Below are 72,089 nucleotides of genomic sequence, written 5' to 3'. Positions count from 1 at the left end.
TGCTAGCTATGGGAGAGCTTCTACAATCAGTGTAGATACTCTCCCTCTCAGAGAGGCGGTAACTATTTCGATGGGAGAAGTCCTCCCATCAACATAGCGCTGTTTACACTGGGGGTTAAGTTGGTATAACTATGTCACCTGGGGTGTGGAAAATCCACACCTCTGAGCAACGTAGTTATACCGACATAATTTGGTAGTGTAGACCAAGACTTACTCTGGTAAAAGAGTCCTTTTTCAGTTTTGGCTTATGTCACTTTGAAAGCTGTTTAAGATAAACCAGAAAAAGTCATGTTTGTTCCCAAATAAGAGTGTCCACATAAGAAGTTAGAGTAGTCTAACAACCTGGGTCATAGGCTATGTCTACACTACTGTGATGGGTTCCCCAGGATGCAATCTGGAACTAGGGTACAGCTGAACCCTCAGTCTTACCAACCTGGGCTCCTTTCACACTGTGATGCTGTGGCAAACTGAAAACCTGTCCAGGTACTGCACTTGTACAAACGTTCACAGGCAGGGACACACCCAGCTGAGTTACATGAATGCTTCTTCTAGCCTCTCATGAACTAACAATAGAGAAACTCCAGCCAATTCCCCACAACCCCCTAGCCTAGGACCCCAGAGCTGTACCAGGATCCTGCCCTAGTCAGAAGTCTGACCAGTGTAAGTTTATTACCTACTCCACCACTCCCTCAGTGTGGAGAGGACATGTACCAGCTCTAGTTCCTGAGCAGATTTCCCACAGGCAAAACACACTGTTTTAGGTAAAACATAAAATAGATTTATTACAATAGATTTGAAGTGATTATAAGTAGTTAGTGTACAGATCAAAGTTGGTTACCTAAGAAATAAAAGAATCACAATCTGAGTTCTATAAATTAGATAGGATTTGAATCAAGAAGTGTCTCACCCTGATGATGTAGTTTCTTTAGACACCATCTGAGATTCCTCTTTTTAGCCTGGGACCACATCCCTGTTCAAAGTCTTTGTTCACCAGCCGTGTTTCCAGGTGTTGAGCTGTGCAGGGAGTGAGGACCGATGATGACGTCATTTCCCTTCCTTTATATGTTCTCCCAGCTTGCTGGAAAGATCTTTTGCTATGACATGAATCAAGCGGTGTCCATTATTTTTACGTGCTCCCTCTGAGAAGTTTTCATTGTATACAGATCCTGTGATAGTCCTTGGTAGTGTGGATTCTGCTTAATGGGCCATCAACACTGTCTGACTTCTCCACTGTTGTACCTGAAAGGCTGGTTGTGGGTATTTCCATATTTCAGTAACACATACAGAGCCAAACTTCATAACTTCCCATACGATGGTAGCATATACAATCCAACAGGAGATAAATGTTCAACAGATCAAGACTTTGAGAAGGATACCTCACAAGGCATATCCTAATTACATGACAGTGGTGAATATGGGGGCGCCAGGGTGATGCTTTCAGGCACAGCGTGCCACAACTACCACTTATGTCAGCAAAACTTATGTTGCTCAGGAGTGTGAATATCTTACCCCCCCCCAAGAGACATAAATTATGCTGGCATAAGTGGTAGTGTGCACGGCACTATGTCAGTGGGACAGCTTCTTCCACCAACATAGCTTCCATCGCTTGTTGTGGGTGGATTAATTATGCTGACAGGAGAGAGTGCTCAGGGAGGATACTGGTGCAAACATCACCAATAGTGTGTAGCTGATCTTGCTGGTTCAGAGGCCACAATATACACCCCATCCTCCCGGGCCACTGATGGGAGAACCGAGTCCCTGAGCTGTAGAAATTTCATCAGTTTTCCCCATCTGTAAAATGGTGCTAATACCACCGCCCCACCTCAGAGGGGCATTGTGAATATAAATACATTAAAGACTGTGAGGCATTTGGAGACTATGGTGACGGGAGCCATGATAGATAATTTTTGTTTGCTTTATTTGATATTATTTAACAGCATTGTGACAAATATCAAGCTATCCTTTGACCCGTTAGCACAGTGATAATGTGAACATTTTTCTCAATCTTGAAGGCAAAAACTATAGTAAAATCTTCCCAGTGTTGAACACACTAACAGCGCAGATGAGGAAGAACCTCAGCAGTTTGAATGACTCCCTGAATGTTTCCTAACTTGGAAAGATTTCCTTCTCCACTCCATGGAATGCTCTAATAGGCTCCTGGGATTTCTTCCTAGCCCAAATCCCTTCAGTGGTTCCTTCCATCCCCCTTATGAAAAGCTTGCTACTGCAATGGCCCAAAACAGTGAAACTCACCTCTCTCTCTCCCCCTGTAGCTTTCCTAGGCCATGGCTCCCTGCCTTCCTTTTGCAAAATCATGGAGAGAAGAATGGGATGTGGGCATGCTGTAGTTAAGGAGAGGGAACAGGGTCCTTATTTGTACCTGAAGAGAGATTTGGTTAGTTGAAGGTTAGGGGCCATTCTTATTGTCTCTTACCCCAATGAACAAGCCAATTAATAATACAGCAGAATTAATATTTCACCTTGATCCAAATTGCCAGGTCATTCCGATTACTATTAATTAGTTTTGTTTAAACAGTGCCTTACCTAGGCTAGGCATTTTACAGAAAGTAGAAAAGACATGATCCCTGCCCCCAAACCATTTAGGAACCAGTTTCTGTCCCATGCTAAACTGTCTGTGATTGACAACAGCTATGATTGTCCTTGAATAGGGGTATTGCCAAGGGTGTCAAGGTGGCATAACCAGAATGTGTGTTTGCAGTTGCCTGATTTACAGGGGCAAAGAAAATGGATGGGTGTGTAGCCAAACCTTAAATTAGAGTGAATAAATGAAGACTCTGCATACCACTTCTGAAAGGTTGCTGACTCCTGAGCTAGTCTGACCTCCTGGAAAACACAGGCCAAAATAATTCCTAATTCATCTTTTAGAAATCTTGATTTAAGAATAGTCAGTGATGGAGAATCCACCACAACCTTTGGTAAATTGTCTAGCTTCAATTTCCAGCCATTGGATCGTATACCTTTCTCAGATAGATTGAGGAGCCCATTACTAAATATTTGTTCCCCATGTAGGTACTTATAGACTGTAATCAAGTCACCCCTTAATCTTCTCTTTGTTAAGCTAAATAAAGTGATCTCCTTGAGTCTAGAACTATAAGGCAACTTTTGTTATCCTTTAATCATTCTTGTCGCTCTTCTCTGAACCCTCTCCAATTTATCAACATCCTTCTTGAATTGTGGACAGAGTATTCCAACAGTGATCACACCAGTGCTAAAAACAGAGGTAAAATAACCTCTCTACTCCTGCCTGATATTTACATTTATGTATCCAAGGATTGCATTAGCCCTTTTGGCCACAATGGGGATGTCTACATTGCAATTAGCCACCTGGGGCTGGTCCAAGTCATCTGACTCAACACAAGCCCTGTAAGCCCTAGTCAGCTGACATGGGCCAGCTGCAGGTGTCTAATTGTAGACATACTCAGTGTCACACTGGGAGCTCATGTTCAGTTGATTATCCACCACAACTCCCTGATCTTTTTCAAAGTCATTGCTTCCCAGGATAGAGTCCCCCATCCTGTAAGCAGGCCTACATTCTTTGTTCCTAGATGTGTATATATTTACACTGAGCCATACTAAAACACATATTGTTTGCTTGTGCCCAGTTTACCAAATGATCCAGATTGTTCTGAATCAGTGACCTGTCTTCTTTGTTATTTAACACTACCCCAATTTTTGTGTCATCGGCAAACTTTATCAGTGGTGATTTTATGTTTTCTTCCAAGTCATTGGTAAAAATGTTTAATAGCATAGGGCCAGAGCTGATCCCTGCAGGACCACACTAGAAACATACTCATTGAATGATGTTTCCCCATTTACAATTATATTTTGAGACCTATCAGTTAGCCAGGCTTTAATCCATTTAATGTGTGCCATGTTAATTTTATCATTCTAGTTTTTTAATCAAAATGTACCAAGTCAAACGCCTTACAGAAGTTTATGTTTTTACATCATCCCTATTACCTCTCACTAGTAATCTCATCAAACAAAGATACCAAGTCAGTTTGACAGGCTCTACATTCCATAAACCCATGTTGACTGGCATTAATTGTATTACCCTCCTTTAATTCTTTATTAATCAATTCCTGTATCAGCAGCTCCATTATCTTGCCTGGGATATCAGGCTGACAGGCCTATAATTACCCAGGTCATGCTGTTTACCCTTTTTAAATATTGGCACAACATTCACTTCTTCCAGCTTTTGGAACTTCCCTGATGTTCCAAGATTTATTGAAAAATCAACATTAATGGTCCAGGAAGCTTCTCAGCCAGTTCTTTTAAAACTATGGGGTGCAAGTTAAACCTGCTGATTTAAAAATAGCTAACTTTACAGCAGCTGTTTAACATCTTCCAGAGATACTAGTGGAATGGAAAGAGTGTTATCATATGATATGTCTACATCAACTGTTTTTTCCCATATGCAGAACAGAATTAGTTATTGAACACTTCTGTCTTGTCTGCATTATTATTGATAACACTGGTCTACAATTTTTGAGAAGTCGTCTGCTTCAGAGATAAAATGTGATATTTATTATGTATTTTGATGTGCTGAATTCAAATATGACAAAACAACTGATTGGCTACTGTTTCTAAGATATTGAAGTTTTTACATTTTATGTCTATATATATTGTGTAGATAGTAGAGTTTTAATCATAAATTGTAAAGCTAGGTCTTTTCATGTGTTTATGGTTGCTTTACATGATAATATTTCACCTGTCCCGTTTATGCAACACTTTAAAAATCAGCAAAAGGGTTATATAAATAAAATGTATTATGAAACAAAAGGCAAAAAACTATTATGTACATAGTTTAGTCCTCTTCAGTGTCTACTTGGCGCTTCTTGGCTTGTCTCTTGTATTCATTAAATGGAGCATCTCTTGTCACTGTCCAGCAATAGTCTGCAAGCATTGATGGGCTCCATTTGCCCTGATAGCCTTCCAGGAGATTCCACTGCTGTAGTCTGGAGCCCAACAGCTCTGCCTTACTCTTGAGTAGTTCCAAATCCCTGACAAGGCTGTTCAGTTCACCTTGTGTTATGAGGTGTGGTTCAGAGGAGGAGGATGGGAGAAAATGTGGGTCCTGTGACATTGATGGTTCAGGACCAGAAGTTTCATCCTCTTCCTCTTCCTCGTCTGACTCAAGTGAGAATGATTCTGGTGCATCAGGAACCGGCAATCCTTCTCCATGGGGTACTGGGCGTATAGCTGATGGAATGTTTGGATAATGCACAGTCCACTTTTTCTTCTTTGACGCACCTTTCCCAACTGGAGGCACCATGCAGAAGTGACAATTGCTGGTATGATCTGTTGGCTCTCTCCAAATCATTGGCACTGCAAAAGGCATAGATTTCCTTTTCCTGTTCAACCACTGGTGAAGATTTGTTGCACAAGTGTTGCAGCATATGTGTGGGGCCCACCTCTTGTCCTGATCTCCAATTTTGCAGCCAAAATAAAGGTGATAGGCTTTCTTAACCATAGTGGTTATACTGCACTTTTGTGATGCAAAAGTCACTTCACCACAAACATAGCAGAAGTTATCTGCATTGTTCACACAAGTACGAGGCATCTCTGCTCACTTTGGCTAAACAGAAATGTGTCCCTTTGCAAAATCAAACACTGACAAATAAGAGAGCATGACACTGTATGATTTCTAGAGCTGATATAGGGCAATTTTTTCAGCAGAGTGATGTAAGCTTCGTTATGATTGCATCATCCATGACTTCTAGGAATAACATGATGCAATTCATATCATGTATGACACAATACCAGCTTCTGATTGCATCATTCATTGTTTTGCCTAAAAAGCAAGTACTGTCCAAACCCAGTCATAGATTTATTCATAGATCCAGTCAAAGATGTATTTTAGTCATTTCTGGTTTAAATTGAGATCCCTTCCCTTTATAACTCACTTATCCTCCGCCATTCCCAAGTCAAGAGTCGTATATACTGACCCAATAGCATATCTTGAAAACTAGAGCCAATCAACAATTTTAAGCATCATTTTCGTTCTCAGTGACCCAGAATTAGTAAAGTTGGACTACATTTATTTCAGAAGCATTTTGGCTGTAGAGCAGTGTAATTCTACATATACCATTGACCAATATCAATGTTAGGATTCTTTTTGTTTCTAATATACTTAGAAAAATTCTGACGTATTGTTCTTTACTCTGTTGGCCATAGATTGCTCCTTGTGTATCTTAGCTTAGCGTACCCATTTCCTACAATTTTTAGCTTCACATTTATATTTATTATTATCAACTTCCCCTTTCTTCCATTTGTTATATATTATTTATTTTACTTGTTATAGCTGCCTTCACTTCCCCTCTAAACCAGCTCAATTTTTTAATCAACATAGCCCTTCTTCCTCAGTTGTGGCTTTTTGGTCATCCAGTAAAGTGGTCTTAAATAATTCTAAATGATGATTCACATTTTTCTGATTAAATTTTTCTATATCACTGGTCTAGATTTTATTCTGTTTGCACACTATAAATGGGACCAAATCATGATCACTTGTATCTAAGTTACCATTATTTTTTAGTTCTGTGATCAATTTCTCTTTACCTGTCAAGATATACCTGTATTGACTATAACACTTTTTGAACTAGGAAACTGTCATCTATAAAGTTTAGAAATTCAAACGATGTTTTAGTATTTACAACATGAAACCTCCAGCATATATGTGTCACTCCAATTGAAATCCCCCAGGGTCATGCAGTTTTTTCCCCATACACATTATAAGCAGGTGGGTAAGGAGGTGATCTTCCTGTTCACTATTGTGAATATGTAGTTGGGATTTTTATTTCCTCCCATTATTATATACCCATTCTTAGGGTCTGATCTGCAGACTCTTATTTATCCAAAGAGTCCCAGAGAAGGAATATTCATGTGAGAGAGGGCTTGAAGGAATATGGCCCTTAGGTTTTTTAACCCTAGTGTTTCTTCTAGCTTAAACATGGAGATGAGAAGAGGTCAGATTAAATAACTTTTTAACTGCTTCAAACAGGACTTTTGCCTGCCTCTGAGCAGAATTCTGTAATGGAAGAGATTTTTGATTGGTTCAACTGAAGCACTATCTCAGGCAGTGGGCCATTTCTTTGAGAAACACCTTTTTTGTAGCTTCTGCCAGTAGGTAATTAGAAGTAAAGAGGTATCTGTTGTATGCCTGCAATGTGTGTCAAATCAAAGACTTTGAAGTTGTTCAGTTAAGAAGATTAGTTACGGTTCCAGGGAGATGTGGTGAAGCCTAACCAAATGAAACAGAGTTCATATTGTTTCAAGCATTTGTTAACAGTCAGTGGTTAGAAACATTTCCTTTTTGTAAACTGGGCATTTCATGTGTTGTTTTCCACTAAATAACAACTGCTTTCATCAGTCCTTTTTGGTCCCTTGGACCTTTATCTATAAAGAAAGATGTTTCATTATTATCTTGGCAAATCATCTGATATAGGGAGCATTACAACCCAATAAGCAAAAGGTTATTTCTCACATCGTTATACTTTTTAAAAAAAAAGAACCACAGTGATCCACACGGAGGTGGGCTGGTAGCACTGGGACTAGATGAGGAACTCTGGGAGGAGATGAGGACTGGCTGAGCAAGATGATAGGGACCGAACCAGTGAGGTGGAGCAGGAAGACAGATCTGACAAGGACTTAGGGGTCTGGGGAGATGGGAGAACTGGGACTGGCTGAGCAAAGAGATTGGGACAAAGGGGAAGCACTGGAGATTGGGCCTGGGAGCCAATATAGATGGGCAATGTATGTGTGTGGGGGTGGGGGATATGGAGGCTAGGTTGAGTGAAAGAAAGATTGGATGAAGAGCTGGAAGAGGTGAGACTAGGACTGGCTGGGCAAGAAGACTGGAACCTGGCTGAGAAGCCTGAGGAGTGCAGACTGGGCTTGGCTAAGTGAGGAGAATGGGAATAGGACAAGGATAGATTGAAAGGAATGGGGCTGAAGAGGGGGGGTGTCATGGTTTGGGGTACTGGGCAGAAAAGTGTGTACCCACTAAAGCACACTCCCTGCCCGAGTGTGGGTAGAACCCAAGATTCCTGAGTCTCACCATTCCCGTGCTGTCAACAAAGGTCTATGAAACCTACTGGCAAAATTTGTATCACATCCCCCTTTAGTGTTGGTCCACATGGAGGAAGACAGCTTAATACTGCTATCAGTTATTCCATTAGCTCAAGGGCAGAGGTTTGTGTGGTGGATCTGAAGGGTCTAGCCCTGCTGATGACCTATATAGGCATCACATGATGGAGTTCCTGTTTTTTTCAGTTTACTTTTTAAAAATAACCCAAGAAACTACATACAAAAAACTATGTTGAACGAACATTAAAGATGCAAAGTCAAGCACTTAAAGATTATGAAATGCCAGAATTCAGGTTTCCTGTACAACCTTAATTCAAACCCCTTGAGCATATGCATTAGGATACAGTCTTGAACTAATTGATTACATGCTTTTTCCCCCACAGGACCCTGCTTCCTTCAGTGCACAGGATGTTCCCTGCTTTGGGGACGAATTAAAACTGTGTTGTGGACGAGGCTCTTGTCTATAGGACTCTGCTTCATTTGTTATGAAGTTGGGAGACGTAATGAATGAGGCAGGGGACTTCAGGAACACAAATGGTGATCTCATGGTTAAGGCAGAAAAATACTGCCCTGGAAAATTGGATTCTATCTCTGCCTCTGCCACAGAGTTTGCGTGATGCTAGCCAAGACACTTAAACCAAATGTTTTATCTGTCAATCATTTTCTGGGTACCTGACCTGAGACCCTGGAGTCTGATTTGCAGAAGTGCTGGGCACTCACAGCTGCAAGTGAAGTTGATGGGAGCTGTGCTTTGAACATATAAAATGCTGTCTCATGCTGAGCACTCTGAAAAATAAGGTCCTAGGCATCTCAAGTTGGGCACTCAAAATTAGTGAATAATGTTGAACTTAATATCTGAGCGCCTTAGTTCTCTATCTGGAAAATGGGGGAAATTCCAAATAAATTCAAATAAAGTTTGTTAAGAACTCAGATACTTTGGTGCACATGGAGCCCGTGAGAAAAATGAAGGCTATTTACTTGTAACCAGAGTTCCTTGGAATGACTCCACTTATTCACACTGCACCGCCTGGAGCAGCCCAGTGGCAGACCCTTCTCCAAGCAGTGCTGCTAGAGTGCACATGTTCCTTCTTGGACCTCTCCCTTCAGCATCTCTGCATGGTCTGAGGGCAAGGTTCTATAGGGGGGCTGTGTCCTTTACTGCACCACTTCCTTCCATTGCTAACTCAGAGAAACCATGACAAGATCTAAGCAGGAGTGTAACGAGGCGGTGTGGCTCCCCTCCTCATCCGGGAGGGTCGAGCCCTGTCACTCACCCAGAGGGGCGGGGCCACCAAGCAGAAGTCCCGCCCCTCAAAGGGTCAAGCTGCGACCCGGAAGGATAAAAGCCGGCCCTCAGCCCTCAGTTGGGGCCCAGCCACCGTCAGGAGCAGACCTGTCAGCGGGAGCTCCTGACTGGGAAGCTGCTGAGGCCGCAGGCCGGTGTCTGGACTGGCCGGGGCCTCCCAACGCTCGCTGCAACGAGGAGCAGCCAGAACTGTGCGGCCCCTGCTACGGCCCCGAGGACACCCCGGAACAGGCCTGGCTGGACTTCCCAGAGGAGCTGCCGGACTTGCCGCCCAGCCCTGGCTGTGAGGAGCCTCCGTGGTGGGACGTTCCCGAAGCGGGTCCCACGAACCAGGTAGGCTCGGAGGGGGATATTGGAAGTAGCCCGGGGGCAGCCGACCCGAGTCAGGCTGCAGATTTCCTGATACCCATGGCAGTGTGTTGTGGTCAGGATCCCCACTGACCACCTGCAGCGGTGACCACCACTACTAGGGCCCTGGGCTGGAACGCAGTGGAGTGGGTGGGCCTGAGTTCCCCCTGCCACCCGTCCATGGGTGGCAGAATCCCCCTCCCCTCTCGGCCTGAAGAGGCCAGCTAAACTGAGATAACTGTGCATTGGTGCCCCGCCCGAACCAAGGGCTGGGCCCTCTTTGACTGTGCCACTGCTCGGCCCTGTCCCAAAGGGCCCGAGCGACCCGCATCCTTGCCAGCCCGTCCCTGAGCCAAGAGGGCTGGAGCTGAGATACCTGTGTATTGGTGCCCCGCCCGAACCTAGGGCTGGGCCCCCTTTGACTGTGCCACTGCTCGGTCCTGTCCCAGAGGGCCCGAGCGACCCGCATCCTTGCCAGCCCGTCCCTGAACCAAGAGGGCTGGAGCTGAGATAACTGTGTATTGGTGCCCCACCCGAACCGAGGGCTGGGCTCCCTTTGACTGTGCCGCCACCCGGTTCTGTCCCCAGGGACCGAGCCACCCGGACGGTGGGCTACAGTTCCAAGGACCTAGACCCTCAGACGACAGGTCGAGGCCGGTGTGGCTCCCCTCCTCATCCGGGAGGGTCGAGCCCTGGCAACGCCCATGCTTACAAGGAGTAAAAGGAGGCAGGGGAGTGTGACTATGCAGAGTCACCTCAAAGAACTCTGGTTACAAGTGAGTTACCTTCATTTCTTCTTTGAGTGGCTCTGCATATTCCCGCTTCTAGGTACTGTAGTTTGGCAGGAGGGAGTGGAATCCTAATTAAATAATGATTGAAGCACCGCTCTACGAAATCCAGCATCTGCTCTTAAAGTCAAATTTATAAAATATGGACTGACTTCCAAGGAGCAGCCTTACAAATTTCCCCAAGGGAACGTGTTTCAGGCAGGCAAAAGATGCTGCCACTGCCCTACTAGAATGAAAATTTACAACAGTAGCAGCAGACCCTGTGCCTAACTTATAACATTCAATGATATATTGTTTAACTCTTCTGGAAACAGTCTGAGTAAATACTATGTCCCATATGATTCTTAGCATAAGAAACAGGTAATTTAGATGACTTCCTGAAACTATTATTTTTTATTTAAATAACATGCTAAAACCCTTCTAGCATCTAAAGCAGTGGTCCCCAACACGGTGCCTGCAGGTGCCATGGCGCCCGCCGGGGCATTTATGTGTGCCTACCTAGTGCCCAGCAGGGGAGAGAAGCTGGGGTCCCACACCTGCTGGGCACAGAGTACTCCAGGGCTGCAGGCTGCGGGCACCAGCTTTCTCTGTCCCTGGCAGGCGCAGAGCTGCAGCTTCTCCTCGGCTTCTCTGGGGCTGCAGGCTGCAGTGCCGATGTTCTTGGACCCCAGCAGGCACTGGGTCCTTCTCTCCGGCTTCGGCCCTGCCCCTGCTGGGGACAGAGAACTCCGGGGCTGCAGGCACTGGTGTTCTCAGTCCCTGGAAGGCGTGGGGCCGTGGCTTAAGCTGGAGAGAAGCTGTGGCCCCATGCCTGCCGGGAACAGAGAACTCCGGGGCTGCAGGCTTCATTCTGTGTTAAAGTAAGAATAATAAATATATTTTGACCAGCAGTTCAACAATGTTTTACTTTTTTTAAATAAATAAGATGAAAACTGTTTATGGTATTTATTTTGTAAAAACTCCTTAATTTTTCTTACAGATAGATAAAAAAGAGCAAATTCACATGGTAAGATGAAAGAGTAATTGCTGAATAATTTAATTTAATACCTTTTACGTGTAAAATTACCTTTTTTATCTTAGTGATTCATATATTATGTAATATTAAATATGATGTTTTTCATATTATTTAATGTACAAACACAAAATAAGCCTTGAAAAATTGCTGGCGCCCACCACACTCTTCTGAAAACATGAATGTGCTACTGGCCACAAAAAGGTTGGGGACCACTGGGCTACGGCATTAGTGGCTCTTCTAAAACCACTCCAACTTGGCAATAGTTTTTGAAGACATTATCAGCATTTTACATCTAAACGTGGTGAAATTTCATAACATTGGCTTATTTAGTTAAAAAATCCTACCCTCACTCCTGAAGGGAACATAACATGACCTGATTCTATTTTGCCTTCTTTACTCACCCAAAATGTCCATACATACATCACTCCTGCAACAAGCCTAGTTTTCACGAATGTGGAGAGAGAGTCAAATTCTTCTTTCTGGCCACTATTTGGGGTTGATGGCTTTTATAGCCTTCCTCCAGTACTGATGATTGTATGCCCTGGGCTTTCATGCAAATTGGTTTCTCTAAGGTCTGCTGATACCTGGTCTAGGATCCCAGTCTTTGGCCTCCCCTCGGTCAAGAACAAGTACATTCCCAAATTCACATCTCCTGTAGATGAGTAATAGTAAGATTTGATAATGTAATTTTTTTTCCTTGAAAAGACATTTTGATGACTACTGTAAATCGGCTTGTTACTCAAGCCAGGGACACTGGAACAGGGGGACCTGCCTTAAGGGCAAACAACAGGGGGAGCGGGTGGAGAGGAGTGAGTGGGGAAGGGGCCTTGAGGGGGAAGAGGCAGAGCGAGGGTGGGGCCTCAGGAGGAAGAGGCATGGTATGGAGGGGCTTCAGGAGAAGAGGCGGAGTGAGGGTGTAATCTCACGGGAAGGGGCGGAGTAAGGGTGGGGTCTTGGCAGAAGGGATGGAGGGAGAGTGGGCCTCGGGGAAAGGGGTGGAGCAAGGGCGGGTCCATTGTTTGGGAGCCAGTGTCCCCCGCACTTCTAGGGAGTTTCCAGCACTCCTGACTCAAGCTGAGATATCACTCAATTATGAGGGCTCTGCTGGGCAGAGCATGCTTCTTATGCTTGTGTTTGCATGTTGTCTAGTTATTACTATTTTTATGTAAATCAGGGGACAATAAATTGATAAAATGCTGCTTTAAACCATAGCAAAATGCATTGGTGATTAAATTAAGAACAGTCTTGGATGTATGTATTTGCATGGGGCTGGATACATGGGAGTGGCAGGTACAGTTCTTTGCCCAATACGTGCTCAGATGTCATGGTAATGAATGTGGTATAAATGTATAGACAGACAAAATTATTTCCCACACATTGTGCACATATGGGACCTGATTTTCATTTACATTAAGGCTGTGGTTGTAAAAGAACCTGAGAGTATATGAGAAATAAGACCCCCTGGCATTTTTAGCGAATTTTGTGAACAGTTACAACAACAGGGAAGGCTGTATAAGTAGAATGTTCATGGCAGAGAAAGACTAGAGGGAAGCTGGTGAATTTACCCATCTCTCCACATCTTTATTTTATTTCTTCTTTTAATCACCTTCTTCTTCTCTCTCATTTCCTTCCAAACCTGTTTACCATTGCATCTGAGTGCTTGAAATAGATAAAAACCTCCCAACCATATTTTGCCACTTTTATTCATGGAGCTTTGTAGCATCTTACTCCTATACTTAAAAAAAATGTTTAATCTTAGAAAGATTAGAACATTTTCATTGCATTGTTTTTTGTTATGGGAACTAAAGTGGAATTAATATAATATTTTTAAAAATCTTGAACCATCTTCCCTGCTGACATAGCTCCACTGAAGTCAATTGAGTTCTATAAGCAGAAAATTGAACCCCTTAAATTCAGTATAGAATTTATGACAATTAATCCAATAGTTAAGACTGAGCATAGATTCCATTCTAACTCCGCTCTTTTTTTGGGTGAGGGAGGGGTTGCCTAATTTTTCATTTAGGTCTGAAACTTTTCCTCTGTGGTCTCAGTTGGAAGACAATATTTTGTAAAATTTGAAGAAAATCAGTTCAACAATATTTGAGTGGGGCAAATGAGAAAAAACTACACTTTCTCCATGAGTTGTGATAGCCATGTTGTATTCCAAAGCCAAAAAATGGCTGAAGTTATAATCTAACATGATTTGTTTTTATGGTCCTCATTGGTGAAGTTAAAACAATGAAAAATTGAAGAAAAATTGTTCAGTATGGATTGTTCCTACATGCATATTAAAGGCTGAGCAGTTTAGAATGTTGTGCCCATACCGACTGAATTAGTCTTGACGTTCCAATAGCTGTTTAAGAATTCCGAGTAAAGGCCTAAAAGATACCTCAATTAAGAGTGTGCCACTAAAGCAATTTAGCATAACCTCTCACTTTTTTCTTTAACAATAAAATAAGAAGAGGGAATCTAAATGTAAATGTCAACATTGGTACAATGCTAAAGTTGAGAAATCAAGCACACAAAGCCAGAAAATTCAAATAAATAAGGTTCTATAGCAATGGTGAGTCAGCCATTGTTGCATTTGGTATTCACTCTTACACGGTTGCTACCAAACTTCAGCCTTTGGTAAATTACTACACAGTGGTAGCTAAAATACCCCTGTTTTCCACACACCCAGAATGTGAAATAACTGAAATATCTCAAATACCATAGACTCATCACTATTGGCTCATGTTGAATTTTTGAATGGCAACCAGTTTCTATAATATTTTTCCATTGTTGCTTGTTAAATACATTATTTAATGGATTATTGTTTGTGTTGTAGTATATTTCATGTTATATGTTTTATCTACAATGTAGCATTGTTGTCATAAGCTTAATTTTTTTATTTCCTGGTGTTGCATGCTTGGCCTCCCCGCTATAAACATGGAGGCATAGTGTTTTCAGTAAATGTACCAAACACATTCCATGTATTTTTAATTGCATTTTGTATGATCAGCCTTAAAAATGAGATAAATATAAACATTCATGGGGACTGCTTCCTATGCTGTACCTGTTGCCTGGGTAAATAGAAGACTTCAGTCTCCAGGCCTGTCAATCAAACACCTTTCCCAAATGCTACATTCACATAAAAAATAAAATATTAAAATCATTCTATAAATGGTCATTTACATAGTGCTCAGAAATAGAAAAAAATTAGTAATGCTCTTCTTTGTGTTGACCAGAGTAGACTCACTAATCTACATTTTAGAAGCTGCTCACAATTAGCAGCTGCCCCTTTACCAGGAAAGCTGCATGGGAAATTAATTAAATTTAGTGGATGCCATTCTGGATTTGAAACAACCTTTCATTTAAAGCTTCAGGAGTAAAGAATTAATTGTAGTACATGCCATGGCTTTTAAAGAAAATGAAAGGCACCCAGGGAAATATGATATTTCCAGATTCCTGAAACAGATGGGCTCTTTACTTTTATAAGAGGAATTTTTTTTTCTCAGCTTTTAGCTTTCTGATTCACACTTTTCTTGTCTGAGTTCCTGTTAAGTAGTTTCATAAAGTTTCTATGGCAGATAAATTCTCAGCTATCTTATGTGTCTTGATTTTTAGTTTCCTCTTCCCATTTTTGTAATAATAATTTTTTTTAAAATTATGATGCAATTGATATCATTGTAGAGCTGGGCAGAAATTGATTCTCTGTCCCACATGAACTTTCAAGATTTCAAAAAAATTATCCCACCATGAATTGGGATGAAAAGTTGAAATCTCAAAAATGTTTGTAGAACAAACCTCTTTTTAAAAAATCAGACCAGGTGGTTCAAAAATTTTTATTTCAATTTTGAGCTTTTGGGGGTTTTAACATATTTTTATTAAAACTGACTTAAATTTCAAAATGAAAAGTCATTTTGGACTGAAAACGGGAACTTTTTCATGTAGAAAATGTTGAAACGGGGCATTCTGAGAAGTTCAAAACCTTTTTTCCAAACTTTTTCAAACCAAGAAATGTGTCCAAGCCGGTCTCCATTTCAACAAATTAGCATTTTCTCAAGAAAAAACATTTTGACAAAGAATTCCCAACCAGCTCGACTTCTGTGGAACTTCAGACAATTACACTGGGTCTGAATTTGAGCCATTTTCATTAAACACAGGAGAAGTGATCTGAATATGACAACTTCCATTCTCTCACAAATTATTAACCATGATTTAACATTTTTATTGAGGAAGAACCCAGAAGCCAAGCATCTGGGGCCTGTCACCCTTTAATGCACCCATTCATGGTCAGGTGTTTTGTAACAGCAGCTTTGCCTCAGTTTTCCTTTTGGTACCAGTTCAGAAGTATCTTCTGCTGTGCCCAGGCTCTCTTTACAGCTCCAGTCCTCTGGCTGGGTCATCTGAGTCCTTCCCCTATTGGGGTAATAATAGGTTTCTCACCCTCAAGGTCCTGAGATGGGCCTGTAATCACTAGCCATAGGTCCACTATCTCCCTCTCCTGTCTACATCCAGGGAGGAACAAGGGGATCTAAAACAGGGACAAAAATGAAGTCCAATAGTCTTATGTGGGGACTGCCACCCAAAATCTGGAGCCTTGACAGTCTCTGCTCTCCTCCCCAGTGGAGGGTGGTGAGGGGACCCAAGACCACCCTCTCTTGTGGGTCCTAGCCCAGGGACTATGTATTAGGCAGTCAAGGGCCTGCTGCCACCCTGGGCTGCTTCCTACCTATTGCCTGCCTATTGCTTCTGTAGGGCAACCTTCGCTGGATCCTTCTGCCAGGTAATTGGTCTCTCTGGGTGGTTTTTCTCTCCCTGATTCTGTGGCACTCCTACACAGTGGCTCTCCACCTCTTCAGCAGCCACTCCACTCTGTCTGGGTTGCAGTTTTTTATCCTAGCTGACACTAACCAGCCATTTAGTCGCAACTCTTTTTATTAACTCTTTAGTGTCAGGCTGCAGTGTTGGAGCAGTACACCCCATCACAGGCCCCGTCGTGCCAAACTTTGTACAAGCATCTAGTAAATGACAGCACCTGCCCCAAAGAGCTTCCACTCTGAAAAGCACACTGCCTCTTTTATTCATGTTGTTGTTTTTTCAGTAAGAAAAATGGGCTGTGATTTTAACTGAACTTGATTCCCATTTGACGGTAATTTGTCAAAATATCATTTATATTTTGAAGATCAGTTTTGGTATTCCAACGGGGTGACTGAAAAGTCTGGGTCAGAACCTCAGCTGGTAGAAGCTGTTTTAGCTCCGCTGACTACACTGAAGAGCTGTCCCTCTGTTTTTTGATCTGCCCAAACATTGCCTCTTAAAGATTAAGGGTTTGATCCCAAGTCCACTGAAGTCAATGGGAGTCTTTCCTCTGGGTTATAGATTAGGCCCTAAATTAAAAATAAACATGAAACCAAATTTTCCATTAGCATTCACGTTGTATGAAAGCTGGCAAGGGCAAGCCTATAGGCTGTGTCAAGCCAATCCACCATCTCAAAATAATTATTAAATCCATCCAGCACGCCAGCCAGAGTATTAACATTATCAAGATTCCTCCACCAAGGATCTGCTCAAAGGCATTGCTTTTACAAAGTGAATCAGACTTCAGACTTGTCTTTCCACATTCACAGTTCCCATCCCTTAAGCTCTGTCCTATCAGCTGCATTACCGCAGGCACCCATTTTGCATCATATTACTAACTACACCTAATGGGGCTCCAGATGGAATAGTGTCCCTTCATGTTTTCGTACTATAAGCTGTGGAACATCTCCCCCAACCCACTCCCAGAGATATTCAGCAGGGGTTTAACAAATGTTTACAAAGCTCTAGCTCTTTTTCACTGCAATGATATAATTAACTCCCCTCTTGCTCTGCTGAGGGAAGAGCAAAGAATTCCAAGTGTGTCACAACCAATCCCACTGGAGGAACCATCCATTCCAGCATTTTCTCCAGCAAGAGCCACCACCGGCATGATTTCAGAAGGGAGAAATAAAGACTATCTGAAGCTTTATTTTCTTTCTGACAGCAAGCCAGAAAGTAAGCCTGGCTTTATTAGACCTTGTTCACAAAAAAAAAAGCAAATAAAAAAACCAAAACCTGAAACAACACCCCCCCCCACCCAAATACATGTGATGTGTTCATTCACGTTTCATCGAGAGACATGATTAGTCAATGCGCTCAATTTGTAAACTAACTACTTTTGAAGTAGAACCATATGGTCGCTTGAAAATGTCCCTTTAATGTCTAATCTGAGGAAAGGATGTGCCCTAATCAGCTGTGTGGATTAGACCCGTAACTGATGAATAATGAATCATGTGATTTTAACATCACCAAATTAATCCTTTTAATCACTTGAAGTTGAATAGTTTCACAAAATGTTCTCCTGGGTTTATTTTAATGGCCCAATTGTGGCACTGTCTGGTGGATGGAGTGCATGACAAAATATTTTGCATTCATGTCACATTCTGTCAGCATGGAACATAGACCCAACATGGCCTTATCCCAGCAAAACTCCCACAGAAGTCATGTAGTAGATCTTGAGTAAGGACTTAAGGGCCGGGCACTTAGACACAAAACTCTTTGCAGCAAGGGGCCATGTTATCACTGAAATGTTTGTACACCATTCTACACACCTGTGGCGCTTTGTATTTTAAATGGCAGCTGGGCCACCTGGGTCTGATCCTCTACTGAGCGGTTGCTCAGTTTGAATCGATGTGAGGTATCCAAACTGAAGGCTCAGAGTTGATCTTCTTTATGGATCAACAGCACTGCAAAGAGAAGGGGTCTGAGTCTCCCCTGTCTGGTCCCTTGGTAGTCATTTATGGCTGTGAGAGTGCTACAAATTCAGGATGATAGTATTTGATACCTATTTTGTTCTGAGGTAAATGACTAGAAGAGGGGCAAAGCAGTGGAGAATCAGGCCCAGGGTATTAAGCTTCTTTGGCTGGAAAAGCTTCTTCTAAGGGACGATCATGATCCCCCAGTGTGATCTCCTGCACACCACAGGCCACAGAACCTAACCCACCCACTCCCGTAACAGGCCTATAGCCTATGGCTGAGTTACTTAAGTTCTCAAATCTGATTCAAAGACCAAGCTACAGAGAATCCACCATTTACTCTACTACAAACCACCAAGTTACCTGTGCCCCACACCACAGAGGAAGGTGAAAACCCTCCAGGATCTCTGCCAATTTGTCCTGGGGGAAAATTCCTCCCTGACCCCAAATTTGACAATCAGTTAGTATGTGGGGGAGACCCACCAGTCAGACACCTGGGAAAGAATTCTCTAGTAATTCAGAGCCCTCCCCATCTAGTGTCCCATCTCCAGCCATTGGAGATATTTGCTAATAGCAGTCACAGATGGGCCATATGCCATTGTAGACAACCTCATCACACAATCCCCTCTATAAATTTATCAAGCGTAATCTTGATACAAGGTAGGTTTTCCCCTCCATTACTCCCCTTGGAAGGCTGTTTCAGAACTTCACTCCTCTAATGGTTAAAAACCTTCATCTAATTTCAATCCTAAACTTGTTGATGGCCAGTTTATATCCATTTGGTTTTGTGCCAGCTGTGGCAGGGCAGGTGTAAAACCCCCTTTAAAGCCCTGCCAAAATGCTGGCAGCAGTCTGCTCTCTGGCCAGGAGGCCAGGGTAGAGACACAGGAATTCAGCAGTGAGCCCAGCTGCAAGCCCTAATCAGGGCTGGCTCAGAGGAACATGGTGAGCTGAGTACTGACAGCTGGGCTGAGGCAGGGGAGGGCTATAAAAACCCTGAACAAAGCTCTGGGAGGAGACAGGAGGGTAGTAATGCTGTCTCCTTACCAAAGGAGGAAGCCTCAGAGGCAGGAGACCCTGGGGAGGGGCTGTGGGGCAGTAGCTGAACGCTGTAAATAAAGACACTTGAGTGATCCAGCAAAAGAAGGCGTGGAAGTCTCTTTATTATACCAGCCTAAACACAGGGTGCAGGCACAAAAGTGGGAGAGCCCGCACTGACCCTGTGACACCAACATTGGTCCTTAACTTAAATAATTCCTATCCCCACCTCCAGTGTTTAATCCTCTGATCTATTTATAGACAGCAATCATATCTCTCCTCAGCCTTCTTTTGGTTAGGCTAAACAAGCCAAGCTCCTTGAGTCTCCTCTTGTGAAGTAGGTTCTTCCTTCCTTTAATTATTCTATTAGCCTTTCTCTGAATTCATCTTTCTTAAACATGGGATACCAGAATTGCACACAGTATTCCAGATGAGTTCCCACCAGTACCTTGCATAATGGTAATAACTCTTCCCTGTCTCTACTGGAAATACCTTGCCTGATGCACCCTAGGATTCTTTTACGCTTTTTCATGGCTGCATTAGATTGGCAGCTTATGGTCATCCTGTGATCGACCAATACATCCAGATCTTTCTCCTCTTCTGTTGCTTCCAACTGATATTTCCTCAGTTTATACCAAAAATTCTTATTGTTAGTCACTAAGTGTATGACCATGCACTTTGAACTATTAAATTTCCTCCCATTTCTATTACTCCAGTTTTCCAGGTCATCCAAACCTTCTTGTATGATATTCTGGTCCTCCTCCATATTGGCAGTACCTCCTAACTTTGTTTCATTTACAAATTATTAACACACTCCCAATTTTTGTGCCAAGGTCATGAATGAACATGTTAGCTAAGATAAATCCCTGTCTTCTCCAGTTTAACCAATAATTTCCCATGTGTAATGGTATCAAATGCCTTACTGAAATACCTCGTTAGGTCATTCATTACCTTCTTCCTAGGTGACTTTGGGAATTGATTAGACTGGCTCAGGAAGAAGCCACCCATGGGAGGGATGACTGATACAGCACAGAGAGTGAGGAGAGTAAAAGCAAATCATAATGTGGAGGAATAAATATCAGATCCTGTGAAACTGTGATTATGTTTTTCATCTTTTACATGGAAAGTTTTATGGCTAAATATGCAGTGTGTATCCCTGCATCCCTTGACATTTAGCTTGATGATGCAGCAGAGGATGTGTGGTGGAATTCTCTTCCCCCCAGCCCTTATATCCACATCCCCCCACCCTCCCAAACCTGGGGTAATCAAGAGACTTCCTGGAATACACTCTCATCGTGATGCCATGGAATTTATGCACTTGGGCCAGTATTTTCAAACATGGCTGCCGGCTGATGTCAATAGGAGCTCAGGTTCTCAGCACCTCTAGAAACCAGGACATGAATTCCTGTTAGCTTTCATGGCAGTTACACATGTACAGGCTGAAACTGAAATGGGAATACATTGCTAAGTTTCCAAATTAATGTTCCTGCTTAGATCAGGATAAATACTGAACTTATGGCAATATTCTAAAGTTACATTTAATCAAAGTAGATACTTGCATAGGAACACTTAAAATAAGTAAAACATCAATAATGATTTGGCTGGTGTTCATTATAACACTGAAACATTTTTGCTATGTTATTTTCCATTGCTACCTTCACGTCTTTTATACAGAGGCTGCATTGATTATCCCTATCTGTCAGAAGCATCCAGCTTTGGCATTATTGACCCCAGGCAGTTAATTGTGCAATTATCTTTCAACTCTGCAATGAAGTGCTGCTTATTCTTATGTTTTGAATTTTTAAATCTTACTATTGAACTTCTGTTCATGGACCTTTAACTGAGGCTGAATAAAAGTTCATATTTTCCATTCTTCCTCACACTAATAATCATAAAGTAGTTACATTGGATTCTATTGTCTTTCCATTAAAAATATATTTTACCACTGTTTTAATAGTATAGTCTATAAATTGAACATATAGCTGTGAAGTCTACTGATCTCATGAAGCCTATGAATAGGAAGGTAATATATATCAAGAGGGTTTGAATGTTTGGAATTAAATGATGAAAAGCTCAACAACATTGACATGGAAAATAGTTCCAAAACATTTCATTGAGTCAGTGTTATTGTACTGCCTTGATGCACTGTTCTCTCAAATATAAAAACAAACTCCATATTCTCTCATTAACATACTAGACAAAATGTATTTACTGCCATTAATACTACAGTATCTCAAACAAGTCTGAAATACAGTAAGAGCTCCTACCAATACTTTTATAACAACTGAAGTCGTGTCACATGTTGTGAGTCTACCACCCATCTCATGCCAAGTCTGATGGGTTATGTCCCTTAGGAAGTCACCTGATATGCTGAGAGACCACTAAGTCTACCAGTTCTGCCAGCCTGGGCCCCCTTTTACCTGTCTTGCTGATCCAGGCTATTAAAGCCTCCTCTAACACACACACACAGGCAGGGTCACACCCAGCTGCAGATCAGCTCTGGGAAGACTCCGCTTAAGGGACTTGTTCCAACACTCTGGTGCTCACTCCTTTTAAGGGATACAAACCCAAAGGTTTTATGAAATTCGCCCTCTCCGTCACTGTGGAGAGAGGTGTGCACACTTCTTCCCTACACCCAGTTAGAAATTACAGAAACTGGATTTAATAATAATAAAAAAATTGTATTAACTATAGAAGGCAGATTCTAAGTGGCTGAAGGGGTAACAAACAGAACAAACCAGATTACAATGCAAATGAAAGCAAACACACAAACTAAGATAGTTTCACTAAAGAAATTGATTACAAATAGTATTTCTCACCCTAGATATTGTTGCAGGCAGGTTGCAAAGTTTCTATGTTTCAGAGTTCCAGTTATGTTCCTTTTCAGATTGGACCCCTCTGGATTCCCCCCTTGCCTTCCCTTTTGCAGGCTTTCTAGGGCAGACAGGCCATGGAGAGGAGGAATCCTGTTTGCCTTCCTCCCCACCCTTAAATAGAATTTACATAAGGTGGAAATCCTTTTTTTCCCAAACTTGACCCCCACCTTCCCTTCCAGTGGAAAGTTACAAGAAGTGCCAGGAATTTTTTTAGTATCAGGTGACAAGACCACCTGATTCTGCAGGATCACAGCGTCCATGAGTCAGTGGAGCTTTTCACAGTTCATTGTCTTCCTGATGGGCCATCCCCCCATCTGGATTTTTCTTTGTTGTACCTGAAATGTTAGCAGTGGGCATCACCTAAAGTAGTGTAGTTGAAATATATAGTCAATATTCCTAACTTCAGATACAGTAATGATACAGGCATACAAATTGGATAATCACATTCAGTAAATCATAACTTTTTCAATTATATCTCACATGAGCCATCTTGCATAAAGTATATCTCAGTTATGTCATATTCATATCATAAGAATATTTTCATAGAGAATATAGAATGACACATCACACCATCTATGGTATATTTAAGGGTGATCTTGTGGTTAAAGCAAAAGACTGGTTGTGGGAAACCTGGGTTCTATTCCTAGCTGCACCACAGGCTTTCTGTGGGTAAGTCACGCAGGCCTATGTTTTCAGGCATGTCCATTAATTTGGGGTGCGTCAGTTTCTGGGCGGCCCATTTTAGTCACCTGGGGTCTGATTTTCTGAGCTGCTGAACACCCACAGCTCACACTGAAATCAGTGACATGGGGAATAATGAGATGACAACACTTTAATATGGGATTTCTGCCTCAATCAACGACACGTGACATTCTCTGGGCAAAGTACTTGCCTTCACCCCGAGTCCATCCACAGCCCAGTCCACTCTAAATCCATCAATTTCACAGTGTTACCCCTCAAAAATGCCATCCATATACTGCCTCTCAGTCGCAAACCCACTGACGCCTTTCCCTCTCCTGCTCACACTAGTTCACCTGCTTCTCCCACTAGTTCCACACCTAGGACAGAGCAGAATTCGGCCCTCAGTCTAAAAGCCATTAAGAGATATAGCTGACTGAAATTGCACACTTAACACACAACACTGCAAACAAATTCATGTGCAGTCTGGAAAGTGCTCTGGGATCTTCTGAGATGTGAGGAGCTGTGTGAGTGTAATCTAGCATCCTGCTCTCAAAGCACATGCAAATCGGTGGTGTTACATCAACGTACAACTGGTGCAATACAGTGGGGCATCAGGGCCCTTGTATCACACTATGAGGTAACTTTTGCACATGCACGTGCATGGTTCCCATTAAAGCCAATGGTAATTACTCACATGTATCCAAATGGAGAATTTGGCCAAATATATTTTAAACACCAATAAAACTGGCCATTTTATAAGTACTTGAAATATAGTCCTGCAAAATTGTACTTGTCCACCCTCTCGGGATGAGGCAAGCCAATTCATTTTTTGGTGGATGATTAAGAGATCATTAGGTTTTTTGGGAGGAATTTTCAAAAGGGCTTTAGGGAGTTAGCTCTATGAGTAGGCCCCTTTAAAATTCCTAGCCTACATTTTCAACAGTTATCATGGTCAAGAGCAGAAGCTTAGATTTTGTCCCTTTGCTGGTAACATGTCATGGCAATTTCACAAGGCTGTTTAAATAAATTTTACACAATGTTCAATATATTTGAAATAATATCAAGTCAGGATTGGAAACACATTTGATCTATGTGGCTATCGTGTATACGAGCCTGGTACTGCCAATTTATGTTGATACTCCAGATAAACCACTTCCTGCATCCCTTGCTTGTAAATTGCCCTGAGATATTTAATATAAAGCAGACTGATCAAATAATTGTATTGAGTTAAAACAATATCCTCATTCATAACTGCAGATCACCTTTCTTTCAAAAGCACTTTCTTAGTTTTTCATTAGTATATTTCTATAGTACAAGGGGAAGAGTTAGGAAATTTTAATATAGGGCTTACTACAAACTCTTCCGTAGTGAACATTCTGCCACTATGCACCCTCTAAAACAAAATGAAGAAACAGTATTTCCTCATGAAAATTGCATAGATGGAGGTTTTTTAAAAATACATTTTCACTTTTGAAATGTGCATCTGGTCAGAAGAATGCTCTCAAGTTATTTCAAACAGGTTTAGAGTTGATCCTTTAAAAAAAAATTGGCTTACTATTTTTTGGCTTTTGCTTTAGACTGATAGTTCTTGAGTGATATTGCATATGGCTATTATTTCTGCTCCAGCTTTAATAAATACAAGAAAAATTTATAAATACTGATCTAGATTTAAAGTTTCCCTCTGGTGATAAATCTGGTAAAAATTTCCCATGTACTCTCACTGTATGATTTCTGCTTAGTTCAATTCATTAGTCAAAATAAGTCAACCTAGCTTTTGAAAATCAAACTGTTTTTATCTAGTTCATACACAATTACCTAACAGAAGAGTTCAGAAATCTGAATAACTATAGTCAATGATTAATATAATTAAAAATGGGGGGAAATTGCGAACAGTTTTAACCAGCAAGTATTAAAATAATTTAAATGAATGCTTCATATATTCGGATCCTAGAATTAATCTATTGGACTTTCCATGACTTTGAAAGGAAAGGGGGGCACAATAGTTTATGAATGACAGAAACAGGTTAGTTGGGTATGTTCCCCTCAAGAAAACATGAAAGTAGATGCTACCATAACACACCATTCCCCCTTTTTAATCGTGTTACTTGCTGGAGAGGGGAGGGAACAAGCCTAAAACAAACTAATTTTTGGTCATTTTATTCCTTTTGCAAACAGTTTGAAGGCTGACCGATTTGTACTCACAAATCTGTGCCATTAAGAGACTGGGGACCCTAAATCCACATGCACACAAGCAGTAACTGTTTGTATGCCAAGCTGTTTGTAAGCCTGATTTGACAGCGTTGGGCTATTCATTCTTTTGTCAATTGTCAGTCTAAAAACGTTAACCTGCATGGGTCTTGGGGTATGGGAGCGCTAAATCTTCCTTCTACAACTGTATAATGAACAGACTGTTTCATTAGTAGGACAATTCACTCTACAAATCCAGCCCAAACAACTTATTTCCCAATTTGTGAGTAGAATTAAATTTAGGGGGAGTTGTATGGCGGGAGGGGGGAAGAGGCGGGAGTAGGTGAGTGGCACACAATGTACTGAGGGATCAGTGTATTAGGACAAGTGTTCCAGTCAATTTCATCAGCAGTTGTGGGCCTGAATCTTGGAAGACTTGCAGCATGCAGATCAGCGGATTAGGGGGTCCACGGCATCAGGTCAAGTGTCTAGAGGGTAGCTGATAAACACCCCAAACCTGACAACAGATTTTTCTTTCTTCCTGCACCACTTGTTAAGTGTCAGAGCAAATCTTCTGAATGGCAGTGGAGTTTACTTAGAGGCCTTTTCTTCAAGAAGACACTCTATCCATTTTGTGCAGCCTATTTCAGGCTGTCTCTGGAATAAATTTGTTATGCATCCTGCACAAAAAACTATTCCCTCCCCCTCTCCTCATCTGAACTATAGCCTTTGTCTCAAGGTGTGTGAACTGAGGGGGAAAAAAACTCTAACTGAGAGTAGCTAAAATTGAGTTCCTGAGGATTAAGATTTTATACAAATCGAGCACTTTGAAGATTGTCCAGACAACCAATTTCTCATCATACAAAAAATGTTATTTTTAAAGGTAGCTGTACCTTTAAGTAAATGTGATAAACACGTTTCTCTGGTAGTTTAACAGGAATACTCAGCTGCATCTAGAAGTATGAAAGTACAGATATGCTCAGCTGAGGGTCTGGCCCAGTGTTGGTAGGAAGCCCAGGGGGAGGCTTAAGTGGGTTAGTCTGGAACAGCTCTGTTGAGCTTTTCTGTACAGATTTCAGCCCACTATCTTTACTACTATTCTACTCACATTTGTTTTGCAGTCATCTGTTCCATTATGAAAAAAAAGGAGGGGATCTGCTAAAAGGACTTAAAGGTATATTCCAAATGTAAATTTATACCAAAAAATTTCTCACAATAGAAAAATGGACATTCCCCTCAGTCAGCATTAAAATTAAGATGACAACATGTAACCTTCTGGACTTAGGCAGTGTATAATTATATGTTTCATACTGAATTAGAATTTGCTAGGATTTTATGCCCTTTCATTGATATATCAGTCTACGAGTAATAGCTATAGTATATACCAATAACTATAGCCTAACTGTTCGAGAAATAACATCACCAATTATATTTATCTTAAAGCTTGATGCTAGGTCAGTCTAACAAAACAGAATAATATTCGTGAGAGATGGGAAAAATGTTTTATGTCATTATGACCACCCTACTGCATAGTTGTTTCCTCTTGTATATTCTTGAGTATTTCATTCAGTCTAATTTTAAATTATTTTGTTAATATGGCTTCCACCACTTCTCTTGGGAGACCATTCTGCAGTGAGGAAATGTTCTGTGAGACCCAGCTTATATTTTCCATTGCTTAGGTTAGTTTCATTGCTCTTACTAATGCCACCTCTTTGATAAGTAGTTTCTCTCCTTTTTGGGCCTGATCCTGCAACGGGATCCTTTGATTGGACCCTTACAGGCATGTGGAGTCACACTGAAGCCAAGCATTTAAGGTCTGTTTGTGTATATCCCGTTGAATGATCTAGGGCCTAGGTCTTGATGCTTCTACCCTCATAATACTTCTAGAGGTCACAGTTTTCCATTGTCTCTCCATAGCTATGAATAGCTTCATAGATAACTCTCGCTTTCTAGATTGAGAGAGAGAACTTTATCTATAGCCATTTTTCTCTTGTTTATATTTGAAAAAATTACAATATAGAATTAAAGTAGACAAAAAGATACCGAGAATGCTGCAAACTTAACACCATTATAAATGTAGTATTAGGCTTCCTAAACTTCTTGAGGACGGAAGAGTAAAACTTTTAAACCACATTTCAGTTGCCTCAGCTTCCCCTTTGCCAGATTTGTTTTCCATTCCAATAAATCACCTCTCCCAACTGTTCTAGCAATAAGGACCCCAAAGAACTCGGAATGACTGGATTCTGATCTGGCTTTCATAAAACAATTAGAGAGATTGCTACCCTCAGTACTTACACAAGTCCCCTTGACATTGTTGTCTCTGAATATAACATTCTTATCCCATTCAACACACTGTGTGATCTAGGCCAGTGCATCTTATTCTCTTGCTCCATGCACATCCACACTGGAGACCTTCACCGTTTCTCTGAGCTGAGCTGTACCTCTTGTGCAGTAGCGGTAAGACCAAGCACTTAAACAGTGGGCACCATTAAAAACTGGACTTTTACCACCATCTACAATAACTAAACCTCTCATGCTATTTACAGTATTCTCCACCTCTAATAGATTGCCAGCTTTCTAATTTGTGAAAACCAGACTCCCTGCCCTGCCTCTCCCCTCCTCGAGGCCCCGCCCCTGTTCCACACCTTCCCCCAAGCCCCATCCATGTTTTACTTCTTCCTTTGAGGCCCTGCCCCCACTCTGTCTCTTCCCCCATGGCCCCATCTCTTCCCTTGACAGCCTGCCCCTGCTCGCTCCTCTTCCCTTCTCCCCCCATCATTCGCTCCTCTCCCCTGCCCCTTTTCTTGTTGCTCGATCCTCTCCTCTTCCCTCACCCCACAGCTGGGCTCCATCTCCTCTGGGTCTGGCTGGTCTCGCCTGATGCCGAGCCTGCTGTCTGCCTGCCCATGAGATGCAGGTAAGAGGGGGCCCTGGCTGAACAGGGGCTGGCATAAGTTGATGACCCACCCCCTCCCCACCTCCACCCTTGGCAACAGGACTTTTGGTACATCTGACCAGATACTGCCCGGTTACCTTTTCAGATGGACTTTCTGATATTACCTTCAATCAAAATTTTCCCCCATGCCTTATATAAAATGGAGTATTTGTTCCACCTATTACCAGATTCTCATACATACAGACTTTGGGATTGCTTTAGCATTGAAGGGCCTGTAGCTATGGGAGGATAGAAACCCAGGGATTCATATGATGATAATATGAGTTTATTCCTTGTGACAGATCTACACTTACAACAATTCTTTGTTTTGTGGAGATGCTAGCCTAGTGGCCAAAATTAATACAAAGACTAGAACTTGATGATCTTCATTTATCAAGAGACAAAGCAGAATATAGACAGCCTGAGTGCAAATATTTGCATATGACCTTTTACATGACCTCTACTTTTACTGAGAGACAACCATTTCTAGGGTGTGATGCAAGTCAGTCTCCTTGTCAATTTCACGATAGTCATTTCCCCAACTAGAAAATTGCGAGCATGTTACTTTTTTGTGTGTGACCTGGGCATCTATTTACTAAAGTTAGGACCACCAAACTCATGTGACTTAGGACCTGAGGATGGCCTTGACCTCAGGGCTACACATGAAAAGGCAATGATTTAGCCAGAAAGCAATGCAATCCCTTCCCACTTGGTTTCACATACATCTGAAGATGGAATCTGTTTTGAACATAGCCAGCGTGTACATGGGGAATAGTTTCTATAATATAGACTGACAATAGACTTCATGCATCTAAGTGAACTAATCCTGTTGAAAGTACATTAGAAAAAAATAAGTAGAAGAAATAAGATGCACTCTGTCACAAGACAGAAATATAGACAGGGAAGATAATGTATGAAGGCAAACTAACTTGAAACTAATTCTTGGACTAATTAGATTTAAATTGTTTGGCCCATTTTAGAACAATTGCTTTAATGTTGACATATGCACAGACCCCCAAAGTAGATCCACCACTACCAGCCTAGAGAGATTGTTTTCCCCTTATCTGTAAATTCAACAGCCTTAAAAAAACGTCTCCATGGATTAGAAAAATGTGTTCCTGCTAAATTATACTATTTGTGTATAATTAAATTCCATAGTGGAGATTACCAGTTATTAAATTATTTTAAAAAGATACCACATTTTTTTTCTTGGGTGACCAGAGTGGTGCGCAGAAAAGCAGTGATATGTGAAAAGAATTGCTAAGTAACTGATAAATACAATTAAGTTATTTAAGCTGGCATCACAAGTAGCTTAAACAGTATGTTTTGTATCTTCTAAATTTCTAAATACCTGTAGTATATTTGTAAACATGGCAATCTAACATTTTACTGAGCAGTGCATTTACATTCAAATTAACATAAATGAGGATTTAACAGCTGATTGAACAGTATGAATGATAGTAAACTAATTGTTAAAGTAGTAAAGTTGTACAGATAATGGCCCTAATGTGATCAGTGAGGAATAAGATGCCTTACAGTGAGTATGTGTGAATTTTTAAGATCTCTGCCTGAATCTTGGGATGTGATAGATACAGACTACAATGTGGGCAAAATGGACAGTCAGAATGTGAAAGAAGGGAGACTCAGAAGAATTAGAGCTAGTTTAAGGGGCGGTGTGAAACCTTTTTCATGCAGGACTTCACCTCTTTTATAACACTGATCAATGGGGTTCCATGGCTATTGAATGCTGTTCCTCTTATAGGAAGCAATTGTTCAGAGGTGTGGCTCATTTCAGGCATTTAATCTCAGTTGAATGGGGGCTGTGTTACTCATTTTGTTTTTGGTCCAGGGATCGCAGGCAGCTGGTCAGTGGAAAGCAACAATGACCATGAGTGTAGAAAGGGGGCAAGTGCTTGTCTGCAGATGCCTGCATCCCCACCATTGACCTTGGTTATTTCCCTTCACAGGGTGCCTTGTCATTCCCAGCAGGAGTCTAGCTTTTCTAACTGCTGTCATTGTAGAGGAGGGAGAGGCTACCTGAGGTTTTTGTCCTAGCCTAATAACATTTAGACCTGATAGACGTGCACAACAAGGGACGAAGACTGGGGCCAATATGTGCAAGGCCGCTGAAAGCAAAACACAAAAACAACCTCCCTAATTTTCCTAAGGGTCGGAGGGTGGGGTTCAGCAGTCATTAGCCTATAAATACATGCAGGTTGGATTTTGCTATCTGAAGTCAGTGTGTTTAACCATATGTTAGTGTGAGTTACTATTCTGCAGGCTGAATGCCCTACCCCTGCCTTTCTCTCGCCCCCCTCCCCGGGCAGCAGTCACGTAACAAATTGTTGCAAACTCTTCATTGAAAATGAAATTTTTCAGTAGCTATTTTGCAGGCTTATGTGCCGATAAATCGGTAGGCCTATTTGCAGCTGTACTGAACCCAGAAGCCAGCCAATTAAAAAGCAATCATGCTGTCGAAGCACGCACTCAGAAGTTATCACATGAAATAGGTAGTGTGACATACAGCTCGGAGAGTTACCCCCGTGAAAATGCTCCATGAAAGCGGCCAAAGGAATAATATGTTGGATCAAATCCTCAGCTGGTGTCAATCTGAGCTTTGCTAAACTGGAGCTAAAATACGTCATTTAATAATAGAGATCACAGATTTCAGTTCTGTGTTGTGAGCACATGCCAACAGTCTGTATTCCTGCTGAAGTGAGAAACCCGCTTCCGCTTTCTCTGAGGAGATCTTGCTGTAACTAAATTTCCTGCCCACAGAGGTTAAGTCCTGATTCTTTAAGGGTGCCTGACAGAATCCAGCCTTGGGTTTGTTAGTGGATGTGGAAAGAAAGGACACACTCAAGGCAGTAGCCCCAAAGTGTCAGTGCTTACTTCATCATCACTGACAATTCATTGGACACATGTCACAACTGAACTCCAACTGCCACCAATGCGGGTCCCACCTTTAAACCTGTCAGTGCCCCATTCCTCTGGCTCCCTCTCCCCCAACAGAGAACACACATTTCTTTCTTATCCTTCTACAACTGAGCCTCACCAAGACAGAGAGGGAGGAAAGTCCTGTGGTTAAGGTGAGGGCCTGGGACTTAGCATACCAAGGTTAATTTCCTGGCTCTTATTGACTTCCTTTGTGACCTGAGGCAAGTCACAATCTCTCTGTGCCTCAGCTTCCCAGTTGTAAATGGGAAATAACAATACTTCCTTTTACCCACCCTTTGTCTTGTCTATTTAGTACATGGGCCCTTTGGGGCAGGGACTCTCTCTTATTATGAGTCTGTATAGTGCCTGGTACAACGAGGGCATCTAGGCAGTACTGGAACACAAATATGAATAAGGCAGCCATCCTCCTACATAGGAAGAGAAGTGATCTCAGTCCCATATCTAGTTCAGCCAGGCCTCTTCCCAGCTCTGGCCTCCCTTGTACTCCCTCAGGTCACTGATCTTGTAGCTTTTCAAGCCCAGCCTCTCCTTTCTGTCTCACATTGTCATATTCTACAAATCTGCATTCACGACCGCCACGACATGTGCTCTGCTGTGTGTCTCATGTGGATGGTTCTCTCTCAGCATCTGCTCTGATCCCGGCTCTCCTACTGACCCGCTGGGTAAGCCTGGGCAAGTCACTCCACCCGTTTCCCCTCTCATCTGTTACCTCTCTCGTCTATTTAGACTGTAAACCCTGTGGGGGCAGGGACTGTCTTTTACTCTGTGTTTGTACAGCACCTAGCACAGTGGGGGGCCTCATCTTGATTGGGACCCCTATGTGCCACCATCATACAAACAATTAATAAAGTATTAATAGCTAATAATAAATGGAAAGCCCTGATCATTGCTGATTAAGCAGCGCTACCCTATTACTTTACCACCTCAAATATTCCTTTAGGCTAATCTCATTGCTCTGGTCTTGGCTTTCAGTGTATTTCTGCCTCTTAAGGTAACAGTAAATGCCCCTTATTTTTATAGACCACCTTCCATATGAACATGCACACATATTACCACTGCACAGGACCGGCACTAGGGTTTTGAGCGCCCTAGGCAGACGGCAATTTTGCCGCCCCGCCCGCTGGTCCACCGGAGCCATGCGAGCAGCCGACCGTCCGCAGGCATGACTGCGGCAGCTTCACCGGAGCCGCAGAGCACCAGACCCTCTGCAGGCACCACTGCGGCAGCTCCACCGGAGCTGCCTGCCGCTCCCCTCCAGCGGCACCCTGACCCAGGGGGCCCTTGGGCTGCCGACTGCTGCAGCGGCGCCCTGACCCAGGGAACACCCTGGGCTGCCGGCTGCCGCGGAGGCGCCCTGACCCAGGGGATACCCTGGGCTGCTGGCTGCTGCCGGCAGCTCAGACGCCCTCTCTGTCCCAGCAGCAGCGGCTGCTCAACCATTTAAAAAAAAAATTGGGGGCGCTTTTTGGTGCCCCCAAATCTCGGCGCCCTAGGCAACTGCCTAGTCCGCCTAAATGGTTGCACCGGCCCTGCCACTGCACCAAAGATTTGACAGCAAGAGTAAACACGTCACATCTTGGGCTCTTATATACACAGAAGGGGAAAATGGATCAGCATGAAAGAAAGCTGAAGATCGTATGAGCGAGAAATCTTCTCACATGTACACTAACAGAAGGCTGGTGCAAATGATTAGAATACTTTTGTAAACCAAATGGTGATGCTGACAGGTAATTCACACATGGCAAAAAGGTGAAATCACAAAAAAAAATTAAAATTATATTTAGTTTCAACTAATTTAAACGGAAACTATCTAGCATCACACATAAATAATGCTATTTACTCAGGGTAAAATAAGTTGAGGTTGATTGCAAATTCAAAGAAATTCAATATAGTTTTAAGCTTTTGGGAATGCCTTCTGCACTCCATTTCCCTTGAGCACCCCCTAATAACTTGGCAGCTTTGTAAAGGATATATTGGAGGCAATCGGCTTCCTTAACTTAGAAGCCTGGTCAGCTGGAAATTGAAGAGTTGATTGTGTCTGCACTCCCCTTGGCTTCCTCGCCTTTGATGGTTTCATGCTCTGTTGTAGCTCAGCATCCTATCATAAGAGCCACTTGCCAGGCCTTCTCAGCAAGGGATAAAATTGCTGAACATATTGGAAGTTTCTTTTTTTCTATCAAGGACTCCTTGTAGCATAACCCTATGATTAACATTATTAAGCAGCCAGGTTCCTGCAATAGGTGGCTTTTATTGGGAACAATCACTTTAGGAGATCTACTAGAAGAGAATGAAATAATGCCCTATACAGAGTGCCTTAGCAAGAGTTCAGAGTTTCTAATTTGGACATTTTGAAACATCTGAGGCTTAAAATCTGGACAAAGCAACTTCTACAATCAGCTGTTTATTAAAAAAAACAAACCCAAAATGTCAGGGTTTGTTAAAAAGTGATTCATGGGGTAAGCAACAAAATGGACCGTCACAGCAGCCCTAATTTATACATTTTAAAGACACGCCAACAAAACTAACTGACCATTCTGAAAACGAGGGAGCATGCGAGTTTGTTCTTGCCATCAGCCTTGATCGATCAGTGTAGAGATACATCAGTATAGAAGTACTTGTGTCCAGCAGCTTGAGAGTTTCACAGTTATCTGTATTTATATACATACTTTTTATGACAGAATCGAAAGGCTAGCATCATTCAGAACACAGAACTGTTATCATCAGGCTGTCTGCCTCATTTACACATTTTTGGAATAAAATCTAGGCATCCCTTAGTGATGCCACATATCCAGACCAATATATTGCACTCACATTAATTATGCTTACAAATAGTACAGATTAAAGCTTTGAAATAATTGATCAGTTACTACCAATGATATTAAACAACTGTTTCCAATGGGAAGAGCTTCAGGAGCAGTGACTTTCCATTATGCAACAGCACCCATTGAAAAATATGACCACCATGCTGTCGTGTGTTTGTAGAGCAGCTTTTATCCTAAAGGGCCTTCAAAGTCCTTCCCAAATTATGCACAGAAAAGAACAACTAAAACATAGCACCTCTAGGGTGGGAAATGGCCATCATTCAGAACACAGCAGACTTCACAACAAATTAGTGTGAGGTAGTGAAAGAAGAATAGAAATTCTGGTCAAGGGCTGTGTCCTGCTGGTATGAAGTATGCCACCAGAGCATTAATGTCCATTCAGAGTACACATAACCTTGTTTTTTAAAGTTTAGAGACATTCACAATACAAACCTTGGTCCTTTCTTGTCTTAATGATTATGAACTCTTCTCTAGCACTTATCTCTCCTCAAAGTACTCGAACCAAAAGCTCATCTTTCTCTCCAGCCACTCTGAGCATGTCATCGCTGTTCAAAACTCTCCATTGGCTTCCATCTCTGACCACACCAGGTTCTAATAAGGTGACCACATGTCTCTGAAAATCCCATTTCACAAAATACAGGCCCAGATTCCTCAACTAATGTAAATCAGCCCATAAACCTGAATCCTCAGTTACTACTGAGGTGAATTTAAAGTTACATTCACTTCCAGGACAATGCAAAGGCGCCTTAGATTGACAGAAAATCAGGCTCGGAGTGTTTTGTCCTGGGTTTTGTAGACCCTGCAGACCAGCCATCTAAAGAGCTGTCATTCTTCACTTATATCTGGTGGGAGCTAAATGAGAGCCCGTTCCTGAGAGGAGCTGAGCGACTAGGTCTCCTATTGGCACAACCCTTCCCCAGTGTGCAGCAGGGGAGTGCAAGCTGCTCTGGCCCTTGAGATAGTACAGCTGGCTCCCCCTGCAGCTCCTTGAGATGGTACAGCTGGCTCCCCCTGCCACTCCTTGAGATGCTTTGTGGGGCCCAGGGGCTGGTGCCCTATGCTTGTAAAGTGCTGTAAGTGAGTTATAAGAACAACAACAGTAAACTGCACGGTGCTCAGCGTATCCACCTTATGTGAAGGAAAGGTTTGGAAAACCTTGCTGCACTTAATCTCTGGGTTCAGGCAGTCTAGGTAGTCCCAACTCAGCATTTAGACCATTAAGCCATCTCCTGCTAACCATGGACCCAACAGCACTACGTAACATACCCAAGATAAATTTGTCACTTTACAGATCTTTATGTAGACTTTGCTTGGGTGTTCTCTTAATCTCTTCACTCAATCTTTATAATTTCTAGCCTTCTTAAGGGCTTATAGCCTTATCTTAATGTTCTTGCAAACCAGATGCATGTAATGATATTCATTTCTGTGATTTTCCCAGCTGTTACAGTTCCTTTATGGTTTAATCTTCATTCCCCAGCTGCCGGCCCCATGCCCAGAGCTCCGTGCCAATCCCCAGCTGTGGCCTCAGCCTCTGCCGACTTACCCCTGTCTGCGTCCTCCCCTCCTGGAGCCATGGCCTGATCCTGGCCCCAGCTCTAGGAGGCGGTGGGGAGCGCAGACTGGGATAAGGAGGGGGGGCAGCACCACTGCCCTGGCTTCTGGTCCCAGTTGCTTTCTCCTCACATAGCTAGTTCCAGTGTCTGTTCCTCAGGCCTTCCATCCCAATCCCAGCCACTCCCAGTTCACCCACTCCTTATCTCCAGTCTTCTTGCGCAAACAATAGCAGTTCTCCCCCGCACACTGTGCTTCCTCTTCAGAGCTGTCTCCTCTCCCCCCTCACCTCCTTTGCCCTGCCCCTCTGGGCCTCAGTCCCAGATTACTTGCCTAACTAGTCCTAGTTTCTCCACCACCTACTGGTGTCCAGGACCCTGCCACCACCACTTTTCCTTCCCTGGCTCCCTGTTCCAGTCTTTTTGCCCAGCTAGTCCCAGTCCCTCCAGCTCCCAGTCCGGTCTCCTTGCCTAGACAGTTCCAGTCTCCTCCCTACCCTAGTTCCCACTCCCAGTGCCCCCTTCTTCTTATTCACCTCCAGTTCCAGTTTTGGCTCCTCCAACCTCTTTATCCCAGTCTACTTCTCATGCCCCTTCCCACTGTTCCAGCTCTTGTTTACTCTGCATTCAAATCAGGCAGATTCCTCCTCCAGGTAGCAACAGGTGAGGTGGGAGGGAGGTCACTGAAAACACAGGAGAGACTGTCTCCCTTTTTTCAGTTCAAGCACCCAGACTTGGTGTAGCCTTCAGCAGCCCAGAGCTTGCAATTACAAGGAACGTCCTGCTCAGCCCTGGGCTGGAGCATGCTGAGTGCAACTGGAATCTTTGGGGAATTTGCCTGCTAACACTTAGGAAATCTATTACTGAGTATGTGCAATCTATGATTTTTCAGGGGCTTGTAACTTGGCCAATCTTAGATGGATTTTCATGGGGATGACCAAAGGCACGTTCCTGACAAAGGCCACCCTGCTGCCAAATTTCAAATACCAGCTTCAAAGCATGGACGCGCTAGAGCTTTTCCAGTTAAAGGTTGCCAGAATTTTTTAACATGGACAAACAAATCATGGTCCTGATTTTGGAAACAGCTGAATCATTTTGGCTGAAATTAAGAAACCATAATCAGTCTGAGACAGCCACCTGGCAAGGAAAATGTCATCACAAATGGTTAAAGTTTGGCAAAGTTCTAAGCAATTGTAAAAAGGGCTTTCTAATGGGACATGTAGAGCAACCTTAATAACAGGAGGGACTGGAAGCACCGCCTATCATATGACACCGGTATGTCAATCCACTTATTTTGCAACAGAGTGAGAGCTTAAAAAATGTTCATGTTCTGTACCTTGTGTATTGCCCTGGGACTATTTAAAAATGATCAAGATAAGAATGCAATATGTTATCATTAGACATTTTCTAATTCATGTGCTTGGTAAGACACAGTCAATCTGATCTGAACACCAAGGAGCTTTTTAGATATTTTTTGTTAATCATTTGTCTCAGTAGGTGCAGGCACTCTAAGACTTATTTTTGGCTTGATAATGATAGTTTATAATCAGGGAGTAACCAAAAATACCTGTAAGCAAGAGTCCTCACACTTTGAGGAATCAAACTGGTCAGCAAGAGAGGGTTCAAGACCATCTGCCCTAGTTGCCCTTGACAGCTGCTCTGGTAACTGGCCAGTCTGAAGATCACAACTAGTTAGTGGAGGTAGCATTTTTGGCACTGGTTTCTCTCCCAGGGGTCAGTATAATGTCCATTTGGTTACAGACGCGCCAAAGACTAAATGCATGACCTCAGTCAGAGTTCACTGTAGACACAGAGAGCTGAGCCATGACCCCAGAAATAGTTCATCCTGCCTGCAGAAACAGGAAGGCATAGAATTACCTAGTGGATTAAAGTTACCGTCTTAGAAAAGGATGCTGAGTAAAATCAGCAACTGTTAATAAAAAAGAGCTTGAAAGCTTTCTGAAGAAGAGTGACTATAGCAAACACCCATATAGATTTTTTGGTATGATCTTTTCATCTGTGGTAACTTTAAGTTCACAGGCTGGAGGTAGGGTCATCTTGTCTGGCCTGCAGCGAGCCAGATTATATGTTCAACATCATAAGAAAAAAACGTCAGAGAACTGGTGAGTGGGAAGGGGGAAGGAGAATGGGGGGATATAACATATGGCATGTCAGCAGGATGGGATCTTTATACAACAGTGTTATTGGGGAAAATGAAGATTTCTTGTTAAATGATGATTTAGGTGAAAGAAACAGTGCAACTTGACCTAATGAATCTGGGGTATGGAGATATGGCAGACACCCGGTATAGACAATAGAATTAACTTTGAGTGTCCCATGTAGACAAAAGCCCCAAGACTCCAGCACTTAGGAACAGACTGCGGTCTGGCACATTAGCATGGGAAAGGAAGGCAGCATGAGGAATCCCCTCACTCCCTTGCACCAGCTACCCCCTATGGCTGCTGGCGGTGCAGAAGAAATAGGCCATGTGGAGCTGCAATGTCCCACTCTCACACAGGTGATGCGGGAGCTGGGCAGGAATGGGTGGTACCTTGGATTTGCCCCTACTCCCCAAATGTACCAGGTAACATAGCTGTGCCAGTGTGTCAGACAACTCCCTCCCCTGGGCAACAGGTAAATCAGGAGGGAGCCTGTGATTCTGAGATCCTGCTCTGGATTGTTCCCGGGGCTGCGTGACAATGCAGCCCCGGGAACAATGCACCTTACTCTGGGCTTGGGGTGCAGAGTCATGACTGAGCCCTTAACTCCCCACCAGAAGGCCACAAATCCCCACTGTCCCAAAGGAAACTTTACTTACTGTCCTTTAAACACAACCGTAATTAGAGACAGGAGACAAAGTCCTCCTCAATCCTTCTGCTGCAAACCAGAGATTACAGCAATTCAGCCATTAATCTCCACATATGGTCTACACAAGATCCTGCCCCCTTCAGAACACCTCATTCCCCTTCATAAGAGCATCATCCTGCAAACTTAACTCCAAGGTGACTTGGGGAAAAGGGCTTGTTACAAGACAAAGGGATGTAGCATTTAAAATAACCTCGGTAAGAGCCTGAGAAATCTGAGCTGCAGGCTTTTTGGCAGAGTGAATGACACCACAACTACCCCAAACAAGGAGAAGAGAGATATTTCATCCCCACCTGTGTGAGTGTATGGTTGTTATGATGACATTCTCTTTCAGGGAAGCCAGAAATTGCGCAGAGAAACCAGGAAACAAGCAGCGCCAATTTCTCTAGTTCTGTAGATGGGCATAATTGTCTCCATTCCTATTTAAATAGAAACTAATTGCATTTTTGAACAATGGATAAATACCATTTTTCCTCTATTGGTCGATCTTACAAAAGAACTTGGAGAGCTTTGCAGTTCACCAGAAATGGCTAATACAGGTAGTTAAATGAACCATTAATGGTCATCTGACAAAAGGCTTCCAATCTATTAATTAAGAAACTGCACCTGCAAATAATAGGTTTTAAAACATCCTTTTGCCTCAACCCTAAACTCCTTACACTGGGCATAAAGGGATTTGAACTTACATAACTGGAAAAAAGAGCAGTGATCCTTAAAGGCACAGTGTGACTAAGAAAATGCAGGCATAATATTTGGTATACTCAGTTGTGATAAGCTGAACACTGGGGGCAGAACAAAATACGCCATATGGGACCAGTGGGCACAAGTTCCATCTAAAAATCCTTAATTATTTATTCTTTTTGTTTAAAGGGGCTCTACATTGGGATGAGGGGGAAGAGAAAAATGTAGTTTAATTCATTGCCGAAAGTGACACAAAAAAAAAAAAAGGCAGCTATTGTCAGTTGATTTTTAGGGGAAATTTTCCAGGCAGATTCATTGTTATGCTGATCATAAATGTTACCCTGTCAGAGTATGTCCCAGGTTCTGGACAATGGGGAAACAAGATGATAGGCTGTAAGCAGGTAAAAACCTAAAACATTTGACGGTGCAAAAAGTGGATGAGAAATTATCAGAGGAATATGTGAGATCTGTACCAAAAATAAAAAGAAGATTCATAGCACAGGGCAATGAAAAATGGAAGATGTTCAGGCAAACCATTAGCTCAATGGCAAAGGAGACAATACTTTAGTGAAAAGACAGAACCAAAGATTGGGTTAGGGTCAAAACTTTGACCTAAAGAGAGATAAGGGAGCATAGATAATGGCTGGACTTTGAGAATCTCAGATTATATACTTCTAACTGGAGACACCAGCAGAAATGGGCAAATGTAATGGAGTGGGTGTGCGGATGCATTAGAAACTGGGCCAAACTGAAAAGTTCAAAGCCAAATCTGGATTCAAATTTTCCACAAGTTTGCAGAGAGTGGGAGGGTGAATTAGGTCCATCTCTAGAATGAATAAATAAAGTAGGAAAAATCTTATTAAAAATGTTCCGGGTGAAATCCAGTCCTCAACAAATGCAATTAAAAGCTCTTATTGACTTTAACTGGGGCCAGAATTTCACCTTCAGTTCTCAGTGAGTTAAATCGGATTTTACAGAGTGACTGCTCGTTCTAACATTTAACTCACTGAGAACTGAAGGTGAAAATCCTGGTCCCATTGAAATCAGTGGGGGTTTTACCACTGATTTTGTTGGCCCCAGGATATCATCCTTAGTTCTGAGTGAGTTAAATGTTAGAACAAGCAGTCACTCCATGAAATAACACAATTTATTTCAGCTGACCATTTTTAAAGGCACATCTTTGGACCACATATCAGTTGCTATGACTAAATCCACAGATTAATTTTCAGGCCTACTTTTTAAAGGATTTGCTGGATCTCATTGTTGAATAGCTTATGAGCACTGCCACTTAAGGAGACTCCAAATTATATTTGGCTGACAAACTTACACTTCCATTTTAGGATAATCAACTTAAACCTCTGACCACCTCCAATTCCTCCCCAACCTCTCAAATCCCCACAGCTGCACTTTTGTTAATGATATTTTATTATTTACGTCTGAGGTGAATTGGGGCAACTCCACAGATTTTATGGAATTTACTTTAGTAGTTACCTTATTGTTTATCTTCTAAGATTCATATTAGTTATTATCAATAATATTTTATCAAATGTAATTATATACAATGCATTTTGCAATACACCTCCAATGATCATATATACTACTATTATCTATCTATGCACACAGAGTCATCCTCCATATTCTATCATTATCCATTCAATGATCATATAGTGTAGATCCAAAGCACACCGAAGTCAATAAAAAGACTTCCATTAACTTCAATGGGATTTGAACCAGAACCATATTTAGCGTGTTCTCCTGTAAGTGTGCAAGATAATACACAAGGCAAAAAGTTAGAGATATTCCTATTGGAAACGTATTCTAAATTGTGTTGTCCCATGAGATCCTAGAATCTGTATTCAGCAACCTAGAACTTATTATGGACTTAAGTTACCCTCAGAATTAATAGTTGCTAAGATCAGTATCAAAAAGAACCAGTTTAAGGAACTGGCAATACGTAATCAAGTTAAACATTGTGGATTGCCCTAATAAAGTGACCCGACAAATACAGCCCTGGAGAATGACAAAGGATTTCAGGGAGGTAAAGGCCTCGTCCACACTAGCATTTTTTTCAGTGTTTCCCACTGTTGCACTACCCCAGGCAGCTCTACCGGTGTTAGTTATGGGAAAGCATTACTGTAAGCTGGGCACTGTTGTTTTTACTACTGTATTGTGTAACCCTGGTCAGAGCAGGTCTAGTTGACATGAAGATTAAAATGACAGTGGCTGCTGGGAGCTGGGTTAAACTTTGTAATTTTAAAACACAACTGTCAAAGCCAGGAAATTCAGTTAGTTCTACCTGAAACAAAAACAAATCCCCCAACACTCAGAAATATTAGTCTGGAAATAAGATACTCCCAAACAATTTACTTATCACCACCTCCCTCGTCTCTTTCATGATCTAATTTGACATGAAAACCATTTAGCGGCTCAACAGCTTGACAATATATGGGTAAAAATGTATGATGAAAATGGAAAGAACTGTTGCATTATGCACAGTTGAGTGATTTGCCTGAATAGAGTGTCAGTAAAAATGGAGGGAGAGATTTCCCACTACCTTTACGCACATTAAGTAGTCCCTTACTTCTGAGTAGTCATATTGATGTAATCAAATCAGGGAGTAAAATATGGTCAAGGCAAAAAAGGGTGGCAGTCTATAACTCCAAGTAAGGGCCAGAGGATATGGCCAAGTACTTTTTAAAGGAAAAATGGGCCATTATGCACTGTATAATAATTACATTTCTTCCAACTTTTATGGAGAAAATCCTCACACTTGTCTGAAAATGCTGATCTGCAAGGTTAGACATTGTCTGCCCCTTTTCTAGATGATCTTCCAGCTTGGAGGCTGTGTGTATATTCTGTATTAATTTCCTTTCTCCTAAATATGCATTTTAATCAGTATGAGCCATATGTTCCCATGGCCTGTGCCCTGAAAAGCATAGCAACTTACTACAAAAACTGCTTTGAAATCCTGAGGACAAGCCAACACCTCCTACTTGGTAGGATGCCATGTCGACTTACAACACAGGCATCATCTCACGCAGACAAAGCCTAACAGTCTCAAAAAGTACAAATGAAAAGGTGGCTGATGGAAATGGGGGAGAAATGAGGGTAAAGCCAAACATATGATTGATACCTTAGGGAGAGAGGAAAACAACATAATTTATTACATAACAGAGAGAGCATGTTAATTGTGCTCAGAGCTATAACTTATGACTGGCATATTCATGCAATTTGCAATGTGACAATAGGAAAAGTTTCAGTGGGTTACCAAGCACACAGGTGGAGATGTGCAAATGGTGGAGATGTGTGGATTTCATCACAGCCTATATTAATAAAAGAGCTGCTAAATGACTGCTAAACTACTCCTATTTAGGAACAGGAGCAATGGCTAAGAGATGTGACTAAGCAACTTATTAGCATAAGGATCCACTTAAAACACTGTGCCACTCTAGAATCAGACAGAACCACAGCCATGATGCCTTGATAGCCTCATCAAATATTAGTGGGTTCTTCCTCTATATCTGTGAAGGTCACTTCTGGAATGCTCCTGTCTTTGGAAGGAGGGATACCTCAGTGGTTTGAGCATTAGCCTGCTTAAACCCAGGGTTGTGAGTACAATCCTCAAGGAGACTGTTTAGGGAACTGGGGTAAAAATCTTCAAATTGGTCCTGCTTTGAGTAGGGGGTTGGACTAGATGATCTCCTGAGGTCCCTTCCAACCCTAGTATTCTATGATTCAGATGACCAGCATTTGTGAAACAAAACACTGAGGTTAGAGTTCAAGCTCATGTCTCCCATGTGCAACACTAGCTCATGAGTTCTCATCTTGGAGGTCATGACCCTCAGATTGGTTGCAAAAAGGGATCACAACCAACTTGCCCCTCTCATATTTAGATGAGAGGTAGGTCCTGGTAGAAAAGTGGAAATTAAATTCACTGCACAGGACCATTGGAAAACATGTATTTATATATTACAATTATTTGTAAAAAAGCAAGACAAAATGAAACAATAGAGAAGAAGACTGGGGCTAGGTTCCCTGATAAGTGAAGAGGTTTGACAGAGAAGAAAATGATCTTGCTCCTGTTTTCATTCAATTTATTTGTCTTTCCCCTCTTTGAGGCATGACATTTCAGGAGGAAAAAAGGACTTTGATCAACTAAGAGTAGCTCAAAAAATAAAAAATGAATAGAACTCATATTGCTGCTTTAATTGTAACATTCCTTTACCCTCTTGTAATTATGTAGCCATCAGGACCTGTCTAGTCCTCTTCACCAACCCACAATACATACTCATTTTTTTGTAGGGCTTATAAAACCCACCTGGTACTCACAAATACTCAAATTCTTCAAACTTGTGAGCCAAGATACATCTCCATTAACAGCAAGGGAAACAATACTGGAGGAGCACTTGAATAGCTCAACACATCATTTTTGGAGATAGATTTCCTCCAAATTCAGAGAAAATTTCTTCTCAAACAAAATTTTTAAAGAAGTATCCATAAGGTGTCCTATCTTATGTCTTCTGATCAAAAACAATAGTAAGAAAGATTTAAAAAAATATATGTGAAGGACTTTATATTGTGTTGGAGCTGGTCACAACAGCATACACACAACAACACACTTGCACTCTAATAGAAAACCTTAGTGGTGACATCAGCAATACCATGGCAGAATACTCTCCCCATATATGGAGTAGTGTGACAGTCAGATGTGCCGATCTGTTGATACAAGTGTATCTGAGATTGTGCTTAATGTTTTGCACAAACATGTAAGTTTGATGAAGTTGAGTGAAAGCCTTATGGAGCTTGTTAGCTCACTGTAGGCAATGCAAAAGTGGTAAAAAACGCAGGAAGCTTTTCCGTTAACATCTTGTTTCCATGCTTCTTGTTTGCACAGGCACACCCACCCCACCTAGCATGAGCCCACAGCAGCCCAAATGGTCATTTTGGCTGATATGGGATTTCCCAGTTTCTCTGTTATTGGGGCAGGAAAAATAAAGGGTTGTTACCCTGATTATGTGAATCAAGGCCAGTGGAACTGTTTTATAACAGAGAGACTTGCCATCAACTCAGTAGCACTCGCTAGACAAGAGACGTGGGTTCCAAAACCCAGTGAATAGAGAGAGGCTGGGGACAAATATTTGTACCTGGTGGTGTGGGCCCCTTTTTTGGGCCAGAAACAGCAATTGCACCTCCTCCTCTCTCCATTGTGGAATATCATAGCTAATTTTGATTCCATTAGGAGTCTAGTTACAGGCTGCTGAGTTGAATTCACTTTGGGCCAATGGTGCACCAACAGTGAGGCTCCCCTACTACAAGCTGAAATCACTAAAGAGCTAAAATTACTAAGAGCTGAAATCACTGAGTGCTGTGTTAAGTAGTCAAGTATCAGAGGGGTAGCTGTGTTAGTCTGGATCTGTAAAAGCAGCAAAGACTCCTGTGGCATCTTATAGACTAACAGAAGTTTTGGAGCATGAGCTTTCGTGGGTGAATACCCACTTCGTCGAATGCATGTAGTCGAAATTTCCAGGGGCAGGTATATATATGCAAGCAAGAAGCAGGCTGGAGATAACGAGGTTAGTTCAATCAGGGAGGATGAGGCCCTCTTCTAGCAGTTGAGGTGTGAAAACCAAGGGAGGAGAAACAGGTTTTGTAGTTGGCAAGCCATTCACAGTCTTTGTTTAATCCTGAGCTGATAGTGTCAAATTTGCAGATGAACTGAAGCTCAGCAGTTTCTCTTTGAAGTCTGGTCCTGAAGTTTTTTTGCTGCAGGATGGCCACCTTAAGATCTGCTATTGCGTGGCCAGGGAGGTTGAAGTGCTCTCCTACAGGTTTTTGTATATTGCCATTCCTAATATCTGATTTGTATCCATTTATCCTTTTCCGTAGAGACTGTCCAGTTTGGCCGATGTACATAGCAGAGGGGCATTGCTGGCATATGATGGTGTATATTACATTGGTGGACGTGCAGGTGAATGAACCAATGATGGTGTGGCAGATCTGGGTAGGTCCTGTAATGGTGTCTGCCCACATATCTACACCAGCGACATCATCCATGAAAGCTCATGCTCCAAAACTTCTGTTAGTCTACAAGGTGTCACAGGACTCTTTGCTGTGTTAAGTAGTGTGTGTGTGTGTGTGGGGGGGTTTGACGATATATTGCTGAATGGTGAGTGGAGTGGAGCGGAGCAGCTGGCAGAGCAGAGCAGTTTGCAGGATGGCTGGAGTGGCTCACGGGGCAGCTGGTGGAGTGGAGCGGAGTGGCTGGCAAAGCAAAGCAGTTCGCAGGATGGCTGGAGTGGCTCACAGGACGGCTGGTGGAGTGGAGTGGCTGTCAGAGTGGAGCGACTGGCGGAGTGGCTCGTGGTGAAGGCTGCAGCAGAACCCCAGAGAGAGGCGGGGCAGTTGGCCTTGGACCATGTTAGGTGCCCCTTCACACCCCTGCCTGCCCCCCCTTTCCACCCAGGCTGAGAGGTAAACTCTGCAGATAAACTTTTGAACTCAGGGGCTGCACTGACCAGGGACAGAGACTTTTGGGGTGTTGGACTTTTGGGACTTTGGGTAATTTTTGGGTTGCTGGACTCAAGAACCAAAGGGAAAGGAAGCGGCCCAATTTGCTGGGATGGGTGATGCTCACAGTTTGGTCTATGAACCCTAGTTGTGGTGTTTTCCCAATTTAATGCTGACCGTTTACCTCATGTTATTAAAGATATTTTGCTACACCAAGGCTCTGTGCGTGCGAGAGGGGAAGTATTGCCTCTTTGAGGGACCCAGGGGTGTGTGTAAGACTTTCCCAGGTCACTAGGTGGGGGCTTGAGCTGGTTTTGTGTTGTGTTGTTGGGAGGGGACCCCTATGTACTGAACGCGGCCCTTGCTGCTATCAACTCGGCCTGGCAGAAGGGTTACATAAGATGCTCATCACTAGCATTTGGAGCACAATGGATCAGCTGAAGCAGAATCCTATATACTCTTTCTGTGAGAAAGACTAGAGAATTCTCCTCTTTGGTTGTTAAAATAGGCGCTAGCATTTCTTAAAGGAAGCCACTCTGTGAAAATGACACACATATTCAGGCAGTAGTTTAACTTGAATTATGAGATTCCCACTGTAACCCCTATTTGGCTTTGTAGATTCCCTTATGTTATTTAAGGAGTTAGTGTCCAGTATATCTTTGCCCATTGAAAATAGTTAAAAATTCTAGACACAGATTGACTTGGAGTGGGAATGTAGGGAGCCAAGCTAATATAAAATGATGGGAGGGTGCTTGTTTGGTAAGTACTAAAACAGTCACAGTTGTATATATCTAGCGGTTCTTCATGATCATTTATGGTCATGCTTATTATGTAGTATATAACTAGTTGTAAGGACAGTACATAAATGTATCTTACTTTATATATACTCCCCTATATGCATTCGCTCCCTGCTATTTTTTTTAACGTTAACAAAAATATTATAACAAAAACAAAAAAGCCTAACTCCAGAGAAGAAGGTTGGTCTTGTGGTTAAGGCACTGACCTGTGGTTTTGGAGAGCTGGGGTCAAAGCTGGTCACTTAATCTTTCTGGGCCTTAGTTCCTTGTCTGTAAAATGGGGAGAGTAGCGCTTCCTGTTATCCATCCTTTGCCTGTCTTGCCTACTCAAGCCTCAGTTCTGCAAGCACACATGCTGAACTTTCTCACATGAGTAGTCTCATGGAAGGCCAAATGAAAGAGATAGTCAATGCGACGACTCATGTGAGTAAAGTTAAGCTGATCTGTGTTTGCAAGACAGGGGCCTTAAACTGTAAACTCTGTGGGGCAGAAACTTCCTCTGACTATGTATATGTACAGCACCTAACCCCATGGCGACTTCAAATTTGGTATTGGCCTCTGGATGCTAATGTAATTCAGATAATATATTTACTGCCATGCATGCCCTAGTTATATAAATATAGAAAATATTAAAAACAAATACTATTTGTTTTGCCTTTTCTGTGAGAGGGTCTCTCTGAGCTTATTCATGGAGGCCATTTTCCCGCTAACAAGCAGGAGGCACTGTAGGAGACATTAAGACAGGAAGAAGCCTCTACTCTGAAGGAAATTAATTAAAAGTCAATATTACATCCAAAAGATTCTTGTTTAGGGGGTGAGAAATTTTACAGGATGACTGTTGACAGAAGGGTGATGGAGTTACAATGTGGCTTTCGGTGCGCAAGAGTGAAGAATTTCACCTTCAGTTATGAGGCCTGAATTAAGATATTTGACTTTTAGCTGGAAATTAGTAAATGCATCCAGTTGCCTTCAGTTTAGAGCTAATATACACTGAAGTAATTGGAGATGTGCATCTTTCTCCTGTGGGTTCAGAAAATCATGTCAAATTGCACTGAGTTGAATACATTCTGCTTTCAGTTTGGCTGGTGCAAAGCCATGGGCTTCAATCAGAAATGAAAGGAAAATTTGGTCCAATATATATTTTTTTCTTCTGTTTCATTACCATCTTTATATACCCATCTGATCTAAAGGAACCTTGATAGATGTATTTTGAGACTTTTGCTATTTAGTTACACGGGAAGGATATACAATTGAAATGACAATAAAACAATGTAAAAAAAATGGTCATGAGTGGTCAAGTTCTACTCTCGTTTATACCAGTCTGAATCCAGAGTAACTCCACCAACTTCCACAGATTTACACTGCTGTAACTGAGTAGAATTTGACTCAATCAAAAATCATTCACATTGATTTCAATGCAGCTATACCACTGAGAAATTAGCCCCAGTTTGTGGTCCTGAGATAACTCCATGGAGTGCACTAGGAAATCACTTCTGAGCTATGCGGAAAAAAATACATTGTGTCTCCATTATATATGAGCAAATATTGTTCAAACGCTCAAATTTATTGATTTATTTCGATTTGATTTAAATGTTTAGATTTAATACACACAAAACCCCTTGTCCAGGCTCTAGGTGCCCTTAATATTCAAATGTTAATTTCACAATCATTAAGAAGCAAAGGTGCTGCACACTCAAAAATCCCATTGAAATCAGGGGGTGTGAGATGCTCAAGCACCTTTGAAAAAAATCAGGCCATAGAACAGCAGAACATTCCATTCCTGCTCATATACACAGCAAACACAAAATAAACCAAAGCAAAATCTCCCCTCACTCACATTTTCAAAACAAACCTCACCCACAAACTTCTAAGCTATTAGATACCTGCTCAAAGAGATAAATTCTGTAGCATCTCTTGAAGATCAAGAGATTCATGCTAGTTCAGACCAAGGAATGGGCCGTGAATTTCAAAATCCAGGGACTGTCACAGAGAACGCCTGCCAGCTGGTTCTCTTTCTCTGAGGTTGCTCCAGCTTGTGCACTGATCTCAGCTGTGGCAGTTCAGCAGCGGAGAGAGGTGGTCTCTCAGGTGGGAAGCCCCCAGGCCATTTAGAGCTTCATAAGTCAAAAACTACACCTTGCATTCTTCTACCTGTGAGCCAATGGATAACCAGTACAGATCATGGTGTGCTGACATCATACACTTGATAATCCATCTCCTGCATTTTGGACTAACTTCATCTTCTGAAGCAATGTAACATGTAGCTCCATGCAGAGTGCATTGCAAGTGTCTAGTCTAGAGGAGACAAAAAGTGCAGATCCCAGTAGCAAGAGAAAAGGAAGCAAATCTCTTTGCTGAAGACAGATGGCAAATAGCAGTTTTGGTCACTGGAAGTCTAACCAGGGTCTAAGATGAAAACTTTTGAAAGATGGGATAGCTGAACACCCTCCATCAAAGGAGCTGGTATAATCTCAGCCAAATACTCGAACTGCAATTCTTACCCACTTTTACCACTGCAGCTTTATCCAGATTGAGTCTAGACTACTCCCTGTCATCTATACCATGGGCTCATCCAGACACTGGAAAAAAACACTTCATGACAACATGCTCTAGCTCAGGGGTCGGCAACCATTCAGAAGTGCTGTGCCAAGTCTTCATTTATTCACTCTGATTTAAGGTTTTGCGTGCCAGTAATACATTTTAACGTTTTTAAAAGGTTTCATTCTATGTCTATAATATAGAACTAAACTATTGTTGTATGTAAAGTAAATAAAGTTTTTAAAATGTTTAAGAAGCTTCATTTAAAATTAAATTAAAATTCCGAGCCCCCCCGGACCGGTGGCCAGGACCCGGGCACTGTGAGTGCCTCTGAAAATCAGCTCGCGTGCCGTCTTCGGCACCTGAGCCATAGGTTGCCTATCCCTTCTCTAGCTGTTCATCCGCACAATACAGGATTAATGCAGGAATCACTGGGTGAATACTGGGTTGGTGTTAGGCAGAAGGTCGGACTAGATGGTCATAATGATCCCTTGACCTTAAAAGCAATGAATATATATGATTTGAGCAACAGAAATCAAGTCCAGATGCTGACCCATTAGGACCACATATGTTTTAGTTTTTATTCCTGAATAAGCTTCACCAAAATAAACTAGTCTTTATAAAAAACCTTGTATGGTTCAGTTTTATTACTCCGAGTGTGATTTTTTTTCCTACTAGATTTCAATTTGACTAGCTATAGTCACAGACCGATGCTTGAGGTTTTTCTAAGGGTCTGAAAGTACTGGCACAATAAATAGACATATGTATTATCTGGGGTGGTTTTAAGGCTAACTTGCGTTTTACCCCCTTCTGCAATGCAGAAGATTGTTCCATTTGCTACACTGCTCTCTGCTCCAGCACAAGAGTAACTCCTAGACACACATAAAGAGGATGCTTGGCAGATGCAGGATCAAAATGCCAAGTTCTGGAATGTATTTTTTTAGCAGTGGCATCTGGGGCTATTGATGGCTCCCTGACTGGTTCCTTATTTTTGTATGGTCTCTTGGCTGACACCAGTGCTGGCAGTGCTGCCAACCACAGAACTGCCTAGGGGCTGAAATAAGGTTCTGCCTGTTCCCATAAGCTGTCTTCACACTGCTTTTGCTGAATGCTGACTAAGGTGAGCTCACCCCTTGGGAAAGGTTCTGTGCAAACATCTTACAAGATCCACCATCAAGACTCTTTTTATGGAAGAACATGGCCCTGTGTATGTTTGTGCAGTATGTGTATGGTGTGGATTTGCTGTAGCATTGGACTTTAAGCTATCCCATCTGGATCTCTTATCTGTGTGGTAACCCTAGTTTTCTTGTGACAGAAGGTCTACCTCTCTGCTACTGAAAAACCAAAACCACAAGAAGTGTTTTTATTAAACTTGCATGCATTTAAGCCATTTCTTTGAACCCTTACAATTCAGCACAGTGTTCACTGGCTGTGAATGTCTTCATCTGGATTTAAAAGGTAGGAACAATGTAATGCACTTAAATCCCTTAACTGGAAATTTCTTGCCTTTCATTTGTTTAGCCACAGTAGAGAAAAGACTAGTCACAAAACTTTCCTCTGTACTTAAGAAGATTTAGCCTTTGAAGTAATAACAACAATGCTACTGTAATAGAAATAAAGCCTGCACTTCTTACACTGAGCATATTTTCTCCTGAGAAATACACTGCAATTGCACTTATAAAATGGGACTTGTGAAGCAGGATGGCTTCCCTGCTCTACTCTATGTTGAACTTTTACAAGCAAACCATAAACACATAGATACCAAAGAGTTAATTTGTGTTTTTAAACCTCCTTCCCAATATCCTCTCTCATTCCTGCATAAAATCCCCATGTCCAGACATCAAATCAGTAAACCCTGTTGCCTGTCAGAGAATACAATGTCAGGCCATTAGTATGTTAATAAGTCCGGAGGGTGACAGGTGGCCTACTAGACAGCTCAATTAAGCTGCTCATTAAACACACGCTAACGAACAGCCAAGGCAGGGCCTGAACAGCACCATTCTGTAATGACATGATGTCAGAGCGAACAAATGAGGAAAAATAACAAAAACATTACAGCAGTGACAGACGCCACTAATAAGGACCCCTTGCACTACATCAGCCCTCAAATCAATGAGCAACAGGGATCAAAAAACTCGACCCAACATTCTCAGGGGACAGAATACAGCAAGATTTTTTTGGTCAGTTTTTTTTTTTAACTAAAATTATCACAGAATATCACAAATTAACAGTGGGGAGAAATAAAGAGACAGAATTTATTCTCTGTAAGACACAGTTACAAAATCTGAAAAATGTGCAATATAGGGTTTGAATGAAAATTATTATTTAATGGGATCATCATTTAAATTTGATTGATATCTTTTTTTTGCACGTAAGCTAACAGGTTTGAATTATTTACTGTACCTGCTCTGCCTACTTACTCAGCATAGGTCATGTTATCATTTAAAGAACATGTAGCTAACCTTTTAAGTGCAGATTTGTAGTTATTATTTTTAAAAAGGAGACTTCTAGCAGCTGGTAGAGAATTCTATCATTTTCAAGTAAGGGGTTTCCTGTGTAATAAATTCAAGAATCCAACTGGTGCTGAAATGACATTTAAGTTCCACATTGCTAAACTAATAGGCTGGCTGACCATTATAAGGTCATGACCTTAACTCTTATCCAAGTTGCAGAACTGTGTTACACTGAGGTATCAATTCTTAATGTATTTCCTTAAAGGTCTAACTCAAGATTTACACTAATAACACAATAATAAATTTGACCGGCACAGTCAATTTGTAGCAATAACTTTACTGGAGAACTAGAAGATCTGTTTAAAAGCTATTAGAAGATGGAGGGAAACAGCTGCAATAGAAGCAGGTTTACAGAAGCAAATTATATTTAGAAAGTCCCCACCAAACTCCTGTGATTTTTACCAAATACCAGCCAAATTCAGCCCCCAATATAAACTAGTGTAGGAAAGTTTGAGTTCCCATTACCCTGCACCTTGAATATACCACTGCAAAGTGGGCGTAAAAGGCTGCCAAATCAAAATGGTTGAGGTTTGTACTCACTTGGCAGTAGGGCAAATGACTACATCAAAGTGCAACACAATGGAAAATCAGGCCCAGGGACTGCAACTCCAATGGGACACACTCACCTATGATCTGAACAATGGTGCAAGGTGGACATCAGGTGTGAGATGAGTTTTAAGAGACAAAATAGCATGTCTTGAACCAATATGGTGATGTAAACTGAGTGGAAGCGAGGGCTTATCTACGGTTTTTGTACTGCTCTCACTTTATTGGTTTAGAAACGGTAAGTTCATGGATATAAATTATACTCTTTGTATGACATAACTGCATCCACACTAAGCAGTTGTATTGCTTTCTAAACTGATACAGTTAAATTGGTACAAAGCTTATGTGCAGACCAGCCTTTGTGTGTCAGTGGCCAAATTAAAATTAGTCACAGCCCCAGTTGTGGTGAATTTAGGTCTGTGGGCAGAAGGGATTGTAGCTGGAAAAATAAATGGGTAAAAACAGATCTTTCCCTATACACTTAAGGTCAAATTCTCTGCTGGCATTACAGGATGAAATTCCATTGAAGTCAGTGAGGTCGCGCCCACTTCCACCACCAGCAGAGAATTTGGCCCTTTCTCTCTGATTAGCTGTTTTTGCTGATACACCTTCCTTCCATTCTACTGGTGGCCGTTGCACAAGGACTGAAAGACAAATCAGTGCAGGTTACATTACTTTACTACTTGAGCCCATTGCACTATATGTGTAGCTCATTTACATGACCATTTCTGCTATAGAAACATAGAAATGCAGGACTGGAAGGGACCTTGAGAAGACATTAAGTCCAGCCCCCTGCTCAGAGTCAGAACTAAATAAACCTAGACCATCCTTGACAGGTGATTGTCTAACCCAGTGTTTATCAACCGGGGTACGTGTCCCCCGGGGGTACTCAGTGTTCTTCCAGGGGATACATCAACTCATCTAGATATTTGCCTAGCTTTACAACAGGCTATATAAAAAACACTAGAAAAATCAGTACACACTAAAATTTCATACAGGCAATGAACTGTTTGTACTGCTGTGTCTACTATATACTGAAATGTAAGTACAATATTTATATTCCAATTGATGTATTTTGTAATTATATAGTAAAAATGAGAAAGTAAGCAGTTTTTCAGTAACAGTGGGCTGTGGTACTTTTATATTTTTATGACTGATTTTGTAAGCAAGTACTTTTTAAGTGAGGTGAAACTTGGGGCTACGCAAGACAAATCAGACTCCTGAAAGGGGTAAAGTAGTCTGAGAAGATTGAGAGCCATTGATCTAACCTATTCTTAAAACTCTGCAAGGATTGGGATTCAACAACCTCCTTTGGAAGCCTATTCCAGAGTTTAACTACCCTTATAGTTAGAAAGTTTTTCCTACTATCTAACCTAAATCTCCCTTGCTGCAGATTAAGTTCATTACTTCTTGTCCTGCCTTCAGTGGACATGGAGAACAACTGAGCAGTTCTCTTTATAACAGCCTTTAACATATTTAAAGACTGTTCTCAGGTCCCTCCTCAGTCTTCTTTTCTCAAGACTAAACATACCCAGCTGTTTTAGCCTTTCTTGATAGGTCAGGTTTTCTAAACTTTTTAACCTTTTGTTGCTCTCCTCTGGACTTTCTCCAATTTGTCCACATCTTTCCTAAAGTGTGAAGCTCAAAACTGGACACAGTATGACAGCTGAGACCTCACCAATGCTGATTAGAGTGGGACAATTACCTCCCGTGTCTTATATATGACACTCCTGTTAATACGTGCCAGAATGATATTAGCCTTTTTAGCAATTGTGTCACATTGTTGGATCACATTCCATTTCTGATCCACTATAACCCCCACATTCTTTTCAGCTGTGCTATCACCTTATTAGCCGGTTATTCCCCATTTCGTAGTGGGGATTTGATTTTTCTTTTCTTAAGTGTAGCACTTTGCACTTGTCTTTATTGAAAATCACTTTCTTTGGGAGATATGAGATGCATGCCCACTTGAATACTTGCCGTTCTGGGCAAAATTTTCTCAACATGGGTTTGGTAAAAAAACAAAACAAAACAAAACAAAACAAAAGGTATTTCTTTATCTAGGGGAACATTTTCACCAGACTCTGCAATGGTGTGCAAAGGTGGGGAATGCAGATGGCACTTCCTAACCCTTGTGTTACTCCTGCACGAGAGCTGACCATTATCCTGTAGGAAAGCAAATCCTTTCATGTGCTCCAGCAGGTGCTATCTTTCCAAAAGGGAGACCTTACCTCATCCACTAACCCGTGATGGTGGCAGAGTGCTCAGCTGGGAGCATGCTGCACCCTCTCCAAAAATGATAATGCAATCACTCTCCCAGGGCCTCCTGTCACAACAGAGCCCCTCTACTAATACCTGTACCTTTAATTACATGATCACATACTATTTTTTCCACCAGCCCCTTGCCACATTCAGTGCATGGGATGAATTCAATATTTTGTTTCTTTCTTGTTGCATAAATAACCTTAATTCTGGCATTTCCTGACTTTTGAGTGCTTGACTTTGCAACCTTAATAATGTTTTCAGTGTCCTTTTTGTGTATGATTTTTCTAGCTTTTTATAAAGCAAACCAAAACACTCCCTCCCCTGAAATTCCATCATAGGTAGCATAGGTAGCATCAGACAGACACCCACATGGGTCAACAGCAGGGATGGAACCACCACACAGACCTCTGCCATTTGAACTAACACAGTAACTGATAGGAGTAGTAGTCTGTCATTCTCAGTGTAGACCGCCACTAGAAGGGATGGAGCACTTTGCCAATGGACTGCAAAGATGCAAGTGGGGGTCCCTCCCCACACCTTCCACCTGCATTTCCCACTTGCCACTAGTGTTGGGCAAATGGGGTTGGGTCTTGCCTCGCCGAACCCCCCTGCTCTCCACTCAGCATTCCTGATGGGGAGCAGGGTTGGGGCCTGGGAGCTTGCCCTGCCTTGCCTGGTGCTCCTGCAGGGGAGCAGGGTCAGGGCATGGGGGCTTGCCCCATTCCCTGGCAGGAGCACTGGGCAGGTGGGTGGAGCAGGTCAGGGTGTGGAGGTGCCCATTTTTCCAGGACCACCCAATTGGCATGGGCCCCGTTGGCCTAGTGGTTAATCTTCTACTGTGTACCCTCAAGGCTTCCTCCCTGGAGACAATGGCTTCATCTTCTGTTTGTTCTGGCCCCAGCTCTGGTACTGGGCCACTAGGTAGTTGGGATCCCCTTCTGGGGGTTTATTGCTGTCCAATTGTAGGCCAATTCCCCCGTGGCCTATGAGGGGAGACCTGGGCCCACCCACTACTCCAGGTCCCAGCCCAGGGACCCTAAAAATGGCAGTCACATGCTACCACGTCCCTTTAACTACATTGCTTTCAGTTCCCTGGGCCACTTCCCTGCAGCCCAACCTTTGCTAAAGCTTCAGCCTTGTCTCAGGGCTCATCTAAGTTCAGGCCCAGCAGCCAGTTCTTCCTCACTGCCCCAATCCCTGCCAGCACTGAGCTGTCCATGGTGCTACAATCCCCTTTGGCCATCCAGGAGCACCTCCTGTACTCCTCTGGGTCCAGCAAGGAACTGACAGTCTGGCTCTAAGGCTCCTTTTATATGGCTGTCCTGGATGTTGATTGGCTGCTTTCCCTGTAGTCATTCTAGGCTGCTTGGAAGACTCCTTTACTGCTCCTTTCCTGGGATGGGTGTGACAGGACACTGAGGCCTCCAGCAAGGAGTCTCTGAGCCTAGTCCACCCCATCACATTACAGGGGTGTGATTTCTAAAGCGCACCTATGTGTTGCACATTAGTTTGTCCATGTAGACCCTGCTGGTATGCACTAAAGTATCCCTGGCACACTTTAACACAATGCTGTTTGAAACAATACCACTGGTACTACTAACAGTGCTACGTTAAAGAGAACTGGGAACTTTCAGTGTGCACCAGCTGGATCTACATGGACAAACTAATGTGCAACACATTAGTGTGCTTTAGAAATCACACCCCTGTAAAGCATGTTGCCTCACTGTGCAGACAAGCCCTGAGTCTCAGTGTGCTGATAGGTTTTAAGAAGTTATTTTGTAATAAAACTGATCAAATTAAAGGTATCATATATCTTGTGTGACACTCATACCTGCAGCCTTCTACCACACTTGTGTGCATCTCAGCAGGATGCTCAGGGTATCTGCATGTTGTTGCTCCTCCAGGCCCCTGGGGATCACAGCATGGCCTGCTGAGCAGGCAGACAGACTGACTCTCCTCTCACAGCTCACTGCCCTCTTTCCCTGCTGGCTGATTGGCAGAAAGAAGAGCAGGTGGTGGCTGCTGTTGGCTGACACAATGTCCCTTGCTGCAGGCAAGGGGAGCACAACCCAGAAGAAAGTGATTGGGGTAGACAAATGTGAAAAGGAAGGGAAACAGAGAGAAATCAAACTGGGGCCAGGAGGACTGAGGGAAAGGAGCAGAATTAAGGGAGCAAAAATTACAATTCTCCAATCCCAGCCCTTAAACTCACTCTTGCAACAAACATCAACTGAGAACGTAACATCAGTGCTGTCTGCTACTGTGGGTAATATCTTGAAAGAATAAAAGTAGGTCATCTCTGCTTGAGTTGAGGACACTGCTACTCACTGAGTTATGAGAGATGCCTGGAATTCTTCATGCCACAGCCTGTGATTTGGACCCATGCATCTCCTTGCTGTTGAAGGTTGGCAGGGAGGAGCCAGGTCCGTTGTTGCCCATGTGCCTCTTACACAGGGTGGGTTGCCAGAATGATCTAGTGTAGGTAGGACTTTGAAAGGAAAGTCTTGAGCACAGCAGCTTGCCCATGGCTCCTGAAATTGACAAAAAGGGAGATACTGTTGTATCTCTCAGATGATTTTAGGATGCAACATTTGGGTAGATTCATGGGTTGTGATTGTTTAAAATAATTGGCTACAGTTTAATCATTATGGCATCTTTGCTCCCCCTCCACACTGCTATGGGCAGTGAGGCCATCAAAACCGAGGGGAACCCATGGGGGAGATGCAAACGCACAACACTGTTGTTTCCTTCTATTTGATGATATTTCGCTAGCACCTCAAGAATTGTGAGCAGGTGACTTTTCCACCTGATTTAAGACAGAGTCCGTAGACACCATGTAGGGTCAAAACTCACCCTCTTTCTGGGTTTTAACATTGACAGACCAACAAGTAATAAGACAACATAAAATATGCTCAGCCTTCTTTCCAGACTTGGTTTCTCCTATGTTCCTTAGCTCACGGTTGCTCAGCCCACCCCCTAGGTCCTCTCTACCTCAAACCTAAGGTCCCTTGGCTGGACAGTCCAGCTCTGAAGCCTGCTGTTCCCTCCTTCCTTGCACACGTTCCCTCTAGGTTTGATATTGCTGGCAGGTGCTGAGGGAGACCATTAACCCATTTTTGCCCTGGTCTAGTGGGAGGTTTGTCCACCTCCTCACAAGAATAAATAGACCAAATGATGGTGTCAATCAAAATTAAAATTACATTAGTAAATGAAAAAACTGTTGCTATACAATTATTAAATAATAAAAGAATCTGGTTTGGTGGTTTATGTGATTTTGAGCACTTATAAGTTTAAGATCTTAACTGATTTTTACATTCTATAACAATTTGTATATTATAGAGGAAATTCCTGAGCCTCAGAAGAGGAGAGAGGGTTATTTGACCCATGCATGGCTTTCTATTGCTGGCCAGCTAAAGACACAGGCTATGGAAGCAGCTGCTTTTCTATTCGATTCTTATTTCTTAAGTAAATGCTACTGGCTAATACCTATAATAAAAACAGCTTTAAATATGGAGCAGAGACTTTTTGTGCTTAAATTATTTGGTACCATGAAATGATCTTCATTAGTTCTAGTTAGCGCTACACTTATAATACAGAGGCTTTAATTTAAAGAGGGGAATTATTCCTGTCATCGTTTTAACTGTTTTCTATCTGGACTCAAAGAATGAAATGCATCAGGTTTTTCAAGTCAGCTGGGAATTTTTTGCCTACTAAAATTAAATAAGCCAACTAGGATTTTAAATCTTTTTGCTACATAATGGCTAAAAAACCTCCCTGTGACTAAAAACAGGAAAATCAATACAATCTTTATGGATGTATAGAAAGGAAGGATAGTTATAGTTATAGTTAATGCAGGAGATGGTGATTCTAGAGACCTGGTTTCTGATCCCCGCTCTGACACATACTTCCTGTGTAATATTAAACAAATCACATAACCTCTTTGTTCCTCAGTTTCCCAACTGTAATCTGAGAATAAGGATATCTGCAAATAGGATGGATAAGCAGTTTTCCTATGGTCACCCTCCAAACCAGTGAGAAAGCTGAGAAGAGACTCAAATGGGTCTGGGTTCCAGTCTACTAAGTGACTCTGTCTCTGTATTAATACAGGCCCTGCTCATGAAGAAGGTAGCCTCAGTGGTTACTGGCCTATAGGGGGTCAGTGGATCTCCTGGGCTACATAGGACATCTGGGTTGCTCCCAGTTTTGGCCTAGTGCTTCCCTTCAGTAGTGACCATGCAATGCCTAACAAGTAGCCCTGTACTTCTTCAGGTGTCCCAACTTGGAATAAGGTACAATTGCTGATTGTTATTTAAATAGGCCTGCTAAGGCAAATTCAAAGTGACCAGAGTGCTGGAAAGAGAGATGTGGGGGTGTTGCCACACCCCCTGGCTTGAAGTGGTTTCCATCATAGACAGGCTTTAGTTTGGTTCAATGGCTCTCAGTACCCCCACTATAAAAACTGTTCCAACACCACTGAAAGTGACCCCTCTTCCCACCACCTCCATGAAGGACAAGATTTTTCAAACCATCCTATTTTGTGCCCAGTCATTTGTACCTATGGTTACTTGGACGTCTTTAGACTTGCTTTGTGGGTCATGAGGGTACTTAGATGCTGAAGTGGCAGTAGCTACAGGTGCAAAATGGTGCCTGCGTTATTCACACCTGCAATTTTGCAAATCTAAAATAGGAGCCTCAGTGAAGGCCAGGTTGATTATTTGCCCCCAAAATATCCATTCTAAGCCACACTACTCTCTGTTAATGCTCCCCCACCCCACCCCATCCCCCATGCACAAGTCCATTGGCAGCTCTGTTTTTCTCTTCACTTCCCCCAAAGTCTCTGATAGTGGTGGCCTCTCTTCAGCCCCCATCCTAAACCCTTTGGAACATTCCCTCCCCTCCCTGCTGGTGTCTCTGGCTCTTTCTTTATTTCCCTCCCCCATCCCACTGTCTTTCTGCCTATGTACTGCATCTGTGGGAACTGGCAAAAGAAACCACCACTATTTGCCACTCCCCTGATTGGTCAGGAGGCTGATTCCCAATATGTGTTGCTTCAACGGCTTACTACTAGCGACCATCACAGAACCTGGGAGTTAGGGCATTAGACAGGCATATGAGCGGATGGGTTCAAAGTAGCTGCCAGGACCTATTCCTCACTCTATGGCAGCAGAGGACATTTCCTGAAACAAGGATGGAAATTCAGCAGCTCTCTGACCTACAGGAAATTCCATGAGACAGTCTAATAATTCAGCTGGTCTCTGTTGGCTTCTGCTGGACTGTTGGTTTAATTTACTAGGCTGAGTCTCTCGGCCATTCCATCCAGAGATGAGTTCTTGTTTTGAAAAGAACTAAATTACAAAGTTGCCTTTTGTTCTGAAAAGAGAACATTCCGCTCCCTGTGGCCATAGATGTGAGTTCCTGTAGCTTTAAGGCTGTAAGAATTCTTCTAGGTGGCATGGGCCCAGCAGGGCAGTTGAGGGATAGACTGAATTTTCATGTCCCTTTGGCCAGAGACATATACAAGTGCATGCTACTAAAATGGCATCTTTCTCTTACCGTTGTTCCAGTGACCTCTAACCTGACCTAGGAATGAGAAATAATTTGTTTCCATGTCAGCTGTCCCCCACTGATCATTCACCTACAAAAGGACACAAATTAAAAAAAAAAACACCGTTGCATGTAATAGGAATATTTTGGGGGAAATAAAGCACCTTCCAAGATGCTACTGACTAAACTATTTCTTGTGGCATGAACTGTATTTCCCTGAATAGTGGCTTCCTTCTCCATAAATAAGCATGGGATTTGTGCTTTATGTATTTAAATCAACACACTAGTGAGCTCTGGCTGCCTGGGGCTATAAATGAAATGTTAGATAATATTCAATGGAAATGGCTTATGAAGAGCCAGACTCATAAAACTAGTGAGTCACGTATTGCCTTCTTGTTTCAAAGTAGATTGGTGGCAGCCTTGGGGCTGATGACCTTTTTTTGCTTCCTTCTGAGACCCCCAATTCTGTAGAAATCATGGGTCTCTTCACGGGTGCAGGATTCCCCTCCCACAGAATGAGTTGTCGGACTGTGTCTTTTGGTTTTCTATGCTATATCTGTGCACTGAATAGTGTCGTCTTGTATATGTCAGGTTTTCAGATGTTGGGCCTGCTCCTGCCACCCTTATTTTTAATACTGGGGTGAAAGCCTAGCCCCACTGAAGCAGATTCGCCAGTGATTTCACTGGAGCCACGATTTCATTTCTGACTCTTTTGTGAAGTTCCCTTGACTTCAGTGAAACTGTGTGAATAAGGAGTTGTCATTTGATGAGGGTTGTAGAATCAGGCCCTCACCTCTCACACTAGTATTAAAGGAGCATCTTGCTGGTTTAGTCTAAATTATGTTTATAGTTTATTTTTAAAGGTGTACACACACCTTTAACATGGTTTTCTATCATTTAAAGATCTTTATTATTATTATTAAATATACTAAGTGTCAGTTGGTAGAGGTGTATGCGCCGTGACTGGACCATACCTGTGTATTCTGATAGGTCTGCCTTTAATACTGTAAAATTAAATCTTCACGTGAATAAATATATACCAGAAATAAAATACATTGGCCCAACCTTGCAGCCTCTTACCCATGCCAGTAGTCCTACCAATGAGACAAGTCATTTGAATACTGCAGGATGAGCGTGAGTATGAGAGGTGCTGGTCAGAGAGCTGAGGGTGACTCTCCCCTCTGAGGAGCAGGACTTATGTTAGTGAAATAACAATATTTCCAGATTTGACAGTAAATTGCCAGGTAGAAAGTGTGGGGAAAGCTTGAAAATAATTGCTCAGAGAAATTGTCTCTTTCCCAAAGCGAATATATACGCTACACAGATCAAAGAGAAAGCAATGGCAAGATATACCAAATCTGCTATCTAAAGTTAGGCTCCTAAATCCATGGTTAGATCTGACAGAAAAGAAACCTGCTTGTCAAAAGTGCTGAGCACTTGCAGCTTCTACTGATTTCAGTGCGATTTGAGCGTGATCACCATGTCTGAAAGTCTGACCTCTTATAGTTAGGTGTCTAAATATAGATGTAGGAGCCTAAATTTTAAGCACTGTTCATTTTCCCAGGCCAAATTCTACCGTTACATACATGTGCAGAGCTCTTTCAGGAGATGGAAGTCATGTGTATGAATCTGAGGACAGAATCTGAGCTCCATGTTTGATGAAAGTGTTATATTCTTATCTTCCTAGGGAGGCAGTGTGGTCTAGTTGATAGGGTACTAGATAAGGCACCAGGAGACCTAGGTTATTTTCCTTACTTGACCACTGCATCTTGGTCAAGTCATTTCACCTCCCTTTACATCATCTTCCCCTCACACCTTTAGCCTGTCTTGTCAGTGTAGCCTGTAAGCTTTTTGGGGTCAGGGCTGTCTATTTCTTTGTGTTTATACAGTGCCTAGCGCTGGGGGGGGAGGGGGCAGGAGGCAGTCTTGGTTTGGGCCTTTGCAGCTACATAAATAAGATCATTACCACTGCCTTGCCTTCGAATGCCTCCTCAAGACTCACTTCTGTTGACAGTCATAAAGAAAGTTTCCAATAATGGCTAAGGAGATGGCCAGTGGGATTGTTGCTATCTGTTTGATTTGTTTCTCTATATTTTCTGATTAAAAAACTTTATATGTCTCTAAACCATCAACGGGTGTACACAGCTGATCTATATATCCACACATTTCTATCACTGTTCCTCTTCTTCTCTCTCTCCCATTCTCTCATTTGCATCATTAAACTCATTTGTATCTTTACTTAGGGCCTGATCCAAAGTCAATTCAAGTCAATAAGAGTCTTTCCACTAGCTTCAATGGGCTTTGGATCAGGCCCCAAAACTAGAATGCAATTTCTTCATATTTATCTGCACAGCATCTAGTACAATAGGACCATAATCCTGACTGGGGATTCTTGATGCTACTACTGTTATACAAATATATAAATAAAAATGATCACAACAAAACATTGAGAGCTCACTGAAAGAGAAGGCAATTGTGAGCGTTCGGATACTGACTCCAAGACACGAGTAATTTGCATTGAATTGCCTTCATCAGAAAGAACACTGCTTTTTAGAAGCAAACAGTTTTTTCTGTTTGATTCACAATGACAAGCTCTCTCTTGCTTGTTTGCTACTGGAAAACTTAAGGTAACTGTGTAATGTGGGTGATCCTTCTCTCTCTGTTACCTTGGAAGAGGTACAGGACCAGAAGTAAGTCTGAGATAATAGGTAAAAGGCCTAGTCCTCTTCTCTTAGGAAAAAGTTATTGCCTCTCCAAATGGGAGTTTGTTTTTTGATTTTCCATGGTCCAGCCCTGTATTTATCACAGAAAGACCTTTAGAAGCCCTGACACTGATAATAACCCTAAATATACACAAGGACAAAGCACAGGGCATGCCTGTTTTGTTCCTACAGGCAAATTATGATCCATTCATTGTGCTCACACTGTTTTTTGTTTTGTTTATTGGAATGCTGTAATTTTTATATAGATTCTACCATGTAATTAAAGTTGCTGAAAAAAGAGAGCTTATTACCTAGACATAAACAGTTTCAAAATGAAGCATGATTCCTATTGTGAAAGCAGCAAAAGAATAGTGAAAATTATTTCAGATTAGTTATTCTAATAGGAGAAAAACATATCCCACTGTGAAGCTTGTACTGGATCCAAAGGAAAAAATTTTATAGAGTGGTTTACGTGAGATTTACTGGTAAAGGGCCTGGTCCTACAGTCATTACTCAGGCAAAACTCCCATAGAAGCCAATGGGAGTGGTGGGTGGTAAAGATTTCAGGAGTAGGTATATTATGTGTTATTTTAGCTTGAGAATAGTGAACATGTACCTGAATGATAATTATCTTTTACAATTAAAAATTAAACTAATCAGAGAGTTCAAACAGGTTATAACTTATTTGAAGTGACTAGAAACTAGACTATCCTTGTAAACAGCTTATATTTATTTTCTACATTCAGTAACTGGTTAGGTTACTAGCCAGTTTTTAAAAGGCATTATTACTGAATAAGCTTTGTTTTTAATTTTGAAAAATAATATAATGACAATAGGTGCAATTGGGTTCTTTCCTTCTTTCTTTCAAAGCATTTCTCTCCACTTTCTCAAAAAGAGTAAATAAAATATTTAGCATATAGAAGATGGGAAAGAAAAAATATTTTGATCTGATAATTACTGTGGAGTGCACTATACTCAGGCATATGTATATATATGATATTTAAACTATTATTCTTAAAATTATTCCTGTTTAATAGTCTGATCCTACAAAGGTTTATGCGTGTGAGTAACTTTGCACTCTAATAACTCCATTGACTTCAGTGGGACTGTTCAGATGCACATAAAGCAGTTAGCCAATGCTTACACTTTTATTGAAAGCTGCATGATATTTGGTGTCTTTCTGAAGGTCACAGCTCCTGGAATCATGTGATTACACGAGAATCACAGCTTTCATATGAAAAAATTAAATTTCTTGTTTCTATGTTTGCAAAGAAAAGCTTGAAAACATTAACTCTAAAGGCTCAAAAAGGAGAAGGCAAATAAAATGCCCACCCTTCTAAAATATTTCTTATTTTTAAGCCTATCTCATTATTTTTGAACTGTGGGGGTTGACAGTGCTAATAAAGATACTCACATATGAAGTGCTTGCAGACTGGGATCTAATAACGAAACAAAGGGTCAGACCCAAAAAGAAATGAAGGTGCTCAGGACATGACAGAACTGGGCCTTCAATTACATCTTACTTGAACTGCTAAACAAAATTAATCCAGACTATGAAAACAGGCCACTTTATTAAAAAGGCTATGCAGTATAATATTCTTTCTCCAAAATTTAACTTGGCTTTTCCATAAATGTACCTTGGCACATGGAATAGACATTTAATGGGAATTGTTCTAAATTTTTTATAAAGATGTAGAATGGATACAAAAAAGGGCTTTTATTTTCTTATTTTTAAATTGTCAGTAGATAGCATGAGGGAAGCTAGACAGATGCTTCAAGCCATCCAGGGACACCATGTGCCTAAGATGTGTTAGAATGCATGCACTGCTGACCAGAAGGCATAATAATTTATCATGGCTGGTTGCTAGTGACTGTCCCTCTTTTTTTTTTTTTTTTTTTTGTAATGTAGAAAGCTTCATTTTTATAAAGACCATTTTAACAATAAAATGCACTCACCAAAAACATAACTGAATTACCTCAATAAATAGCATGCTTCAGACCTAAAGTGTTTACTTATGACTGCTCACAGCACTCAAAGAATGAACATAAGTTACCAAAAGGAGACAACTGCTGATATTTTTGCAATGAGCAGTTAACAGAATACCCACTGATGTTCTGAATTAGTAAATATCTTTCCTGAGGCCCTTATAAGATGATGTACTAGAAGCTAAATAACACAGCTGACTGAGAAACCCCTGAAGTTGCAGCCTTTTGTGTTTTGTACTTTTGAAATATCTCTATTGTGATGCAAATGATGATTTTCAATCAAAATTGATTGAAAAAAAGTATCTGTCTGTGAAAACTGTTGTAGGAAGTAAGCTTACTCCATTTTTTTCTATTGAAGGTTAAGATTTTTCCCCTCTTCTCATTTTCTGTAAGACAATAAAAATGGTTGATATTAGAGTAACTGCTTTTCTGTTTGTTCAAGTCATCACAGTTCCCAGTTTCCATAACTTCCACTTTAAATTGCTGTATTTTTAATACCTTTTGCACAACCTCAGGAGCATTGGTGCGGCTTTATTTGTGTATGAAGAGTATAATGAAACTTTAGTGCATATTAGTTTTGTTTTCCTGTTAGAATTCAGTCATTGCTCAGGTTTTCACCGGAAGTTTCCCTCATTAGTAGATATACATAGAAATTATATTTAAAGAGACAAAAACAGAATGAAATGCATAAATGCAGGAAGGATGTCTCTATACTTTACTAAACTATTTTTTTAAAAATCTGATTATTGAAAAGTTAAGTTGTCAACAAAAGCAACAAAAAAGAGAGTTTAAAAAAGGATTCAATACCTTGAACGACATTTTTGATGGCTTTCTTCTGTATCAAGTTAAAAGTATTTTTACTGTATCCCTCTAGATGTAGTTCTGAAGAAACATTTTTCCTGCCAAAATACACACACAGTCTGGGATTAAAAGGGCTGAAACCTACCACCAAGTTCTTAACGCCCTCCCACAATCATTAGACTAAATCCGCCATCATTCTAGATTCATTTTTCCCTTATTCATCTGTCCAACTAATTCCTGCTGCATTCAGTAGGCTTACATCTTAATCTTTTCTGTTACATAGAGAATACATAATGAAAAGCTGCATTTTCTGGGTACATGCACACATTTGGAGCGGATGAACCATATGTGAAGTGACATACAATACTGAATGGAGGCTGAATGGTGTCCAGTGCTAAAAACAGTGCAAGCCCAGGAACAAAAAGCAGGAGAACAAGAGCCCTGTGCTGGGCTTGCCTCGCTTGAACACCAGGGGATTCGCCACTAAAACATGGGTATAATTTCAGTGTTTTCACTCACACAAGCTGTGGGAAAGGAGTCACCATCTGATGTTTGATTGTGCTGGATATGTTTTTGGCAGTGGCCTTGTATTCCACATTGAAAAAAAAGGCGGGGGGGAAAGAATAGAGCTGCATTTGCTGTTTTGAATTTGGCGTCTGGCAGGGAGGCATTGCTGGAGGAGTCCCTGACTGTTTTGCCACCTGAAAGCATGGACAAGGCCCATCTACTGTGCACTTTCCTCCCTTTCTCTCAGGTCTGCATTACCTCAGGGGAAATTTTATCCATCCTGTCAGTCATTCTAGGTGAATAATATACAACTAGATATGGCTTTGACAGTTGCGTAATAACAATAAAAGTCTTTTATGCTGGGGATAGTGACTTTAGAAATACAAAGATGGTTTCAGAAGATGAATCTTTCTACTGGTGTTTATAAGAAAACAGTAGCATATTACTGTCACTGAAACTATATGATTGCATTAAATTTACATAGAAAAGTAGGAATTAAGTATTTCCTGCAGCTCAGGTTGGAGGAGAATTAACTAATGAGCATAGGGGCATTGCTGACGATCAAACAATAATGCATGTTTCTTACAAGGGAAAATTCAGGAGACTTAAAATTTAAAACTAAAATAATTAATTACTATTGTGTAAGAGATTAAAAAGAAAAGTTAAATATATGTCCATGGAGGTAATGTGTTATCATGCCAATTGTGAATTACTGTATGGTTTATTCATATAAGTAATCTCATAGTCTGGTTAAAATCATATACAGTAAGAAAAAAACAACAAATATTCTTATCTGTGTGGTTAACAAAAATGTCTTAAGAGTATTAGAGTTGAGAGAATGTTAAGGATTTAAGCATATGCTTAATAATAGGCACATGCTAAAATCCCATTTACTTCAAAGAGACTAGTTTGTTTCTACAAGCTCTCCACATGTAGAAATCCCAGTGACTTCACTCAGTTTCACCCCTAGTGAGTTTCAGTTTTGTTTCTAATCAGTTTCACTTCCTGACAAGGCCAACTATTCTCTCTCTTATGAAGCAAAGTATAAAGAGCAATATAGCCCCTTCCATTATATTTATGTAACGGTGTTAGGAATACAACTATTTCTTCTATTAAAGAAAGATCCTGTTAGTGTGGCCTAGTTTCCAAAATATAAAAAAAGGTTACCAAAATTGTAAAATGTTACCTACAAATACATAATGCTCAAATTTCATTCAGGCTTGCCCACGTATGAAGACAGACTCAATACCTTCCTCTGTATATAATAAACATGTATGATAGTTGCAATAGATGACACTCGTTTATAATCTGTCAAGGTAACATTGCCTACAAATGTGTTTGGTGAACAGTAAACTGTTTACACGGTTCCCTTTCTGGCCTGGGGAGGCAGGCCAGATGAGGAGAGGTGTAAATGAAATTTTTTCTTCAGTGAATGGTGAGGAGATGAGTATTTTTAAGAAGCTAGGAGCAGATTTCTTAGTGTGTGGTGTGTTTTCTCCAGTAGGTGGAGATATCAAAACAGCACTGTGTGCTTTACATAAACGAAACAAAACAAAAAACAAAACAAAAAACACTCCATCGATCAAAAGTTTAAAGATTAGAAAAAGTTTCCAGGGAAGTTCTAAGTTTTTAAATGTGCACATGACTGTCCCTTTTCTTGAAAAGCAATGTGTAAACATTTCGCTAGGAGGGAGATACGTTCTATGTGGAGGAATGAGTAATTTTACACAGGGCGCAGTGCAATAATGGAAGCATATAATTACTGTGTTAGTATTAGGGAGAAATATATCTGTAATAAATTAAGACTGCTTTGCAATTAGAATGATGAACACAGCTGTAGAGACAAATGGCGTATGTGCTAATTAAATAATTTGTCACTTGACTGTTAAACAAACAATACAGCCTCTTTACATTACTAACTACCATCTCTAGAATGGCCTGATGGCCTATTAACAAAATGGAAGGAACAGATTGCATTGCCATATTTGTCTGATAGCAACTGCAAATGCAGGGGAAAGGTGGCTTATTAAAGAAATAACATTAGTTTTAAAACATTTCAGCCTTTTAAGTCAGAGGACTGCTGAGTTCTTCCAGAACAATCCTATTTGGTTCACAATTTGTGTAGACAGTTTGGATGGTCAGTTTTGAAAAATTGGCCTTCTACTTTCTTTACAGGAGTCAATCACTTCATCCACTGCATATGCTTGAGTCTAGAAGACACTCTTCTTTGTGCTCCCCACATAAATAAGCAGTGTGATTCTAATTTCTATTGGTCTAGCGTCCTATTATGCTATGTGGTTCTTTGTTGCATTATGTCCTATGTCCAGCCAACATTCCCAGTAAAATATCTTTTTTTCCTGTTTAATACCCTGGCCCTGAAAGCCGACCATGGTTTATGCTGTGTCCCCTTGGATCAGCTACAACATATCTCCTTAGCAACATGGGCTACCACGAGCACATCAAAACTGTTCTCTGCTCTCTACACTAGTGGCTTCCCATAGAATATCAAGTCATGTTCACAGTGTCAGTCCTTTTCTTTAAGGTGCTCAATAGCCTGGGCCCAGCATATATAAAAAATCACCTAAAATTCCAGGATGACCTCTGTGGTCAATGGCTATGCTCCTCCATCACAATGGAACTTTCTGTAATAAGAGGAGAGCTCATCTATACAGGAGAAAGAGCTTTCTCAGGATCTGGTCTCAGACTGTGGGATGAACTCCCATAGGCTCTAAGGACAATCACATGCCTCACCACCTTGCACTGTCAGTGCAATGTGCATTTTTCTGACCTTGCCTTCTGTAACGTAAACACAGATCTGTCTATACATTAAAAAAAAAACAGAATCAAAACCCTTCCAAAATCAATCACACACTGCACACAGCTCTCCCTCTGGGGAGAGGCTAAGAGAGAGAGCAAACCATACATGACAGATGTTAGTCATGTTCCTAATGCACTACTGGAAGATGCTCACACACTGCACTTGAGGGTGTCATGAGAACCTTCTAGAACAGAAAAGTTACCTTGATTCCTCTTTCAAAGCCCCAGGGAAATTTACCATCCACACATTCCTCCTTTTAATAGGTGATGCTTCTAGGACAGATATTCCTTTTATTTGATCTTGGAGTTTTTTACCATTATGTTGAAACTAGTCAGTTGGGGAGGGGAGTGGGAATCACACTGGCTGTCCAGCATGAACATTTACTCAATATCATGGAAGAAAAAAATATGTAGTAGTCGAGGTCTAAGGATGGTTAACAAAAAAGCTATTGAGGGAAAAGGCTACATTTAAAAGCTGCTATAGAGCAGAAAGGCTTCACTTTACAATATAAAACATATTTTTACATACTCAACCTTCAGGGACAAAAAATGGACTGTCTGCATGTGGAGTGTTTGCTGTGGTTCTGCTGTCACAGGGTGAATTATTTACTAGTACTATCTAATGTGGAAAGCTTTTGTGTCTAAGCCCTTCCTATTTCCCCGTGTGTTCTGCTTTTTGCAGGCTGTGTCAGCATCTTGGTTTGTTGGGGCCATAGGGAGCTGTCCATTGTTAGGGGCTCAGAGGTGGGTTATGAGAGCTGCAGAACCGTCTGCTTTTTAATAGATGGCAATTATTGCAAGAGGACGCTGACTGGTGAAAACTCTTTCAATCTGATTTCTTTACTAGTCTAATTTCAAGTTATTTACAAACCACATTAACTACTCAAACTTGGGAAGATAGAGACAGACAAAAGGTCAACAAAATTTATCTATTGACACACCTGTGTTATTCTGAGGGAGAAATACAGGGCATTTGGGAGCTGGTCATTAAGCAGGCAGAAACACAGAGCCTGAGAAATTAGTAGTTCACTCGTCCTTTTTAAATGTGAATATGTTACAAAGTGAGGCGCTAGAGAAGTTCTACACGTTTGTCCTGTGCTGGGATTTACCACTTAGCTCCTACAGTGATGGATATTCTGCAAATATCTTAGAAAAGCAGAAGCTGTCTGTTTATTCGATCACTATAGCAGCTGGAAGAACAATATTAAATCAACTGCATTCAGTTGTAAAACCTGCCTCTCATGATTTAATTATGATAGTGAAGGCCAAGTGCCTCCAATTTCTAAGCAGGAAATAGGAGAGGGTAGCAATGTTGTTTGTTTGTTTTTTAATATTATGTGAATTACAGTCAATTATTGTATTCTAAATTTTTGATAGACTGGTCTACTCAAGGCAGGCATTGTGCATTCTTTTATGTTTGGAAAGCATCTTGCACATTGTGGGCACAACTGGAAACAAAATACAAAATAAAAGAGGTTTACTCATAAAAGCTCCTCACAGCACTTGAACTTGATTCTGCCCTTTTGAAGATATAGGAGATTGACCTCAGAAAGTTCACCATGTCTGTATACTTGATCAGGGATAGTGGAATTCATAGCAGATTCTGATTCTGCCCTTGGATGATTACAGATCTGGCAATAGGGTGATCGGGTTTGCATTTTCACCAGAAGTAGTCTGGATCACTTCCCAAGCTGGTGTAAATCACCATCGTTCCTAACGAGCTGTTTTGATTTACATCTGGCAAGGATCTGATTCATATTTCTTCCTGCTGTAATGTGTCAAGTTTTGTATTTCCTGAATGAAGGATATCCCTAGTCATTTGTCATTGCACATAACAGAGCAGCATATGAATTAAGTTAGGAATGACATGATCTGAACCTCCTCTATATTTGTTTTGACTCCTGCTATCAAGGAAGAACAATAATTTGGTTAAAAATCACTGCAAAGTTTGTCTTCCTTTGTAACCATAATCAAATCATCATCCTACAGCTTTCAAAACTAGAACTGTATATTATAACTTTGAAGTGGCCAAAAAGATTTGAACAATTAGGACTCATTATCAGGAGGCAGCCACAGAATTTAGCCAAACAAAAGGCCTGATCCACCTCCCATTGAACAGGAGCCTTTCCACGGACTTCAATGGAAGCTAGATTGGATTCTTAACCTCCTAATATACCAGTACAACTTCTGCTGAAGTCAGTGGAAGGGGCATAGGCATGTTAGAGAGGAGAAATAGCCCCAAGGGTATGTCTACACTGCCCTTAAAAACCCATGCCTGGCCCATGCCAGCTGACTCAGGCTCAGGGGCTGTTTAATTGTGGTGTAGATGTTCAGACTTGGGATGCAGCCCAAGCTCTGGGATCCTCCCATGTAGCAGGGTCCTAGAGCCCAGGTTTCAGCCTGAACCCAAATGTCTACACTCCAATTAAACAGCTGCTTAGCCCGAGTCAGCTGGCATGAGCCAGGCATGGGTTTTTAAGGGCAGTGTAGACACACCCAGACAACACCATAACTGACAGAACAGGAGTTTTAAGAACTCCAGGTCTGATCCTGAAAGGTAGTCAGCACATGCAACTCCTGTAGAAGTCAGTGGGAGCAGTGTGTTCTACCTCAGTTTGTTGAATAAGGCATTGAGGACGTGCCTTTTATTCTAAAATGACTGGAATGAAGTTTCCCTTTAAGTGGATCCTCATATACAAAGCTCTGTGCTTCGCGCTATTGTTGAGTGTGACATATTTTTTGTCATTTTATTATTATTTATTTCATTTCTCTTTCTAAACAGGAGGAAACACATCTATACATCTGCAGGTCCACTGCCCATACTTCCGCTGAACTAAAGGGCCCAAAAGGAGTTCTATGAAATGATTTACAAATTAGTGAATCTAAAGTACAACCTTAAAGGCAGACTGAAAGAAAGATATAGCCTATTCGCAAGTGTAACATTCCCTAGGCCCCAAATTAAATCTGGAAAGTTATTGGTTAAAAAAAAAAAAAAAGCAAATCTCACCTTTGCTGTCTTTTTTGCTACATTACAACAAGTTGGTAAAATTTAAAAGATCCTCCTTCTTCCCCCGACAAAAAGCCCCAATAGCCACATAGAATTTGTCCCACTGGATCAGAGCCATGATCTATCTAGGTCAGGAGTCTGCATCCAACACTGGAAAGTGCCAGATTCTTTAAAGGATGGCACAAGAGACCCCATAATTAAATAACTTGTCCATAAGGGAAGTTTCTGCCTAACACTGGTCAGTGGGTGACTCATGTCCTGCTGCATGAGGGTTTATATTCCTTACACATTTTGTATCCTATTAAAGCGTGAAAGTTCTCCTTATCCATATAAATATCTGATCTGTTTTTGAACCCTGCTAACTCAGTGATACCTAATGACGCATCATATAAAAAGGCATTTCCTTTTGTCAATTTAAAATTTTATATTTTCATTTTCATGGTGTCCCCTTGGTCTTATTTGATGAGAAACAGTAAATAGCAGAACCTGGTATAGCTCTGTTGCAGCTCCCTTTTTCATCTCTTCTCTAGTCTAAACAGCCGTCATCTTTTCAACCAATCCTGTAAACACTTACACATGTGCCTAATAGTATGTATGTGAGCAGTCTGAATGAACTCAGTAGGCTAGTTCAAGTGCTTGAAGTAA

This window comes from Gopherus evgoodei, chromosome 1 (genome assembly GCF_007399415.2).
Source record: "Gopherus evgoodei ecotype Sinaloan lineage chromosome 1, rGopEvg1_v1.p, whole genome shotgun sequence".
Taxonomy (NCBI): Eukaryota; Metazoa; Chordata; order Testudines; family Testudinidae; genus Gopherus; species Gopherus evgoodei.
The sequence above is the reverse complement of the archived record's forward strand: the minus strand, read 5'-3'. Positions refer to the sequence as shown.